General features: G+C 36.5%; 1 protein-coding gene across 1 annotated transcript; it reads left to right on the plus strand.

Annotated features, from left to right (window-relative positions):
- Window positions 1-22,863: 22,863 nt before the first annotated feature.
- LOC114043112 (HORMA domain-containing protein 1-like) lies at window positions 22,864-53,365 on the plus strand. The gene is made up of 15 exons (XM_027862061.1): window positions 22,864-23,064; window positions 23,520-23,584; window positions 24,332-24,476; window positions 26,477-26,540; window positions 27,015-27,051; window positions 28,077-28,097; window positions 28,269-28,295; window positions 31,610-31,677; window positions 32,205-32,356; window positions 32,737-32,993; window positions 39,835-39,901; window positions 39,976-40,046; window positions 41,918-42,001; window positions 50,970-51,041; window positions 52,871-53,365. Exons 2-15 carry the CDS (start codon window positions 23,552-23,554, stop codon window positions 52,952-52,954), a joined length of 1,182 nt encoding a protein of 393 aa, XP_027717862.1. The 5' UTR covers window positions 22,864-23,064; window positions 23,520-23,551; the 3' UTR covers window positions 52,955-53,365.
- The last annotated feature ends 1,356 nt before the right edge of the window (window positions 53,366-54,721 follow it).

Raw genomic sequence — 54,721 nt, forward strand, 5'->3', positions numbered from 1 at the left:
GTAAACAATTATGTACAAACAAGCTATATAAAGGAAAAGTTGGAAATAATTAACAGAGAAAAGGCACTGGAATTAAAGGGGATCAGGAAAGCCTCCTTGGAGATGGTGGGATTTGAGCTGGGATTTGAAGGAAGCCAGGGAAGCTAGGAGGTGGAGAGGAGAAGAGCGGGCATTCCAAGCATAGGAACAGACAGAAAAAATTCCTGGAGTTGGGAAACTGAGAGTCTTGAGGAAGAGACAGTTAAGGAGGCTGGTATCACTGGATTGCAGAGAATGTTTGGGAGGGAGAGAGTAAGGTATAAGAAGACTGGAAGAGTAGGAAGAAGACAGGTTGTGAAGGGCTTTAAAAGCCAAACATAGGAATTTGTATTTAATCCTAGAGGTAACAAGGCACTGCTGGAGTTGACTGAGTACTGGTCAGACCTGTGCTTTAAGGAGATCAATTTGACAGCTGAATGAAGGATGAATTGGTGTGGGAAGAAACCTGAGGCAGGGAAATGGTGACAGGTGATGAGAGCCTACACCAAGATGTCTGGCAGTATCAGATGAGAGAAGGGCACACATATTAGTGATATTACTTAAGAAAGAATTGACAGGACTTGGCAACTGATTGGTTTTTTTTTTTTGTGAGAGGGTTGAGAGTGAGGAATAGCTTATGAAAGCCTTGGTAACTGAGAGGATAGTGGTATCTATTGCAGTAATAGAAAAGTTAGGAAGAGGGGAAAGTTTGGGGGGGAAAGATAATGAGTTCTGGGAGCTGGAATCTATCAGGCTTCTGTGGCCTAGCCCAGAAGTAGAAGAGTCAGGAACTCCTCAGTTCTCTGTCATGTCTCCTTTGGAAGTGAACTTGGAAACTGTGTTAAGTTTGAGCCCACTCTCTCCAGAGGCCAAGGTGATGTAGGGGAGAGTGTGCCCACAGGTGTTGGGGGGAAATTTGCTCCTTCTGTTCTTACTATATTTTCATAGTAAATATATTACCATGAAAGCTAATTGATGCTAATTGGTTAAATAAAACTTGGGCACTATCACTGGCAGTTTACAGGGAGGGGAATTCACTAGACTAGGCACTCAAGTGGAAAACATTAGAAAAGAGATATGCCTAAGCCTTCAGGTATACCCTGTGTTTCTGAGGGAGGAGATCTAGCTGGCCTTGCTATGAGAGAGTAATTCCAACATCATTGCTACACTAAAATGGATTAGAGAAGAAAAAGAATGATCTTTTAGGAAATTCATGTAGTAGTTCACATGCGAATTGATGAAGACTTGAGTATGAAAAGTGGTTGTGAAAATGCAAAGGAAGAAACACATCTAAGGAACTACAGAGTAAAAACTAAGAGTTTTGTAAGTGATAGGAGGATGGTGTAAAAAAAAAAAAAAGAGAGAGAGAACGTTAAATTATTCCAAGACTGGGATATCATGGACCTGAAGGATGATGATGGAGAAATTAGGGAGGGTTTTGCTAGTTTGGTGAGGGTGAAGAAGATAAGTTCCATTTTCAAAAAGCTCTATAGCTATCAGTGGAACATTCCAATAGTCTGAGGATGTTATAATCCTCAGATATTTTCATATTCTCTTACTAATAAAATATTCGAGCTGAAAGAGATCTTTGGGATCACTTAGTCCACTCTCCTAATTTTACAAATGAATAAACTAAGGGCCAAATAGGAGGAATGACTTCCTCAAGATCATATGGCTAATTAGTAACTGACTCAGAATCTGAACCCAAGGCTCTCAACTTTGATTTCAAAATTCTTTATAGCACATCACACCATCTACATGACAATAGATCAATAAATCTTGTTTTTACTATGAGTTTCAACTTCCTTCTCCACACCAAAACTTTTACCAGAACCCTTTCCAAATGGTCAAACAGATTTTGGTCATTCTTCATTGCTATTACCAGTCTACAAGTCACATATGCAGATCCTGAACAATCAAGAACTGGCTTTGTCATTTTAGGGTTTTCACCAAACATTTTTTCAGATCATACCAACTTAAAATTTTCTTAAGTTTCTTAGAATTTCTTAAAATTCCAAGGAAACCTGCTTGTGGAAACTACCACCTAATTTTTATAGAGAGATGGTTCCCTAGCCTAGGAGATAATGTCAGTGGTGGTGCCTTGATAGAAAGAGTGAAGTCAGAAGGAGAAGCAGGTTCAACTCAACAACAAGCAATTGTTTTATACCTACTACATGCAAGACATTGGGTTTAAGCTGAGCATATTTTAAAAAAAAAATTAATACCTACAGGAGTTTATATGGGGGGGAGAAATATGTACATAGATAAATAAATACAAAGTGCTATGAAGTAGAATGGAGAAGTAATTGAAAGGGTCTAGAAAGGCTTTATGGAAGAAGAAGCAAAGTAATAAGCTTGGTTTTAGATATGTTGAGTGTTTGGTGCCAGTAAAGGCATCCAGAGAAAGATATCAAAAATAACAAAATTCATATGGAAAAACAAAAGGTCAAGAATGTTATGGGCAATAACAAAAAAAAAAAAAGTGGGAAGGAAGGGTGCCTATCATACCAGATCTCAAACTATACTACAAAGTAGTAATCATTAAAACAATTTGGTACTACTTTAAAAAACTGAGATTTTGATCATTGGAACATATTAGGTATGTAACATACAGAAGAAAACAAACAGCAGTATAGTGTTCAGTAAACCCAATGATGCATTGCTAGAATGAACAATTGACAAGAACTGCTGGGAAAACTAGAAAGTAATCTTGCAAAACTTAGGTATAAACTAATATCTCACACTGTAAACTAAGAAAAATTGCAAATGGGTATGTAGCAGACACAAAATGTGACATCACAAGCAAGTTAAAGGAGCAAGGAAGAAATCACTTTTCAGATCTATGGATAAGGGAAGAGTTCATGACCAAACCAGAGACAGAGAGGATCAAAGAAGATAAAAAAGGAAGAAACAAGACTATTTCAAAAATCCAATATCAGAAAAGGAAATTGAACAAACTATAAATGAACTCCCAAAGGAAAAAACTCCAGGACTTGATGGATTTACAAGTGAATTCTATCAAAAATTCAAAGAATAATTATTGCCATTATTGTTAAAACTATTTACAATAAAAGGAATAGAAGAAACCTTTTCAATCTCTTTCTATGAAACAAATGTGGACTTGATAACTAAACCAGGGACAGACAAAGCACAGAAAGAAAGAAAACAAACTATAGACCAATATCTTTAATGAACATGGACACAAAAATTTTAAGGAAAATATTAGCAAAATTCTACAACATAGCTACAACAAATGGCTACACCACCATATTATGTATAATAAACAATGTAGATGTTAGAATATTAAGAATGCAAGGCTGGTTAAGCATAAGAAAGACTATAAACATAATAAATCATGTTAATAATGTAAATAATAAAAGTCATTTTTATTATATCAATAGATGCTCAAAAATGCTTTTGACAAAATCCAACATTGGTTTCTATTAAAAATACTCAAAAGCACAAGAATAAGTAGAGCTTTCCTCAGTAGAGTAAATGATACCTATTTAAAACCAAGAGCAAACATTATATGTAAACAAACATTAGTCATGATCATAGAAAATAGAATGAACAATTTTGATTGCATAAAATTCAAAAGTTTTTGCACAAGCAAAAGCAATGCAAGTAAAATTAAAAGAGAAACAGGTAATTGGGGAAATCTTTTTAGTAAGTTTCTTTGATAAAGGTTTCATATCCAAGAAATATAAGAAATTGATTCAAATTAATAAGACTAAGAGCTATTCCCTAGTAGACTCATGGTCAAAGGATATGAACAGGCGTTTTTTAAAAGAAGAAACCCAAGCTATCAACAACCATACAAAGAAATACTCTAAATCACTAATAATTAGAGAAATGAAAATTAAAACAACTCAGAGATTCTACCTCACATCCATCAAGTTGACAAAGATAACAAAAGGGGAAAATAAATGTTGGAAGGGCTTTGGGAAAACAGGTATACTAATGCACTGTTAGTGGGGTGAATTGGTCCAGCCATTTTACAAAGCAATTTGGAACTATGCTCCAAAAGTGACTAAGCTGTACATACCCCTCAACCCAGCCATACTACTAATAACCCTCTACCCCAAAGATATCAGAGAAAGAAGAAAAAGACTCATATGTTCAAGCATACTTATACCAACTCTTTTTTGTAGCAGCCAAAAACTGGAAACTAAAGGAGTGCCTACCTATTGGGAAATGGCTGCACAAATTATGGTAGAAGAATGTAATAAATATTTTTGAGCCACAATAAGTAGTGAAATGGACAATTTCACGGGAAACTGGGAAGAACTCTATGAATTTGTATAGAGTGAAGTGAATAGAATTAGCAAAACGATTTATACAAAACATTAGAAAGAAAAACAACCTTGAAAAGTTTTAGAACTCTGATTAATACAATGATAAATTGCAAGTCCAGAGGACTCAAGGTAAAACACCTTGATACCTACCTACTTAAAATACAAAAGAGACATACATATCTGTAGGCATGGCCAACATGAGAATTTATTTGCTGGACTATGCATATTTGTTGTGAGGTTTTAATTTTATTTTTTGAAACCGCAATTGGGGGAGGCAGTGGGAGAAATAACAAATGTCTGTCAACAAGCCAAAAAAAGCATTTGTTAAGTGCCTACTATTTGCCAAGCTCAGTGCTGAATACTGGTAATACAAAGAGGCAAAAAAAGAAAAAAAAAATGTTCGTGCTTTCAAGGAGGTAATAGTTTGATTGGGGATACAAGCTATATAAGCAATAAATTGAAGATGATCAACTGAGGGAAGGCACTAGGATTAGGGGTATCAGGAAAGGCTTCTTGTAGAAGGGGGGCTTTTAAGTGGGACCTGAAGGAAGCCAGGGAAGCCAGGAAATGAAGATGAGGAGGGAGAGGACTCCAGGCATGAGGGACAGCCAGTGAACAGGCACAGAGATGGGAGATAGAGAGTCTTGAGGAAGAACAAGCAAAGAGCCAGTGTCACTGGGGTGCAGAATAGGTGGGAGGGAGAGAGTAAGGTTTAAGGAGAGTGGAAAAATAGAAAGGGGCAAGAGAGTGACAGGCTTGAAAAACCAAACACAGGATTTTATATTTAATCTTGGAGACAATAGGGAGCAACTGCAGGCTACTGAATGGAGGTGGGGCTGTGGGGAAGAAGGTGACATGATCAGACCTGAGCTTTAAGAAGATCAGTTTGACAGCTGAAGGGAGGTCTCCCTGGTTAGGGAGACAAGGCAGGGAGATCAACCAGCAGGCTACTGCAGTAGTCCACGTGTGAGGCGACATGGAGAGATACTAGGCCGTTTGGCAATGTCAGATGAGAAGGAGCATATACTAGAGATGGTACTGAAGGAAGAATCAACAGGACTTGGGAACTGTTTGGATATGGTAGGGGAGGGGGGGAGGTGAAAGAGGGTAAAGAACCGAGGATGATAAACCAGTTATGAGCTTGGCTAACTGGGAGGATGGTGGTACCACTGACAGTAATAGCAAGGTTAGGAAGAGGGGAAGCCTTGAGAGGAAATACAATAAATTCAGTTTTAAACATGTTGACTTTAAACGTGATATTCACTTAGAGGCGTCAAATAAGCAGTTGGAGGTAAGACTGGAAGTCAGGAGAGAGGTTAGAGCAGATAAATAGATTGGAGAATCTATCATCTACACAAAGATAATTGAATCCATGGGAGTTGATGAGCTCACCAAGTAAAAAGAAGGCCCATGACAGAGGCTCAGAGGATATCTACCCTCAGTGGGCGCTACCTAGATGAAAATCCAGCAAAGGAGACTGTGCAGGAGTGGTCAGATAGGTAGAAAGGAAACCTGGATAGAGCTTGTCAAAACAAATAAATAAATAAATTGAAGGAAAGAAGGAAGGAAGACACAAAGGAAAAAGACAGGAAGAAAGGGAGGAAACAAATCTGTTAAAGATGTGGTAATTGGGGGCAGCTAGGGGGCACAGTGGATAGAGCCTTGGAGTCAGGAGGATCTGAGTTCAGATCTGGCCTCAGATACTTGGCACTTACTAGCTTTGTGACCCTGGGCAAGTCACTTAACCCCAACGGCCTCAACAAAAAGAAAAAAAAAAGACATGGTAATTGTACCAGGAGAGTATGTGGTCTCAGTCAGTCAATAAATATTTATTAAACACATATTATGAGCCAGACACTATGCCAAGCACTGAGGATACAAAGAAATGCAAAAGACAGTTCTTGCTTTCAAAGAGCTCACAGACTAATGGGGGAGACAACATGTAAAAAAAAATAACACTATGTACGAATAATATATATACAGGCTAAATTGGAGATAATCAACAGAGAGAAGGCACTAAGACTAAAGGGGATAAGGAAAGGGTTTTTTTCCTTTGCTAAAGGGTGGAATTTCAGCTGGGACTCAAAGGAAGCCAGGGAAGCCAGGTAGAGGAAATGAAGAGGCAGAGAGTCTAGGCACAGGAGATGTACAGTTCATGACATTCAATAGGCCATAGGAGATTCAAGTCTGCAGGTCAGCAGGAAGGTGAAGGCTTGATAAACACATTTGAGAATTATCAGCATAGAGATGATAACTAAATCCATAGGAGCTGATGAGTATTCTCAGAAGCCAAGATAGGCAAGAGGATGTAGAAGGACAGAGTAGTCAATAGTGTCAGATGCTGCAGGTGTCAAGAAAAATAAAGCATGATAAAAGACAATTTGGGGGTAGCTAGGTGGAGCAGTGGATAGAGCACTGGCCCTGGAGTCACGGGGACCTGAGTTCAAATCAGCCTCAAACACTTAACACTTACTAGCTGTGTGATCCTGGGCAAGTCATTTAACCCCATTGCCTAGCCAAAAATAAAATAAAATAAAATAAAATCCATTTAAAAGGCAATTGGATTTGTTGACTTGGAAATAATTGTTTGGTATAGAAATAAGACAAGAGCATTATGAAACAGGGTTCTCCTCTCTCTGACAAATGAGTTAGACTACTTTTTTCCTTAAAAGGTGTCAAAGCTGTTCTTCTATGTGATTGCCCCAGGGGACAAGCTATGCTTTCTTGATGTAGCTTTCCTCTGGCCTTTAGTCATATTTAGGTAGTTCCCTGATCACCAAGGCAACTAAAGGTCCAACCAAGTAGAGTGGAGACTCTTCAGAATTCATGGATGTCCTAAGACCTGGAGGGTAACCACATCTACCACCAGATAAGTTCCATGTAGAGGTAGGTGGCCATTTAACCAAGTTAAGTTCTGCAGTATCTTTGTTGAATATTCTTTCGATGTTGTGACTAAATAAACTTCCATTTTTAATTGTTGTATGACCTATAACTTTCCCACTTCATTCCAACTAAAGTGCCAGGGTACCATCCTAAGTTAGGCTTGTCCATTACAAGAAGGATCAGCATTCACATTCATTCAAGGAAATTTACAGAAAACAAGAATATAATAGTATGAAGCCCAAATTCATATAGCACTTCACAGTCAACCAAATACTTACCTCACAATTGTGAGGTAGGTAATGTGTTATATAAATAGTATGCTATATAAATTCTACTTCTGGCTTCCATGGAAGAACGTTGTGGGAGAATTGGTGGGAGAAGGTAGAAATAATTGAACTATATACGAAAAATAAAATCATATGGGTGAATTGGAAGAGTTGGGACTAGTGAAGTAAGAAGTTGCAAGTGGCTCTCTAGGTTTTGACTCTCTCCCCCAACCCCACCCCTGATATCATGTCTTTCTCAGTATAAGGTGATAAAATCTCATCACCATATTGATTGACCCAGCTTTGATACTCAGCACATTCTAAACTCCCTCAGCTGCCTCTCCCCTCTGACTGGAGGGTGGAACATTAAACTTTTCCTCAAAGCATTCCTTTATAGAGCACTCAAAACTTTCCAGGTTAACTTTCCATTTTCCATCAGTGTTCTGCTTGATTTCAATTCCACAGAACATCAGGTCCTAGGCTGGGTGGACCCTAGGTGCCTTCCTCCTCCTCCCCACTATCAATTCTCAGCTTCTTTTTGTAGTGTCTTCCCTCATTAGGCTGTAATCTCTGTGAAGGCAGTAACTGTCTTTTCTTTTTTCTTATTTGTATCCTCAGTGCTTGGTCAGTTAGGTGGCACAGTGCATAGAGAACTGAACCTAGAGGCACTAGCTGTGTGACCTTAGCACAGTGCCTGGCACATAGTTGTTGTTCAGTCATGTCTGACTCTTTGTGACCCCATGGACCATAACACTCCCTGCCCCATCTTCTACCATCTCTTGAAGTATGTTCAAGTTCAAATTCATTGTGTCCATAACACTATCTATCCATCTCATCCTCTGCCATCCCCTTCTCCTTTTGCCTTCAATCTTTCCCAACATCAGGATCTTTTCCAATGAGTCCTATCTTCTCATCATGTGGCCAAAGTATTTAAGCTTCAGCTTTAGTATTTGACCTTCCAGTGAATACTCTGAATTAATTTCTTTAAGTATCACTTGATTTGATCTACTTGCGGTCCGAAGGACCCTCAAAAGTCTTCTCTAGCACCACAATTCAAAACCATTGATTTTGTGGAGCTCAGCTTTCCTTATAGTCCAACTCTCACAGCCATACATTGTTACTGGAAAAACCATGGCTTTGATGATATGGACCTTTGTCAGCAAAGTGATATCTCAGCTTTTTAGTAGGCTGTCCAGATTTGCCATAGCTTTCCTTTCAAAGAGCAAGTATCTTTTAATTTCACAGTTGCAGTTGCCATCTGCAGTAATCTCTAAGCCCAGGAATATAAAATCTGACACTGCTTCCATTTCTTCTCCCTCTGTTTGCTAGGAAGTGATGGGATCAGTTGCCAAGATCTTATGTTTCTTTTTTTTTAATGTTAAGCTTCAAGACAGCTTTTACACTTTCCTCTTTCACCCTCATCAAGAGGCTTAATTTTTCTTCACTTTCTGCCATCAGAGTAGCATCATCTGCATATCTGAGATTATTGATATTTCTCCCAGCAACATTAATTCTGGCTTTTGATTCATCCAGCCTGGCATTTCACACAATGCATTCTTCATATAAGTCAAATAAATAAGGTAACACTATACAGACTTCTTGTGCTACTCTCCCAATCTTAAATCAATCAGTTGTTTCATGTTTAGTTCTAACTGTTGCTTCTTGACTCACATATTTGCTCTTCAGGAGACAAATGAGATGATTTGGTATTCTCATCTTTTTGAGGACTTGCCACATCTTGTTGTGATCCACACAAAGACTTTAGTGTAGTCAGTGGAGCAGAAGCAGAACTTGCTTGCTTTCTCCATAATCCATTGAATGTTGGCAATTTGGTCTCTAGTTCCTCTGCCTCTTTGAAAACCAGCCTGCTCTTCTGGTAATTCTCAGTTCACATATCGCTGAAGTCTAGCTTGCAGAATGTTAAGCATAATCTTTCTGGCATATGAAATGAGCACAATTGTTTGGTAATTTGAACATTCTTTGGCATTGTCCTTCCTTAGGATTGGGATGTAAACTGATCTTTTTCAATCCAGTGGCTACTGTTGGGTTTTCCAAATTTGCTGGCACATTGAGTGAAGCACTTTAACAGCATCATCTTTTAGGATTTTAAATAGCTCAGCTGAAATTCCATAACCTCCACTAGCCTCATTGTTAGCAATGCTTCCTAAGGCCCACTTGACTTCATTCTCCAGGATGTCTGGCTGTAAATCAATAACTACACCGTCAGTGACATTAAGTTCTTTCTCATATAGTTCTTCTGTATGCTACTGCCACTTCTTAATCTCTTCTATTTCTGTTAAGTCCCTACCATTTTTGTCTTTTATTGTATTCATTTTTGTATGAAATGTTCCCTTGATATCTCTAATTTTCTTGAAGAGATCTCTTGTCTTTCCTATTCTATTGTTTTCTTCTTTTTCTTTGCATTGCGCTTTTCAGAAAACCTTCTTATCTCTCCTTTCTATTCTCTGGAATTCTGCATTCAGTTGGATATACTTTTCCCTTTCTTTCCTCAGCTATTTGTAAAGCCTCATCATCCATTTGGCTTTCTTGCTCTTCTTTTTCTTTGGGATGTTTTTTTTGTTAGAGTTGTTATTGCTGCTGCTGCCTCCTGTACAATATTGTGAACCTCTGTCCACAGAATTCAGGCATTCTATCTACCAGATCTAATCCCATAAATCTATTCATTACCTCCACTTTATATTCATAAGGGATGCCATTTAGGTCAAACCTATATGGTCTGATGGTTTTCCATACTTTCTTCAGTTTAAGTCTGAATTCTGCAATACAAAGTTCATTATCTGAGCCACAGTTAGCTCCAGGTCTTGTTTTAATTGACTGTATAGAGTTTCTCCATCTTAGATTGCAAAGTATACAATCAATCTGATTTCAATTCACCTTTTGGGTTGTTGAAAATGATGTTTGCCATGACCAGTGAGTTATCTTGACAAAACTCTATTAGTCTCTGCCCTGCTTCATTTTTGTACTCCAAGGCCAAATTTGCCGGTTATTCCAATTATCTTTTGATTTCCTACTTTAGCATTCCAATCTCCTATGATGAATGTGACATCTTTTTTTGGTGTCATTTCTAGATGAAGTTGTAAGACTTCACAGAACTGAGTGGGCCTCTTCAATATCAGTAATTGGAGCATGGATTTATATTACTGTGATACTGAACGATTTGCCTTAGAATTGAACAGCCGTCCTATCATTTTTGAGATTATACCCCTTTTCTCACTCTTTTATTGACTATGTGGGCTACTCCATTTCTATGCAAGCTTCTCCACCATGACAAGGAGAGGTTGGCACATAGTAGGTGCTTATAAATGTTGATTGAATTGAATTTGGAAAAGAGATATTTGGCAAAATTTGAGAGAAATCGAGGAAAATGTGAAGAAAAACCTCTAGGCCCAGATACTGGTCCAGAATCTATTTCTGGGTTATAAAAGCATCAGAATCAAGGACAATTAAGGAAGATATACAAAGATTAAGGAGGATCAGGAAATAGAATCTAAAACTATCAGACTCAAGGAGGATAAGGAAAAGGTAGTTGGTAAGATAAGGCAAGGTTAAATAAGAAAAAATAAGTGGAATAATTGGATCATTAAGAAAATTGATAGAGTGGTGAGTGGGGGCAGATTGGTGAAACAAACAGAAAGCTAATGCCAGGATGAAGGGGAGATAGTTGCTGAAACAAGGAAAGGAATTTAAATGAAGTCATTTGCCAAAGTTTTAAACAGATGCTTGCAACAGAGGTGTAAACACTCACAAGGCTGAAAAATCTAAATAAACCACCAGGGAGAGTAGGGGAATTTGTGCAATGACTTACAGTTAGTGAGTTATGTTTCTATTTCTGCTACAGCCAAGTGGTTGTTATCCATGTTCCAAGTGTAGGTTGATCTCTTTTCTGGAGGAGAAGGTGAAGGAATTTTAAAAAAAGGTTTCTCCACACTCCGGGTTTTTAGGAAGAATGAAGGATTTTGAAAGGAAATATAAGTTTAGTTTCCATGGGAAATAAACATCTCTGGGGTCGAGGAAGGGAGAATTGATCCTTGCAAGTCAGGATGGTGGAGAGTTAGATAGTGTTACACAGAAGAAAAAGGGAAGGGAAAAGGATAGCCAAACAATTAAGAGCTTAAAAACAGATTTTAACCTCTTCCTAAAGAGAAGACTGGATATTCTAAAAGAGAAGCCGTCTTTCCTCCCAAGAATAATATAATAAAGCCAATGAAGCTCTCAGAGGAGAGACCATCTAGTATGTATCAGAGGGAGAAGAGAAGAGTAATGGTGGTAGTTGGTTATTCCCTATTCAGCAGTACCAAGGCAGATATTTGTAGAGCTGATCACAAGAGAGAGCAATACAATGATCCAAGACAATTCCAAAACACTCGTGATGGAAAATGCTATCCACATCCAGAGAAAGAATTATGGAGTCTGAATCCAGATCAAAGCATACTATTTTCATTTTTTGTTGTTGTTTTTTCTTTCTCATGGTTTTTCCCTTTTGTTCTGATTCTTCTTTCACAATATGACTAATGTAGAAATATGTTTAACATGATTGTACATGTATAACCTATATCAGATTGCTCACAGTTTTTGGGAGGGGGGAGGGAAGGGAGGTAGAAAAATTTGGAACTCAAAATCTTACAAAAATTAATGTTGAGAACTATCTTTACATGTAATTGGGAAAAATACTATTAAGTTCAAAGATTTTTTAAAAAAAAAGAGGTATGGTCAGATGAGGGAATGCAAGAAACAGAAAGAGGAAGCCTGATAGAGAGTATCTGGGTAAAAGTCAAAGGGAGAAATAGAAGTGGGTTCCAAGCCCCAACCCCTTACAGTGTACTACTGCAGAACACCTACACAGAAAGAAAAACCAAATAGCTTGGGAAACAGATCCAAAGCCTCCCACAAAGGGACAGTGGTGACAGGGGTCTCCAATTATTCCAGACATCTGCTGGAGCTTTTTTTTCTTTCTCTTTCTCTGCCAAAATCCTAGCACTTAATAACTTCTTCGCTTAAGTTGGTGATAATTTCATCCTTCAAAAGGTGGAGAAACCAACAAGGGATATGTGATTCTTGCTAACTGGGAGAAACTGGTTATAAATGGGATAAAAATGATGGGAAACTTAGTGGGGAGTGACTATTTAATCCAAGAGATTGTGATAGAAACAGAGAGGAAATCTGGGTATTGTCTGTTACATACCCTAGAATTTGGGAAAGTAGATGTCAAGGAGTTTAGAGGAAAGATAGGTAAGATACCATGGAGTAAAGTGCTTCAGGGGAAGTTAGGCCAGATGGGATGGCAGATGTTCAAGAATGAAATTCTTAAGAAACAAAGGGAAATAATTTCAATGAGAAGAAAAATAAGATTTATCCGAAGAGACCAACGCAGATGCACAGGAAATTCAGCAACTTTTTAAAAAGTAGAACCAGGGGTTCAGCAGGGGATGTGCCATATTGCATTTCCTGATTTTGGCTGAGCGCATATGATAGCTCAGCATTTGGGAGCTTTAAGGATGACAATCTCTGGCTGCTTCTGGTGACTCAGTACTGAAGGTTTGTTGGGAATGGTGAAGCCAGCTATCTTTAAAAAGAAAATGATTCCACTCCGTGCCCTTCTTCTTTGGATTCTTCATATGTGTAGCAAGTAGCTTTCCTGCCACAAGTAAGTTGAGGGGTTGCTCTTCTCTACATACTAGCAGAAATGGCTGCCAGGGACACATGGAAGCTAAAGGCTACTTCTTGCCTTGGTGATCTTGATCCTTGTATTGGTCTTGTCTCTTCCATATTTGCCCTTTCCTGATCTCAGGTGAAGGAGCATCTATACCAAAGTGGACGTGTTCAGGCATGGAGCCACCTCATGAATTTGAGAGGCATGGTAGCCATTTATCCTTTAGTCAGAGCAGACTCCAAAGCAAGGGGAAGAATCCTCATCCTCAGCAACCACTCTCATGCTTGTGTAGCAGATGACCACCAGTATAGAGACTAGCCAAGCCCTGGCCTGGCTTGCCAGAAGACATCTGCCATGAGATGAAATGCTACGTAAAGAAAGCTTTGTATTTAGGAGATGTTTAATTGTGCTGTAAGAAATGATGAGCAGGCAGACTTCAGAAAACCCTGGAAAGACTTACAAGGACTGATACTGAGTGAAATGAGCAGAACCAGAAGAACATTATACACAGAAACAGCCACATTGTATAATGACTGACTTTGATAGACTTGACTTTTCTCAGAAATGCAAGGATCTAAGACAACTTCAAAAGACTTACAATGGAAAATGCTATCCATAGCTAGAGAAAGAACTATGGAATCTGAATGCATATGGAAGCATACTATTTGCTCTCCTTTTCTTTGTGGTTTTGCTTTATTGCTTCATTCTTATGGTTCCTCCTATCAGTTCTAATTCTTCTTTACATATAACTAATGGAAAAATATGCCTGATGTGAATGTGTAAGTAGAACCTATATCAGATTGTATGCCGTCTTGGGGAGGGGAGAGAAATTTTAAAACTCAAAATCTTATGGAAGTGAATGTTGAAAACTAAAAATAAATTATTTTTTTAAAAAATGTTTAAGTCTGAAACTCCCAACAAACTATAACAGTAGTTAATACTGTTTCTTATTTAAGTTTGCTTCTGTCAAACATGTTCTGTGGTTAACATTTCTTTTTTTGTGTAGGAAATAAATACTTGTCCCTTAATTTTTATTGTACATTGAGTACTTTTCTATTTTCCCATTTGGGGAGACCCTAAACATGAGCTAAACTCTAATTTAATCATGCTCAGGTTGTTGGGGTGGGATTTAACAAGCCAAAACCCCCCTTTCTAGAAGCCAGATTTCCCCAGGACTGAACCTGGTCCATACCAAGTATGTACATGTAGAGCAGATGGGACCCTTAGTGGAAAGGGAAGGGGTATAGTAGCCTAGGCTTCTAGGCCCAGCAGTGGATCATGTTGTTACATAGACACACACACACACACACACACACACACACACACACACACACACAAAATAGAAGCAAGGCCAAGTGGTAGAGGATCATGATATGATTCTACAAAAATATCAGGAGTGCTAAAGTTCAAAATACACTGAGACCGGAGAGTCAAGCAAAGACTAATAGAGAACGGTTTGCTTATGATGACCAGGATAAGGGCATAGATGGAATCCTTCTAAAGTTTGTAGATGACAATACCAGATGACAGCTAGGATCCAAAAAGATCTTGACAGGTTAGTACACTGATTTAAATCTAATAAAATAAAATTCAGTAGGGATAAATGTAAAGTTTTATACTTGGGCACATTCATGAGATGAAGAAACATGGTCAGATCATGGTTTGTTTTAAAAATAGTATCTAGGGGACTAGAGGACCGTAAGTTTAATAGAAGTCAACAGTGTGATATGGTAGCCAAGAGAGCTGATGCCATCTTGGGCTACGTTAAAGAGACGCATCACTCTCAAGAATGAGGACGTGACAGTCTCTTATGGAGCTGCAACTTGACAGTTATTCCTGCAGAGGTCACAGTCACATCTATTCAAGACCCAGAAAAGAAAGTTTTTGCCACCAAAGTCCATGGTACTGTCATATGTTTCAACATTAGAAACTGAAAAATTTTATCAGTGGAAATGGCATTAAAGAATAGGAATTATCTTCTGTTTTTGAGCTATACCCTAAAGACCATGGGACCTTTCTTACTTGCAGTGAAAAATCTTTTATATGTGCTCTTTCCCTGATTAGAATGTGAACTGAACTCTGAGAGAAGGGACTCTCTTATTTTTCTATTTATGTCCCCAGCGCTTATCACAGTGCTTCGCACATAAGTGCTTAATAAATGCTTTATTTATTCATCTATGTGCAAATACGCATGTGTGTGTGTGTGTAGAGAGGTAAACAAGTCACAAAAGAAAATCACTTGCTCTCTGACTAGGCTAAATTATGATATGGTAGGAGAAACAGAAAGGAGCTACTCATGCAATTTCTGTTGAGGAATTATATCCAATGTTGTTCTGTACTTTTTGATGGGTAATTCAGTGTTATGCAGGTCTTACTCTGTTTGATTATTACTATTACTAGGGTTATGTTTTATTTCTTTTTCCTCCTTGTTAAAAGCATTCTAAGGGGCAGCTAGGTGGCGCAGTGGATAAAACTCTGGCCTTGGAGTCAGGAGGACCTGAGTTCAAATTCGGCCTCAGGCACTTGACACTTACTAGCTGTGTGACCCTGAGTAAGTCACTTAACCCCGATTGCCTCAGCAAAAAAAAAAAAAAAGCATTCTAAGCAAGTGGTATTTTGCATTATATGAGTATCATATTTAATCTTACGGTGGATTTAATGTCCCCTCCAGAATGACTGTCATAGCACTGAAAATTTTTAGCAATGGGGATTGATTCAACCCCGGCTTCAATAGCTTCTTTCCCTGTTACTGTGTCTTTAAGAGAAATTATAGAACATTGAAATGAGCGTTTAACTGCCATTCCCAGGGGAGGAATTTGTGAAGAGACTCTTTTCCTGTCCTAATAAAAGAGGACGGTGCCAGGTACAGAGAAAGAGGATGAAAAGAATTTTTTTTTTCTTTAGAGGATTCAAATGGTGGGGCTGTGCTACCAAAGTGAGAAGCTGGTGTGATGCTCAAGGGCATCTTCGGCTGTCATCTTCCTCACAGTTTCAACATTGTCAATAATGTTTTATCTCACTTTGTTGGTTTTTTTTTTTCTGGGTTGTCTTGTTAATAAATAGCATAGCCAGTAACTTTAATGTTCACTTAAGCCTACGAGATTAGGGATTCTGATGGAGAGAGAGATGAGCATCTGCCTATGAGAAAATAAGTTTCTTCAATTTGTTAAATGAGTAATATTTAATAAATTGAGGTAGGGACTCTGAACTCTTTCAGTCAATTAATCAAAATTTAAAAAGCATTTCTTAGTCAACAAGCATTTATTATTAAACCCTCACTATGTGCTAAGGATACAAAGAAAGGTAAACAGTTGTGTCCCTCAAGGAGCTCATATTCTGAGGGAAGTAACACATAACACCCTAGGTGTAAATACCCCCCCAAACACACACACACCTACCTCAAACCTCAGAGGGGAAATCATTAGCAGCTGGAGGGATCAGGAAAGGCTTCCTATAGGAGATAGATTTTGAATTGAAATCTGAAGGAAGCTAAGAGATGGAAATGAGGAGGGAAGAGCAATCCAGGCATGAAGGATAGCCAGTGAAAGTCACCAGCGACACAGCTAGGTGGTACTGAGACTCTAGAGCACTGGGCTTGGAGTCAGGAAGATCTGAGTTAAAATCCAGCCCCAGATTTTTACTAGCTGTGTAGCCTTGGACAAATCACTTAACCTCTACCTCAGTTTCCTTAACTGTAAAATGGGGAAAACAGCACCTATGTCCCAAGGTTGTTTTGAGGATAAAAAGATATTTATAAAAGCACTTAGCACAGTGCTTTATTATTTTTTTTATTATTAGCTAGTATCATTATGTAGAGAAACAGGAAATAAAGTGTCATGTTCAAATAAGCTTGTCTAGATGGATTATACAGTGTGTTTTAGTGGAGCAAATCATAAAAATACTGGAAAGGCAGGAGGAGGTCAGCTTATGAAGGGCTTTAAATGCCAAACAGAGGACTTTATATTTGACCCTGAAGATAATAGGAAGCCATTGTTAACTGAGTAAGAGGGTAACATATATTTATGCTTTAAGAAAATCCCTTTGACAGCTGAATTGGAGTATGGCTTAGAGAGAAGAAAGACAAGATGGGGAGAACTATTAAAAGAATATTACAATAGTTCAGTTGAGGGGTAAGGAAGGCCTGAATTATGATAGAGACAAAGAGAGGTAAACAAAAGATGTCAAAAAGATAGAAAGGTCAATATTTGGCAATGGATTGTATATGTGGGGTGAGAGTAAGGAGTTAAGGATGACATAAAGGTTGTAAGTCTGGATGACTGGGAAGATTATGGTACTCTTTGACAATGACAAGGAAGTTTGGAATAGGGAAGGGTTGTGGTGGGGAAAGATAATAAGAGAGATGTGCAATTTTAGTCATGAATAAGGAAATATCAGATCTAAGACAACTCCAAAAGACTCACTATGGAAAATCCACATCCACATCCAGAGAAAGAGCTATGGAGCCTGAACGCAGATGGAAGCATACTATTTGCTTTTTTGTTTTTGGTCTTATTTCTTCTTTCTTGTGGTAACTCCCATTAGTTCTAATTCTTCTATACATCATGACTAATGTTGAAAATATGCTTAATATGAATGTTTAAGTAGAGTATCAGATTGTACGTCTTCTTGGGGAGGGGGGAGGAGAGAGAGAGGGGAGAAAATTTAAAACTCAAAATCTTATGGAAGGGAATGTTGAAAATGAAAAATAAATAAATTATTTTTAAAAATAAGGAAATATCCAAGCATTGGATGGCATAGTGGATAGAGATCTAGTCTCAAAGCCAGGAAAACTTTGTTCAAGCCCTGCCTCAGTGTGACCCCTGGCAAGTTACTTAACTTCTGATGGAAAATATCAGTCTATAAATTGCAGAGAAGATGCTGATCTTCATTGTAGAGGGAGTTTCCTCACCCAGAGTTCCCATACCAATGAAACTACAGATTCAGAGTCCCTATCCAAACCTACCCATGAATTACCCTGGAACTCAAGATTATGAGAATGAATATAGTAACCAGTTAAGTAGCTGACTGAGGGAAGACCACCTCACATGTGCTACAAGTAAGTATAGTTGAGTCCAAAACCCTGTTGTTAGAGTGTCTTTTGTAGTAGTGGCCTTTTTTGAGATATGGATTGGATTAGACAGACATTGTGACTTTCTGATTCTGGACAAAATTAAATAGTATATACTTATAGATTTTAAATATTAAAAAGGGAATATTAATCTTGGCTTCATTAAGAATAGGTCATGCCACACTAACCTCATATCTTTTTTTTTTTTTAAACAGACTTGTTAGACTGGTAGATCAGGGGAACAATATAGTGTTCCCTGGATGTACACATTTCTGCCTGTTGAAATTTTCCCTTTCCTGAAGACCTAGTTCAGGTGCCTTCTTCAAGAAGCTTCCTGGCTCTGCCCATCTAAATGATCCCTCCCTAGTCAATTTCATGCCTCTCTTTTGACTTCTCCAGGACACTTATTTCATTCTCATTTGTATTATAGCTACTTGTGTACACACACACATATTGACAAAAGATGTATATATAACTTAGACACACCAAACTGACCAAGATATTTCCTAAATTTGACGTTTCATCTCCTATTTCCATGCCTTTGTATAGGCTGTCACTCATGGCTAAAATACACTACTTCTTCACCTCTATCTCTTAAAGAATCCTTAGCATCCTTCAAAACTCAGTTCAGGTGCCATCTCCTATGGGCAGTTCACACCAATGAAATAACAGATTCATCAACATATTGAAGTGTGTATGTCTTATCCTTCTACTAGATATTAAATTCTTTAAGTCCAGGGACTTTTATTTTTTGTGTTTGTATTGCCAGCATCCATCCCAGTAACCTACACATAATTGGCATTTAATAAATATTTATTGAATTAATTTTTATTCAGGCCTAGTATGTTTTTACATTCTCTTATCATTAAACTACTCATTTGTAAATAATATTCTTGTATTAACAACTTATTGTAAATTCACTATGATCTTGCCATATGTGAATAACAGATATACACATATCTCTATATGTATATATGTATAGAGCTCTGAATAAGTGTATTATATATAAATATATGCATATATTTAGCTGAAAACCTCATCCTGTGATTCTGTGATTTATGGATCCCGTGATATTTTTAAATTCTATGAGTAATTCTGGCTATATCTAATGGAATAGCAAATCGAAACACAATTTTTCTTGAGAACTATAGATATACTTCCCCTTTCAGTGTCATTTACTGAAATAGCAATGAGAAAAACTTTTATTTATGATTACTTTTATAATCATCATTGTGTGTTTTAGGCTGATACTCAAAGTTATAGCTAGATATGTATATAAAGAAGAGAATCCTCAATGCAAGTATCATAATTGTGGAAAAGAAAGCTGGAAAGGGTGGCAGCAGAGACCTGAATTCAAATTCTAAATCTGTCACTTATCAGCCGTGAGACCCTTAGAAAGTCACTTGACCTCTCAGTCTTGGTTCCCTCCTTTATAAGATGGGCCTACTTCATAGGACTGTTGTAAAAAAAAGTACTTTGTAAAATTTAATAAATAATTACTAATGGAATATAAAGGAGAATAACTTGCTTTTTCTTCCAACATTGCTAGAACAAAGTGTAATGTCATTAGATTTAATTAAATTTGTAAAAATACATAAACACGTACACTTGCATAAGCTTATTTCTTTAGTTATCAAAATGTTAGCTTGCAGAAGAGTAGACTCAGTGGAAGTATGATCACTCCTCTGAATATCTGAAGAACCATCAGATGTAATAGGGATTAGACTTAATCTGTCTAGTTGTAGGGGGAAGAACTAGAAAGCTGGTGAAAGTTATAGGGAGGCAAGAGAAAGGACTTTATTACTATTAAAACTATCCAAAATTAGATGGGCTTCCTTTTAGGTAATGAATTTCCTGTCACCGACACTACAAGCAAAGTTCAAATTTTCTATCATGGTTTTTGTAGTGGGGATTCTTGATTGGGTATAGAGAAAGACAATGACTTCTTTTAAAGTTTTATTGCTACCTTTTGTTTTCATACACCTCAGTCATTTCCTTCTATACCTTCCACACCCCAGTGAATCCTCCCTAATAACTGCAAAAAACAGTTAAGTAAAACTGACAAAGCAACTGCATGTGATAGCATATGCCACATTCTATACTTATCCCACACGTCTCCAAAAGGAACAAAGAAATGTGTTTCATCATCTGTTACCCAGGACTGAGACCGGTTATTGCAATTAATCTGGCTGCTTTTTAGTGGAATTTTTTTATATTATTGCAGTCATTGTATATATCGTCCCTCAGTTCTGTTTCCTTTACTAAGCAACAGTTCATAAAAGTCTTATCGTATTTCTTATATACGTAGTTCTTCGCACAAATATATTCCATTATATTCACGTACGACAGTTTGTTCAATCATTCCCCAAATGACAGGAACTTACTTTGTCAGTTTTTGCTACCATGAAAAGTGATTCTCTCAATATTTTTGGCATATATAGAATATTTTTGTCTTTGAATTATATGATTCATAGGTCAAAGGGTATGAATTGTTTAGTGGCTTTTCTCACATAATTCTACATTTCCCACCACCCCCAGAATGTACCAATTGATAGATCTACCAACAATGCCTGTCTTCCCAAACATACTCCAACAACAACTTTTTGCATCTTTTATGAACATTATCAGTTTGATGACTGTGGGTTGAAACTGAGTGTTGTTTTAATTTGCATTTTATTACTAGGGACTAGGAGCATTTTTTATATGGTTATTGATAGTTTACACTTCTTTTAAAAACTATTCATATCCTTTTTGATCAAATAGCTTTTGTTTTTTGTTTTTGTTTTTTTTTTGCTAGGCAATGGGTTAAGTGACTTGCCCAGGGTCACACAGCTATTTTTTGCTTTTTTTTTGTCAATCAAATATGTTTTGGAAAAGAACTCTTTGGCTTATACATTTATGCCAAGCTCCCATGCAAACTGGATATCAGAACTTCGTCAGAAATATTTAGAGCGAAGACTTTTTTCCCGTGTGAATTTTCTCCTATTCTATATGCATTTTAATTTTGTTCAAGCAAAAGCTTTTTTATGTAACCAAAATTTTTTATTTTTATTTTAAATAGCCTCTATCTCTTGTTCAGCTGAGAATTTAATTCCTAATCATAGATCCAAAATGTACCTTTTTATTCTCCTCTAATATTTAAATGATGGGATCTTTTATATTGAGTAATTGGTATACACTAGTATAAACAAACTTATTTTCTGAAAAACTGCTATTTTTTTCTTGTATCAAATGGCTTGACCTCTCCAGTTTCTAGGATACTGATTCCATTTGTTTTTTAGTCTTTAGGTTATGTCCAATCTCACAACAGTTTTAAATCATTATTATGCAATTCAGAGGAAACGAAAGCAAAGGCAGTATCTTGGCCCAGACATAGAATAATTTGTTTTCTTTTCTATATTTCTTCTGAATGTCCTATTAACAAATGCATTTCATGCTGATTGTTTTATTGGAGGAAATGCAGTACTAAACATTCTAGTCTCGTCCTTTTTCCACTGAAGGAAACACAATACTAAGGACTCAAGTCTTTCCTTTAAAAAAAAAATGTGGAAATAGACACCTACATTTTATAAGAAATAATTGTTTACCCTACTTAATTAAAAAATTGTATAGCTGATTTAAGAAATCACATTATATATTTACAGAGAGAAAGACTTAAGAAATTACATTATACATTCACATGGTGGGGGAAGAGAGAGAATCAACTTGAGATGGGCAAATTAATTCACCTTCATCTTCCTCATATTTATGGCGTGATTATTAAATTCATTGATTATCTTGCCAAATTAGCACTGACGGCTATTACTGAGAAAGGAGTTTAATGCCGTTGAAATGAGTTACTTCGGGGGGAAAAAAAGTATTTATTAGGCACTTACTATGTGCCAAGCGCTGAGCTCAGTTCTGGGGCTTCAAACAGAAAAAGATGCAAGAAGCTCACACTAACAGAGAGAGATGGCACATAAATGGTGCAAAATTAATTTAAAATAAAAACAGCCCTAACGTGCAGAACAATATCCTGCAGACCCCTGTCGCCATTAACCCCTTCGGCCACGTCCTTATTTTCCTCTATCATCTAGAGCAGGACGGCCCAGACGGGGAATGCACGAGCTACAGATTCTGGCGCAGCGATGGGCGCTCTCGAGGGGTCGCCGCAGCCGCGCTCAGAACCCCGAGCCCCGCAGGGCCGCGCGAGGCGAGCGGAAGTGAAGCCGGTCCGAGGCAGAGAGGCCAGGCCGCGCAGCACGATGGAAACGGCTCAAAGCAATGGCGCCGTTCCCTGGACTGAGGATTACTACGCGGCGCTTTCCCGGCAGGCTGCGGGCTCTTTGGGAGGGAAAAGCGGCCTCGGGATTGGCCCGTCGGGTCCTCGTGCCCTGGGCGTTAACCGCTGAGGGTGGGGCCTGGCGAAGGTTGGCGCGTGCGCAGTGCGCAGGGCGCAGAACCCACTTGCTCCCGAAGAGTTGTCGTCGTTCGTCGCGAGTCGGCTTGCCAGGCATCCTTTAAAATATGTATTTAGCCCGCTATTTCCCAAGCTCCAGTTACACAGGCTGAATCCTTCGAGTCCTGGGCAGAATGTCTAAATATATTTTAGAAACCAACAAACAGGGCTCATAACTTTTTGCAGAAGGTTGTGTCCAGGCCACAGACCACGCAAAGGGCAAATTGAGGCGGCCCAAGCGTGCGCCGAGCCCCGGTTAACCGTCAATTACTGCACTAAGAATTAAAAACAAAAAGCCACAAACCATACGAAACTACAAAAGATTTGCTAAATGTCAGGATGTGCTCTGCTTCCCTTTGCTGGCCTCGAGAAAATCACTGTGGTCAAATTGGGTGCTGTGCGTTGTCACTTCCAGTATGGGAAGGGTAACAGTCTGTTATTTTAAACTGCAGTCTGAAAAGACCAAGGACGGGAAGGGAAATGGGTTTTTGAACAGGGAGGGCATGACGGGGTAGTGGGGTAACAACTTTTATTGGTAGTGTTTGCTGACTGTCAAGTAGACCAAAAAAAAAAAAAAAACCAAGTAGAAAAGAAATAAGCATTATTATCTTCTTTTTTACTTATGTGTCCAGTTTCACAAACTGTTGGACTTGGCTTATTACTCTCCCCTATATGATGGTTCTTGCTAGTCAAAGGCAAGTATAAAAAATGAGGAAGATTTTTTTCAAAGTTATTTAACTTTGGGTGTGGAAACTATCCATGTGTTCATCTCTTCTTCATTAGAAATTCTCAGCTCCTGTGTGTAGAGATGAGAATTTAGAATGGTGAGCGTGAGAATAAAGTCAGGAGTTAAAGATCTGTTGTGTTTCTTTCTCACAAGGTTGTGATAAATTGGACCCTTTATGATGAAAAATGGCTACTGCCCAGATGCAGAGGAATTTTATGGTATGACTCCATTTATGTGAATATTATACTTTGCTACCAAAATAAACCAAGAAGTCTCGTAGTGGGGCCCTCTGAGCTCCAATTACTTTATAATGGATTTTTACATTTAAAAAATAATTACAACAAAATGTTTTATGCTTGGGCCTTTTATTATGTAAATAAATTCTGTCCTCCCAAAAAATAATGATCACTTAGCAAGTGCTTGACATGTTGAGAATACATTAAAAATGCATTAAAAAAAGGATTTGGGGAGCTTTTGCTTAAGTTGTTAGTTCAAGTTCATTCTATACTGGGTCTTAGTGAAAGTTGTTCAGTGACTTTAAGAAATGTAAATTTGTCAACTTCATTCCATCTATCTGGAAAAGGAGGTCCTTCCACAAAGACACAGATCAGTGGTTTTCTTCTAAATGTTGTCTGTTGTTCTAAGAGCAGAAGAAACTTGTAATCTCTGTGGTTTCTATCTAGATAGTGACAAAAAAAGAAAGAAAGAAAAGAAAATGACCTAGCACTAGTGATAAGTATTGTATACTTGCATACAATTGTTCTGCTACCAAATTAATGTTAGATGACTTGTATTCAGTGGTATACATTTTAGTTACAAAAAGTCTCCCTGCTTTATTTAGCACAGGATCCCCCAACCACTTAAAAGACTAGTAGGGAGAAATAGCCAAATTTATTCAAAATTGTTATTGCATTATTTTTGTCAACTTCATTTTTTAAGAAAATGTTTTAAATCTTAAATTTTAGAGTGCAGTGGCATTTCCTAATACGATTTCAACTGAGCAACAGTCCTTGGTGTTGGTGAAGAGGCTCCTAGCTGTTTCTATATCCTGTATAACATACTTAAGAGGAATATTTCCAGAATGTGCCTATGGAACAAGATATTTAGATGGTAATGTAATTTTTATAAAGGCCTTTTTAAAAGTTGTGCCATATTAATTTTTTCTGTTTTAAAACTCTAATTTAGATTTGATTTATTGAGATTTTGATTTTTAAGGTTTTAAAAAATCTATTTGTCCCCTCTGCTTCACCCTTTGAAGGGCAGTAAAGACTGTTCTTCATTTTTTTGCTTGGTTTGAATTATTTATACCTGCTACTATGCACTAATAGTGCAAAGGACAAAAGTAGTGCATTGTAGAGCTTTGTGCAGTAGTAGTATCTGTTCTTGTGCTAATTTAAATAAATGAAAATAATGTGGACATGGTATACTATTCTCATTGACCTTTTTTAGACTGTTAATCTCTTGGTCCTTTGAAACCGTGTTATATTTTGCTGATGGAGTCTTAGCAAATACTTTGATGATAAAGATGATAGAGTATATTTTTTCTAGTTTTTTTAGATTACACAGTAATCCTCATAATAACATGTTGTAACAGTATTAATAATACAATGTGTTTACATTTTTTATTTTTAAAAATATATAATAATGTTCGTTAACTGGTAATTCACTGTTAAATTTCAAAAATAATGTAAATTTAACCCTTGATATAGGGCAGCTAGGTGGTAAATTAGATAGAGTGCCAGGCCTGGGGTCAGCAAGATTCATCTTCCTGAGTTCAAATCTGGAATGATATACTTACTAGTTATGCGACCCTGGGCAACTCACTTAACCCTGTTTGCCTCAATTTTCTCATCTGTAAAATGAGCTGGAGAAGGAAATGGCAAACCACTTCAGTATCTTTGCCAAAAACAAAAACAACAAAAACAAATGGTATCATGAAGAATCAGACATGGTTGAACAACAAAAAACTATTGATATATAACTAAGGAATTTACAGTTTCTCCCCAATTGATAAATAGTCAAAGGATATGAACAGGCAATTTTCAGATGAAGAAATTAAAGCTATTTATAGTCATATGAAAAACTGCTCTAAATCACTGTTGATTAGAGAAATGCAAATCAAAACAACTCTGAGGTACCGCATCACACCTATCAGATTGACTAATAGAAAAGGAAAATGATAAATGTTGGTGAAAATTGAGAAAATTGGAACACTAACTAATGAATTGTTGGTGGAGTTGTGAACTGATCCAGCCATTGTGGAGAGCAATTTGGAACTATGCCTAAAGGGCTATAAAACTGTGCATACTCTTTGATCCAGCAATACCACTACTAGGTCTGTTTCTCAAAGAGATCATAAAAATGGGAAAAGGACCCACAGGTACAAAAACATTTATAGTAGCTCTTTCTGTATTGGCAAAGAATTGGAAATTGAGGGAATGTCCATCAATTGGGGAATGGCTGAACAAGTTGTGGTATATGAATGTAATGGAATACTATTGTGCTATAAGAAATGATGAGCAGGCAGACTTCAGAAAAACCTGGAAAGACTTGTACGAACTGATGCTAAGTGAAATGAGCAGAACCAGAACAATGTACACAATAACAGCACCATTGTGCAGTGATCAACTATGATAGACTTATCTCTTCTCAGCAATACAATGATCCAAGACAATCCAAAAGACTCATGATGGAAAATGCTAACCACATCCAGAGAAAGCACTGCGGAGTCTGAATGCAGATCAAAGCATACAATTTTCACTTTTTTTTTCTTTCTTGTGGTTTTTCCCTTTTGTTCTAATTCTTCTTTCACAACATGACTAATATAGAAATATTTTAACAGGATTGTACTTATATAATCTATATCAGATTGCTTGCTGTCTTCAGGCGGGGGCAGGGAAGGGAGGGCGGAAAATTTGGAACTCAAAATTTTACAAAGATGAAATGTTGAAAATGGTCTTTTAAATGTAATTGGGAAAAAATACTAAGTAAAAAAATTTACAATTTCATTCTGTACTTTGTATTTCATAAATACAATTTCAATTATTTCTAAGTTTTTACTGTTTTATTCCTCAAGAAGCAAAATAGCATTGTCCTATTTTTATGTTTAGATCTTTGTGTCAAAGTTCTGAGAAAAGACAGAAACTGTCCAGGATCCACTCAGTTAGTGAAATGGTAAGCATAAGAGTACCTAATAGGAGAGGTTTTCTTTAAAGTCATAAAAATTTGTGGTTGAACTTGTTTTAACTATGCGAACTTTAAATTGTTTAACTGAATTTCAGTGACCCCTTCAGACCTTACAACCTCATAATGTTTCTTCAACTTTCTATTTTTCTCAGGTCCTATATCAACACAATAGGCTGGATTTCTTAATTACCTCTCATTACCCTCTCCCCCAGTAGCTGCCAAAACCTGCATTTTGCCTTTAGAATATTTCCTCGTCTCATTTCCTATTTCCTGCTATAATTTTATAATTCTTCGATAATGTATAAGAGAGAAGACTCTGTTTAACCTAAAACAGTGAAACAGTTTTAAAATTACTTTTGTAATGGTCTATCTTAAAGACTTATGCAAAGAACTTAATTTTCTGGAAGTACTCAAATATGCAAGAGTTCAAGATAGAAGATAAATAATATTTGATTTTTTTAGGCTGCTAGGATGCCATGATGCTTTGCAGAAAAAATATGTAAGTCTTCCATTGTTATTTCTTTCCCTTTTATATTAGTATATATAGTATTATCATGTTAAAGGATCACTAATTAGATTAAGAAAAGCATACTCCAAATTAGATAAAAATCTGAATTACAGAATATTGATAAAGAAATAGCCTTGTTACTTTAAGTAATCTGTATCAATTAGAATTAATACTAAGCAAGTGTTCCCAAGTCCTAACAGCCTTGTTTTAATTAATGAATTAAGACCTTTGTAATTAATAATCATTAACTTTAAAACAGCATATTAAAGTTTGGGGGAAAATCTCATTCTTTATGTGTTTAATATGCTTTCAATAATCTTTCTTTTTCCATAACTTATTTAGCATACTCTTTGTCCATATACAGTGTCAAGGTGTACCAGTACTATATAGATTGAATTAACAGATTTTGCATTAATAAGGATTAACTATAAACTTCTAATATACTAACCTAACTAAAATTTGATATAAACATAATCATGAGTGTATATCTACATTTATACAGAAATTTAGTCTTAGAAAAAATTATGAAATAAACTATTCACTACTTTTCATCTCCCCTTTTTAGGGCTCTCCCAAACTCTTTTATTTTTTGGTCCCTTTCCTTGCGATTTCCTTTAGGCATTCATATTCTGCCTTTCTTTTCATAAAACCAGCTCCCAGGAAAGGAGCAGTCATATCATTTCTGTAGAGGTGTAAATTATTGATTTCTTAACATTTTAAGTTTCTCAGAATATTTACTTTTTTAACAGATTTCAAAATTCTCATTTGATTTAAGCCAAAAAAAAACCCCTCACTGTTATTATTCAGAACTCTTATTCTGAAATTTTTGGCAGTAAATTGTCTGTTTGATAAGGGATTAATGGGACACAAAGAAGGTTTTCCTAAGGCATCTGTTTATGTAGCTCACCCTGTACCATAGTAACTTCCTATTGGTATTAATAGTGAAATAGTAGTTTTAAAATGTTATGACCCATCTTAAAATATTTTACAAAATTAGTATTTTTTTTTTATTTCAGCTAAGGATGGTCGTTCTGGCTGTAAGTATTTTTGATTCTTTGATTCTTTTCAAGAGTATTTAATTTTGCCTTGTCTAAGTGATGCCATATTTTAAAGTAGTTTAATCTGTTATTTCTTTTACTGAATTTACCTGATGAATTTAATTAAAATAGGCTTAGTCTTAAATAACTATTTTCATTAATTTTAAATAGGTCTACAGCAATCCAGAAGACCCTCAGGTAAGTCTGATTGATCTAGTAAAATAATGCATTGCCTTTAATATCTAAAAAGACTTTATTTTTCAATTTGTGATGTAACAAAGGGGAGATATTATAAACTTTTTAGTTTTGAGAAACTTTCACACACTTCCTTATTTGATAAGGAAGCCGGGCTCAGGAATTGTTAAGTGACTAATGCAGAGCTGCAGAGATGTTCAGTAGTGATGGTATAATAGAGAATAGCAAAGGCTGGAGAAGGACCTGCTGTGAGTAGGGGGAAGTCCTTGTGTTTATAATGCAGTTGGTTAGTAAAATGTCAACAGAAAGAGCTATAACACACAGTATTACGTAATAAGTTCATTGCTCTGGAAAGCTCCAGGGGACCATCTGACCAAGGGCATCAAAGAAGCTGGGTCAATGACCTGGCATTACAGGCTGCTTAGGAATCACACACACACACACACACACACACACACACACACACACACACACACAGAAAGAAGAGGAGGACTGAAAGCATTCCAGTAAAGAGACGTATGCAAGTGAGTGGAGGTAGGTCATTGACAGAGAGAGGAAAAGTTTGTTGGGCATAGAAAATTCACTGGGGAGAAGAGTAAATGAGGCTAAAAAGGCCAATGGAGCCAAATCATAGAAGGTCTTGTATGTCAGATAGAGGAGTCTGAGCTTTATTCAGTCAACAAGAAGGAGCTACTAAATGTTTTTGAGCAAAGGAGTGACATTGCCAGATACATGTTCAAGAAGGATTATTTTGGAAGCAACATTCGGGGAACTTGGGAAGGCAAGAAGAGCAAGGAGGCTAATGAGGGTGGGGTGATGGCAATGAAAATCTCTGCTCAGAGCAGAGTGGAATAGAGGGTAGAGAGAGAGAGAGAGAGACATATGAGAGACATTGTGATGGTGGAAACAGCAGCAATAGGGATAGTACCCATGACTACATTAATGTAATGTGCATGGTGCATCTTTGGTTAAGGGAGTTTCCTTTTGAAGCTTAGAGTTTTAGACAGTTGCCTAGGGAGGTTAAGTGGTTTGTCCAGGGTCACACAGCCAGGAGGGATCAGAGGCTAGACTTCAGTCCTGGACTTTTCTAGCTTCCAGGACATTTCTCTGTCTCCCAGGCTGTGCTGCCTCTCATAACTGATTGGATAAGAGAGGGAAAATTAAGAGTTAAAGAAAAAACCTTTGAACATGAAATGTGGTTTAAATGATAATGCCCTAGATAGAAATAGTAAAACAATAAGGTTGAAGTGGAAAGACAAAGAGCTTGGCTTTGGGCATGTGGAGTTTTGAGTCCCTGGGGATGCACTGAAGTGAAGTAAGTAGTTGGAGATAGGAATCCATAGTTCAGAAGAGAGCTGCAGGTAAACAAGTCACTTAACCTCCATGGGCCTCAGTTTTCTTATCTGTAAAATAAAGGGATAAGATTACAGGATATTTAACTTCCCTTCTAGTACTAAATATTATAAAGTTATGATTGAGATTTTGGAGTTGGCTACATGGAGACTGAAGCCCTAAAAATAGCTATCTGCCAAGGCAAAAAGGTGTAGAAATAGAAAAAACAGGACCAAAGACAAACATTTGGGAACACCCACATTAAAAGACTGGTAAAGGATTAAGAACTTTAAGAGGGGGAAGGGGTTGCCGCTGGTACAGATTTAGGAAAAGAACCTGGAAAGTGTGGAGTCTCTGAAGATGAAAGGAGAAGTAGTCTAGTTAGAAGAAATGATTAATAGTATTATCTTAATACCTGCAGAAAGGCCAAAGAGGAGGAGAACTGAAAAAGAGACGATCCCTTAGACAATGACCTAGCAGTTTCAGTAGAATGACATAAAGCTGCAGCAATGCCCCTTATACTGAGATCACCAGTCCACTGTTTTTTCCTATACCATATTGGCTCTTTGCAAAATACTGCTTCTCTAATAAACATGCCCATACTTGAGGTCAGAGAAGAAACCAACACATTTTCTCTCACCCTCAAACTCTGAATAAACATTGTCAATCCTGATTGCACTCATCATTTGGGGTTTGAAACACATCGTAACCAGGGAGGGAAAGAGGGAAAGGGTCAGAAATGAAGAGAAAGGTAGAGGAAATGAGAGAAAGGAAAACAGGAATAACACTAAGGGAAAGTTCCAGAGATATTTAGTTCTGAAGTGAGAGTAGGACAAGCAGGAAGTTCCTCTCCATTTAAAATCTCAGATTATGCAGAAAATGATAAAACATCAAGATTTTTTGAAGGAAGAAAATGTTTTTTCTCTGATTCTCTTTGGTATCCAAATGAAAATACATATGATTGTAGGACCTTATTAATCATAAAAGGCTATAGAAATGTGAGTTTTATGTAATAGAAGATGTTTAATAAATTTACATTGACAATAATGGAATATATCACTTAGTCTCATTCTCTATAGGCAATTTGAATTGCTAACACTGTTGATTTGATGAGGGGCTGTGCAGAAATTAGGCCTTATGGTGACTGGGGGGAAAGACTGAATAAATATATACTCTTTCTTATAACTTGACCATAAAAGCCTACTTCAGTACCTTACCATGATGTGGTGGTGACCATGGGTTCTTGAAGACATACCAGTGAAACACAATTTTTGGTGGGTGCTGCCAAGCTTTAAATAAGGGCTGGGGGACAGTGTATGTGTTGACCAAAAACTAGCTTAGATAAGTTAGGAGAAGACCATCATTACCAGAGGGTTGGGCACCAGGTAACAAATATTTTTGGCCATTGTAGTACATAAAGATTATCTACAAAGACATAGAGGGATTGAAATCATGGATGGTTAATATAATGAAGTAAGCTAAACCAATAGAAAGCAGTGTCCAAATAAATGTGAAGTAAACTAAACAACAAACAAATATAAAGCAATATCCAAATATATTTATAATTTTTAAAAATTTAAAATAATAGTTTATGCTTATATATTGTGTTACAGTTTACAAAGTGAAATATGTTATTTAACTAATTCCACAACAGCCCAGTGAGGTAGGTAATGCAAGTATTTTTATATCCATTTTTCAAATGAAAAAACTAAGGCCTAAAGAGGCTAATTACTATACACAGGTAGTTTAAAATTTTCCATTATCCATAAAGCACTATGCCCTCTGCTCTTTTTTTTGTCCATTATCTTTCTGTATACTTTTAATAGTAGTTATAGTCAATATGAAAACCATTTTTTTGATTCTATTTGTTCTGTTGAATTTATAATCTTTACATTTTAATAGGCAAATCAAAGCAGCAAATAAACATTTGGAAACTAGCATTCTATGTTAGGTATATAACTCTAATATTTTATTTGTGTTTTAAGACAATTTCAGAATGTTATCAGTTTAAATTCAAGTATACAAGCAATGGACCAGTTATGGATCTGACAAGGTATCATCCTGTTAGTTTCTTTCTTCCTTATTGAGTTCCACTTATTCATATTAATAAAACTAATTTAAGAGTTGTTGTCTGTAGCTATTCAAGCTACCCCATCTACCCATTAATGCAAAGTTGTTAGAGTTGTGATCCTTTAATAGCACTACACCACAATTGTGTCTCAGAATATATTAGTCTTGTGGAAAACCTGGACAAAGAGTAGGAAAGAGTTGAAATTACTAAATTGTTGTTTTATTTGGGGATTGGAACCACTTAGTAAAGTTCCAGCACTAGTTTCTTTGAATGTTTGTGTAAAAAAATGAACAAGATTATGAAGGCATTTTAATGTATTTAAAATTAAACTGAGACATGATTAACCTATTAAATGTTAGTAAAGCTCTTTGAAAATAAATATTTTCATGTTATGATGGTTTTTACCTGAATAATAATGTTGTGATATACTCGAATACATTTAAAAACATTAAATATGATACATAAATTACTGATAACCATAATTTCTCTAATATTTTGTTCTTTCTTAGTAGAAGCAAAGGCAGTAGTTCTAACCTGTCATCTTCTGACACAAAGAAAGCAAGTATTCTCTTAATTCGCAAGATTTATATTCTGATGCAGAATCTGGGGCCTTTACCCAATGATGTCTGTTTGACAATGAAACTTTTTTACTACGATGAAGGTACTATTTACATTGCATTTTGTTTTTAGCAAATACATACAGGTTTTATTATTGAAATTGTTTAACTGTCATTTAGTTATATGATTTTACAGTATAAACTTTTAAACTTCAAGAAACTTCCCATTTAATGTCAATATTTGAGAAAGTGGCTTGGAATAATTTAACTATGTAAAATGTTAGTATTATATGTGTTTCTCTGGTGACAAGAATATATTTTAGGGGCACTTACCCCTTAGGATATATACTTTATTTGACTATGAGTTTTTATTTGTTATAATATATTCAGAACTCAGGCAAGGCTCTGTGAGTTGTACTGTTAATTTTTCTTTGAATTCATAAAAAAATGCAGGGTTTTTTGTTTTTGTTTTTGTTTTTTGTAGTTACACCACCAGATTATCAACCTCCAGGTTTCAAGGAAGGTGATTGTGAAGGAGTAATATTTGATGGGGAACCCATGTACCTAAACGTGGGTGAAGTTCCAACAGCTTTTCATACCCTGAAAGTGAAAGTGACAACTGAGAAAGAACGAATGGAGGACATTGATAAAGCTATCCTAACACAGAAACAGTTAAAAACACCACTACAGAAAATCCTGATGGATAAAGAAGATCTAGAAGCACAAGAACAGTTTATGAATGTAAGATTTGTGAAGGCCTATAATGGATGATAGTACCATGTTTTACTCTTAACTGTAGTGGTCGGGGTCAGGGAACGATCTGTGACCTTATCTTCTGTGAATTTCATTTAGTACAATCTAGGGAGCACCTTGGACAGAGTGCAGGACCTAAGTCAGGAAGACTAGAATTCAAATCCAGCCTCAGATACTTACTAGCTATGTGACTTTGAGCAAGTAACTTCATCTCTGTCTGCCTCAGTTTCCTCATCTGTAAAATGGAGATAACAAAAGCACCTATTTCCCAGGGCTGTTGTGAGGACAAAATGAGTTTTACAATGCTAGTTTGTAAAAATACTTTGTAAACCTTAACTATGAAATAGTTTAAATACGCTAGATATATTATTACATAAATGCTAGCTATTATTATAAACCTTATTTGATAGAAAGGTAATTCAGATTGGGAAGAAAAGAAATTTTCCCTAATAACCTTGCTTTATTAATGATATACAGTGCTATGTAGAATATTTTTTTGAAATACTCCAAATAGTTTGACATATATGTTCAAAATATCTCTGAGATATTATTTTAGATATCATTGGGGCAAACAAGTTATTGTTCATATTATTCTGTCACTTGCAGTATCTGACTCAATGCTTCTAGTGATGCTAATATTCATTTCAACAAATATTTATTTGATTTATATTCAGATGTAGAGTCAGTGTCTTTTACCTTATGATGTCTGTTTGTCCATGACACTTTATTTACTACAATGTGCAATGAACTAATCCTAGGTACTGGAGATAGAAAAGAGAGAACCAACATAGATGATGATCTTAAAGATCTTAGGATCTTGAGTAGGGAAATATATATACACAAATAACCTGTACAAGGAAGAATGTGATAAATACTGAAGAGCAGTCTAGGCAAAGTGCTCTGAGCAATTTGAAGCAGAAGATATCATTTTCATCTGGGGAAGAGAAGTAAGACTTCATGGGTAGGTGCAACCTGAGTTGGGCCTTGGAGGAAGAGAGAGACTTCAAAACATGGAGTTGGGAGGAGTATAAAGAGAGTCCATTTAGGCACAAGGGATCAAATGAGCACAGATGAGAAAGGAAGAGTCAAGATGAGACTGGAGGATAGAAAACAGTAGACTTTGGCTACTGTGAAATGAGTGAATAAATGAATGAGTAAGCAGCAAGATGGTAAAGTGGATAGACTGTTAGACTTGGAATCAGGAAGACCTGAGTTCATATCCAATTTTACATACTTATCAGCTATATAACCCTGAGCAAGTCATTTAACCTCTGCCTGCCTGTAAATAGTGCTTTGCAAACTTTCAAGTATTATATAAATGCTAGATATGTACAATATCATCTGGAGTCAAGGCTCTTTGCCATCCTGGTTGCCTTCCTCTGGACAGTCTCCACTTATCATTGACTGTCTCAAATGGTGGTTTCCAGAACTGAACATAATACTGCAGCAGAGGTGCCTAAATTATAGTGGGCAGATTATACTAGGACTATCTTCTTTCTATTCCTGGAAGTTGTGCTCCCCTTAATACAACCCAAGACTACATTAGCTTTTTGGCTGCTATATAATACTGCTTCATGAATGAATGAAGCATTTATTAAGTGCTTACTATGTACAAACACTGTGGTAAGCCCTGGGGATGTAGATAGAAAAATAAGACAATCCCTTCTCTCAAGGAGCTCAAATTCTAATGGGAAAGACAACCTATAGGGAAGAATTCAGCTGCAAGTCATATGGAAAGGTCCCATGATCCTTAGGGTACAGTGGAAAAGAAAATGATACTGTCTCTTTTTTTAAAGTAGCATTTCCAGTGATAAAATGATAATCATTTTATGATGTCAAACCATTTGATAATGCTAAGGGCTTTGATGTCAAGAACTTTCCTTTCTATGTCTTCACCAGCTATGTCCATAGCCCCTACAGGAGCAGTTGCCAGGGTGCATCTCCACAGTTGCTTCCCAGAATGATATTTGAGGACACTGGGCTGAAAGCACTGTTTTTCCCAAAGCTTTTGGGGCAGGATCCTTATTTGGACTTTCTTTATTGAGGTCCGAGGGAAAATGTTGGTCCAGAGGTAGTAGTGGTTTGACTTACTTGGCACATGCCACTTCCTTTTTGTTTCTCAGAGTACTTTGCTGCTTCACCGGGCTGGCTTGCCTGTCTCGATGTATGGCAGTTGGGTGACAGTTAGTGAGAATGACTGGCATATTTTTCACAGGAATCATGTACCCAGCTGATGGCTGTAAGGACTGGGCTGGAAGCATACTGAACCACAGTGAGCTGGCTGGCCACTAAAATGTCCAGATCTTTTTCGTAACAACTGCTTTCTATCCATAACTTCTCCATCTTATATTTGTGAAGTTGAATTTTTTGGACCCAAGTATAAGACTTTATGCTGATACCTACTGAATGTTATCCTGTTAGATCCACTTAAAATTTTAGCCCACTAGATCCCTTTGGATCCAGACTCTGTCATGTACTGTTTAGCTATCCCTAGCTTTGTGTTTTTTGCAAATTTAGTGAACACGCCTTTTATACCTTTATCCAAGTCCTTGATAAAAGCATTAAATAGCACAGATCCCTGGAGAATTCCCCTGGAAACCTTCTGCTATGTTGTTGAACCATTGATGACTGCTCTTTGAGTCAGGTCATCCAACTAGTTCTAAATCTATCTGATTATATTATTATCTAATCCGTATCTCCCAATCTTCTCCTCAAGAATAGATGATGCTGAAAAAATGTTAATATAAATATCGTACTCTGTGATTTCGGCTGAAGTCTGCCAGAAATGGTATTTTTGATTATGTAACCAAGCCATTTGTAATTGGAAAAAGAGATGTCCAAACTGGCATAGTTCTCATGCCTTCATTTTTTAGGTAGGATTTTTTTTTTAATTTTTTAAACATTTTTATTTAAAGTTTTGAGTTATAAATTCTATCCTTCCCTCTCTCCTCCATGAAATGGTAAGCAATTAGGTTGTACGTGTCTGCAGCAGGATTTAAATTCAGGTCTTCCTAATTACAGAGTCAGTACTCTATTGGCTCTACTGCCTAGCTATCTCCTAATGAACGAGGATAGACAAATGAGAGTCAAGGGCTTCAAGTGGTATAATTTGATTGCAGAGTAGAGTGTGGTAGTGATGGGTAATAATCACTGACTTTTATGTAGAATTATAAAGTTTGTAATAAACTTTATGTACATTATCTTAGGAACAACTAGCTAAGTATAAAGGGGCATATCACTAGTAGGCTGGTCATTTAGTGATTAATTATTTGGCCATGATAATCCATTAAACAAAGAATAATACAAAATAGTCCTCAGTTTTGTGTGATCTTCTGTTTTTATAGTAACAGTGGGACAGTAGCAGAAAAGGGGGGCAGAGAATGCTAAGAATCACATTTTAGATTATCTATAAACACTAATCTCAATTACCAGTGAACAGACAAACTACTGGAGGAATTGTATCAATCTTGAAATTTTTTGTTATAAATGAAACCATAATAGCTACATCCAAAGAACTACGGAAGTTGAATTGCTATTTTTTTTTCTCTTCTGTTGAGTTTTGTTTCTTCTTTCTGATGGTTCCTCCTATTGGTTTTAATTTTTACTTACAACATCACTAATGTGAAAATATGTTTAATATAAATGTAAATGTATAGCCTATATCAGATTGTGTGCCGTCTTGGGGAGGGTGGTGAGGAGGAAGGGGGAGAAAAATTTTAAACTCAAAAGCATATGGAAATGATTATTGATAAATCAAAATAAATTAATATAAAAAGAAAAAAGGAAAAAATAAATGAAACCATAAAACAAAAGGAAATTATAATTAAAGGGAAGAATGGCTCACAGCTTCTGCTTGGAGAGGCAAATAAAGAAATGGGTGGAGTTGGTTTTATCCTGCAGCCAGAGGCTGGAGGAAACATTTCTTGGAACATTTTGTCATCTAATATTGCAATACATATAAGGTACCTATAGAGAAAGTGGAAATGGCACTAAAAAAAAGATAGTTAAAAAGTAGCTGGACTAAACCAAATAAATAGACAGTGGAGAACTGTGCTAAAAGTAACACAATCTGAAGGCAATAAGGAATCCATTCTTAAAATATCTGAAGGAGGGAGGATTACCGAGCAAGGAAAAAATCTTGGCCCTCTCCAAAAATGTGATGGAGAGATTATCAATAACTACAAAGCCATGTATGTAGTTTTTCATCTATATAAAAAATTTCTACATCGAGGATATTTTTGATGAGGGCATTAAGGTATTTAGAAGAGGACAGGCAAGTTTTCTTGTAGTAGAATACAAGGTCTCATTGTGCTTATTGTTTGTTGACTATTAAAAAAGGCAACTGGGGGTACAATGAATAGAGCACTGGACCTGCAGTCAGGAAAAGGAAAAATAAAATACCTAGCCTCTATATATGGCTTTAAGGTTTGCAAAGCACTTTAGCAAATATCATCTCATTTTGTCCTCACAACAACCCTGGGAAGTAGGTGCTACGATTATCATCATTTTATAGACTAGGAACATGAGGCCAACAGAGGTTAAGTGACTTTTCTAAACTTACACAGCTAGTATATGTCTGAGGTTGGATTTAAACTTATGTCTTCCTGACTCCAGACCCAGTGCTATATCCACTGTACCACTGAGGGGCCTCTTTATAGTCAATAAACAATATTTAGATAGTATTCTGTACCTGGAGTTTAGAAGATCTGAGTTCAAAATCAGATACTAGCTTTGTGACCCTCAGCAAATCACTTTAATAGGGAGATAACATGCTCACCAAAAGTGTTTACTACTGTCAAGGAGAAGATCTAACAGTGTTTAAGTTGAAGAGGGATAATGAATTCTCACAGATAGTCATGTTGCAGATGACATTGTGATGATTGCATGAAGTTCAGAACACTGCAAAGCTTCCTAAACAAGATTTGTAACTCAAAAGTTTACTATCCACACAGGAAATACCAAATGGATGAAAATTCATTCGTATTATAATATTCATATAATTCATTCATATTATAATATACACTTGGGTGGATAACCTATAGAACTCATCAATCAGTATTTTTATCTTGGACAGACACTGAAAATGTACAATGACCCAAGCACAGAATTGAACAGAAGATTGGATTGAGTTGCATTTGAGACACTGCAAAGTTCTTTTAATAGTCTTAATTTCTTCTTAAAATTAAGGCTTATCTGTTTAAAACCCACATTTTAATGCTGCTGTTATAAGATTGCAAGTCATGATAAACCACTGTCTCTGAAAGATGGAGTTTAGAGATACCAGAAAGGGCCCATGGACATTGTATGGTGAGTGTTAGTGAGCCATGAGAGGACTCCATTAAAGAAATCATTTGACTGTAAGAAATATGGGCTGGTCACAAAATAAAAGTCGGAATACCAACAAGAAGCCTGTGTGCTATGTTGTTATCTGTGTGGTGACCAGAAATCTCAAGGAAAGTTTCCATGGTCCCTTGCTGCAAACACATGGGAGACCATGGATAAGAATCAAACAGGACTGACAGGGTGTAATCTGCCTCACTAGAGGGAATACTAACATTAATGAGATCACAGATCTGTTTGAATATTGGAGTAATAAGCCTGTGTGTAGGTATAAATTCTCATTCCCATTTTACATATGAGGAATCTGAAACTTATAGATATTAAGTGCTTGTCTAGGTTCCCACAATTATTGTTAAAGGTATGGTTAGAACTCAGGGCTTTCTGACTTCCAGGTACATTGAGCTATCTACTACACTGCACTCCTTTCTAAATATGAAAATAGTAGATGAAATTGACAGGGTTTGGATGTGGAAAGTGAAGGAGAGAGAAGAGTCAGAGATGACTACAAGGTTTGAGGGTGATGGTGTCATCAACAGAAATAGAACGGGTTTTGGTAAGAAGATAATAAATTCAATTTTTGGACATGTTGAGTTTAAGGGGGTAATAATTTTTCTAAATGGAGATGTGAATAATCCGTAGACACCTAAAGATACTAAACTGGATCTCTGGTACATGTTTTTAGAAGCATCATACTTCCATGAAAAAGTCTCTTATCATTTGAAAGAATTATATTTCTATAAGTATGCAGCAGGTGTAGTGTCATATTATGTTTAACCTTTACATGAAATTAATTTGTTTAAAATTATAATAGATGAATATCATGAGAAAAGACAGAAGGTATAATTTCAGAGAAATCTGGGAAGATTTGCATAAACTAATATACATTGAAGATAGAAGAACTAGGAGAACAATTTATATAGTAACAGCGTCATATAGACAAACAATTCTGAAAGACTTGAGGATGCTGAACAATAAAGTGACCAAGCACAAGTCCAGAGGAGGGATGGTGAAGTGTGCCACATGCCTCCGGACAGAGCGGTGATGGCCTCAACATGCAGAGTGAGACATACAGGATGGGAATGCGTTTTGCTTTACGAGAACATAGTTACAAAAATTTTGTTTTTTCCAAATTTGGGGGAAGGAGATAGGAAGAGAAGGTAGACCTAGGGACAGGGTCCACTCTTCCCCCAAAAGAAAACAGAAGGAATCACAGACAAGTAGTACCACTTTGAAGATTACGTATTAAATTTGTTATATACATTAAAAGAAAAGTAAGTGCTATATAATGAGATTCCAGTTTTATGTGTAATCTTCTCTACTACTACAATTGATATGGAAATGCTAATTTTATTTGGTGTTAGGTTCAAAATAAAAATAAAGTTTAAATTTAAAAAATTAATTTTTATGGTAGTAAATACTTCTATCTAGCTGTTTTTGTGTCTCTTAGAAATATGTACATTTTATTCCTGTTTATGTGCTTTCTATATAGGAAGATTTTGTCACTAGTGATAAAATGAGAGTGCAGAACAAAAACCATGAGTCTTCAGAAGCTGGAGGTAGGTTTATGAAAATATAGATTAATTCACCTTAATTTCTATTTTATGTCATTTTAATCTTACTGTTTTTATAGCATTAGATTGTGAGGAAGATGAAATTATGAGGTCTGAAGAAAGCCCAAATCTTTCCATCTCTCATTCTCAGGTATAAAAACACTTTTTAATTTCACTTTAAAAGTACTGCCTTTCAGTTTTCATAGAAGAGATCTAAGCAATCAATAGTCATTTGAAAAAATGCTCCAAGTCACTAATAATTAGGGAAATGCAAATTAAACCAACTCTGAGGTTCCACCTCCTATTCCATAGATTGGCAAAGTTGACAAAAAAGGCAAACGATAAATGTTGGAGGAGTTTGGGAGAACAGGTACATTAAAAACAGGTACTATTGGTAGAGCTGTGAATTAGTCCATTCTATAAAGCAATTTGGAACTAAACCCAAAAAGTTAATAAACTGTGTATGTCCTTCAATATGGCAATACAACTATTAGGCCTACACCCCAAAGAGATTAATGAAAGAGGACAAGGATTCATATGTTCAAGAATATTTATAGCAACTCTTTTTGAGTTAGAAAAAAACTGGAAACTAAAGGAGTACCCATTAATTGGAAAATGGCTGAACAAGTTATATGAGTGTAATAGAATACTTATTCTACTTTAAGAAATTATGAAAGCAGTGGTTTTGGTGAAACCTAGGAAAACTTAAATGAATTGATACAGAGTGAAGTAAGCAGAATTAGGAGAACAATTTATACAATAATGACATTATTGTAAAGATATAACTTTGGAAAACTTAAGAGCTCTGATCAACACAATGACGGACCACAATTCCCAAAGGACCCATAATGAAACAGACTACCTGTCTCCTGACAGAGTACAGAGGGAGACATACTGTTTTGGACATGGCCATGTGGGAATGTGTTTCACTTGACCATATATATTTCTTATAAGGGCTGTCTTTTTTAGTGGGTATAGGGAGGAATATAGGAGGGGAAAAGAGGGCAGATGTGGGTTAATTTTTAATTAATTTAATTTAAAAAACAAAAAGATTGTATTTCCCAAGAATGAATGATTTCATTTATTTGTTTTGGCTTTCTTTCTTTCTTTCTTTCTTTCTTTCTATTTTTTTTTTTTTTTGAGGCAGTCTGGGTTAAGTGATTTGTTCAGGATCATACAGCCAGTAAGTGTCTCATGTCAAATTTGAACTCAGGTCCTCCTGACTAAGGGCAGTGTTCTAACTATTGCACCACATAGCTACCCTTGGCTAGCTATTTCTTATATTTTATTTGTTTATTTTCAGTTCTTCAAAAAGAATATTCACCAATTTGAACTCCTGTTACTTAATAAAATCTGGCAACTGTCATCAGAAAGTCATTAGTAGTTGCAGGTTCATTTAACAATAATCTTACATGCCATTCCTATATAATCATTTATTTTTGTGGCTAGAAAGGATTTTATAGGTATATAATCATAACTCTTATTATTTTACATATGGCTTACAGAATGCTGTGGCAGGAAGGCTTTTTAAAGATCATATGACCTGGAGGCAAGAAGACCTAAATTCAAATGCAGGCTCAGATACTCATTAGCTGTGTGACCCTGGACAAGTCACTTGAGCTCCATCTGTCTCAATTTCCTCATCTGTAAAAGGATAATAAAAGAACCTACCTTCTAGGGTAGTTGTGAGTATAAAATGGGATAATGTTGGTAAATTGCTTAGCAAGCCTTAAAGTGCTATACATATGCTAGTTATTATTATTATTATTATTATCATAGACCAACCGACTTGTTTTACAAGTGAGGAAACTGTGACCTATGAAATTGATGTGACGTGTCTAAGGTCACACAGTGTCAAAACTGGCACTAGAACCCAGGTTTCCCAGACTCCAGCCCAGTACTCTTTCACTTATACCAATACTCTTTTACTGACACTGATGTTAGTATCTGATTTTCTCAAAGCTGGAACAAAATATTCCTTAAGTATAGTTTTCACTTGTTATATTGTTGTATGGTTTTTAGGTTGAGCAGTTGATCAATAAGACATCAGAACTTCATGTATCAGGAAGCAGAACAAGAAGTGGAAAGGTTTTTCAGAATAGCATGGTAAGTACTTCATTCAGGATGAAAAGTGTATGTAATACAACTGGTTTGTTTTATTTTATAATTTCAATCATAATGAATTGTGTTACAGTTAAGATGGTATTAAAGTGAGAGAGTGTGGCCAGTTGGATGATTGCTCAGACTGAGATTTATGGGATGTCATTACCTTAGAGAAGTCAGCACAAATCAATGTGGTATTTAGCTTTGTTGTTTTACAAACCCAGCTTTAGCAGTTTACCACGGGGTGATCGTGCTGGTTCAAGCAAGTCTCCCCCTCTCCTGAGCTTCCCTATTATTGTCAAGGGCACTACGGTCCTCCCAGTTACCCAGACTTACAACTTCAGTGTCCTTACAGATTCTCCGCTCTCACTCATCCTACATATCTAATGTTACCAAAGGCTAAGAACTTATATATTGTAGGGAGAAAGTGGTCTCTCTGCTTGAGGGGCAATGCTTTTTTGAAACACAAGCCAACCAGCCAGCTAATTAGAACCACAGGCATCTAGTCTTTTTTTTTTTTTTAATTTCCTCCTGACAGGATTGCTGTCTGGCCCAGTCCTTTCTCTGATTTAGGGTTAAAATATTTTTGTTAGTCCATTTAAACCCTTATGAATCCATTTTAGAGGGTTCTTTCAAGGAAACTACACAGAAGTCACGTGGGTCTGAGGCACAGGATTTTCCCTGGGTCTCCTGAGTGAATGAATTCATTCGCTCAGGAGACCCAGGGACAATAACAACAACAAAAGGCTGGGGGAAGAGGGGTGTTATATGTGAGGCTTCTGCCCTCTTTCCCTGCAATTTAATTTCTTTGTTATGAATTCCTGCCTGTCACATGCAAGTATAGTTAATAACACACCTGCATACTTTAAGCTACGCTATAATTAGATTATGTGTTATTTTATATTGGTTACATTTTTTATTAGTGTTTCCTTGATGAGATTTGGGTGACACCCTAGTCTCATTAGCATCACATTTACAAGTGTCTCTTAGGATGGATAATTTCTGCAAATGGCTAATCTTATCCATCTCATATTCATCTTTGTTTCAATTTCAGACCATTTCCCCAAATTATGGAGGTGTATGTTATTTGACTTACATCTCCTTATGCATCCAATATAAAATTTAATAATAATTTTTATTTTTCATATTCAAAACCATTTATTCTCAAAGTTCACATCAGAGTTATAGGGTTGAGAAGGCAAATATTATAAAATACAGATCCCCAAATTGTGGTTCAGTATGTAGTGTACAGCATGTATCTTGTTTTCCAATCCCAATGAGGTGAGAGTTGACACCGAGCAAGTTCCTAATCACAGCGAGTAGGAGAAAAAAAAAAAGCATGGAAAAATAGAATCATTAATGGCAAAAACTCTCCCCAAACATTTTCCACTTAGATTGAATGTTAGAATGTAGGGAGAAAAAGCTGATGTTTACAAAATGACATGATAGAACCATTGGAATTTTTATTACTTTGGGCAAATCTTCTTTGAAGAGTAAACTTATTGGGAGTATGCATCCTTTTAATAAATGGTGAATGAAGATGTGAAACATAAAAATGACATGAATCAGTGACTTAGGAGTCTATTTCTAGCTTTTTGAACATATAGCAGGTATGTACCAAGGGGAATTAAGTAAGTTTCTTCCCCTTCCTTCAAGGAAGACTCCTAGAACACATTAAGAAATAGGGCAGCTGATTCTGTTTGAGGAACTACCTACCACATGGCCATAAATGAAAGACACAGAGTGAGCACACCATGCTCACTCTTGAAGGTGGGGGCAGGCCAAACAAGGCAGAGATGCTAAGATGCATGTGAACCTGAGAAGAGGCCTTCACTGAAGAATGCTGCATTCACAGGGCCCTAGAGGGAAGGACATGACAGGAATTGGCACCAGATAGACATATTGAGCTAAATGAATACCTGGAAATAGACTGACAATGAAGGCCAGTGCACTCACACAACCCTAGAGGAAAGGAACAGGTGCCAGATGGAGATGCTGAACCAGAAGTGGAGCAGTGGGGGTATTGTAATGGGGTGAAATATCAACATGGTAGGAAACTGGAAGTGAGGACTAGAGAAGAGACCAGAACCAAGTAGCAGTAAGTACAGGGCCATGACCTGAAAGAGCAAACCTTTTCCTGGTATTGCAAATCCTAGAGATTCCATGAGGATCCAGGGGATCCAGATCCAGATGAATGTCAACTCTAGTGTTCTAAGCCATATGTGGTACAACTATAAAGTAAAAAAACATGTATAGGTCTCTGTGGGAAGTGGGAGAATTTGTTTGTTTGTTTGTTTGTTTTACTATTGACTTGAGTCCTTTCTTTTTTGTACTAAAAAAACAACAAAAATACATCCAACTTTTGTATAGTAATGCCTTATTAGTTCAAGCAGTCAGGTGACAAAAAAAACCAGGAGAATTTATAGTCATGAAAACCCAGAAAGACTGAGTGCCCAGGAGAAGGCGGTCAATAGTGTTAAGTGCAGCAGAGAGGTCAAAAAGAAGTAAGATTGAAAAAAGGCTATCAGATTTGGCATTGAAGAGATAACCTTGGTAACTTTGGAGAATGCAGTTGAGCAATAAGGTTGCAAAAGGCTAAAAAGTCAGAGGGGACTGTGAGTAATGGGAAGGGATCAAATACAAGAGACATTGTTGAGGTATAAATAAATCACTGATTAACTATTGGACATTTCACACTGGATAGCCTTTGGATATCTCAACCTTGATGAAAGAACTTAACATCTTTCCCTCAAAAGCTATCCCTATTCTGAATTTCTGTTACTTTCTATTACAGCCCATGTTTCCAGTCACCCAGATAGACAATTCCTCATTTTCCATCATGTCACAAATTCAGTCAGTTGCCCAGTTTCTTTATTAAAACCTTAACAACGTCTCTTGTATTTGATCTCTTCCCGTTATTCACAGTCACTGTCACAATGACTGTCTATCAACTGGGGAATGACTTAATATTCTTAAAAATTTGACTCAGTTCTCTATGTAGTTGAGAAATGAGGCCTTTATCAGAAACACTTGCTGTAAACATTTTTTTCCCAGCATTCTGTTTCCTTCTAATCTTGGTGGCATTGGTTTTGTTTGTGTAAAACCTTTTTAATTTAATATAATCAAATTATTAATTTTACATCTTGTAATACTCTCTATCTCTTGTTTGGTCATAAATTCTTCTCTTATCCATAGAGCTGACAGGTGAACTATTCCATGCTCCCCTGATTTCCTTATGGTATTACCTTTTGTGTCTAAATCAAGTATCCATTCTGACAATGTTAAGGGGCCCCCTGAACTTGTCTTCCTGAGTTGCCATATTTTCCAGACACACTAGACCCAGAGTATGCAAGAGGCTCCGAACTTGTCAAGGATGAAACCTCCCGAGCTGACATAATTTGCTGTTTCTACCCCAAAACTAGACTCCCTGTGTGTCAAGACAGGCACCAGTCAGTCTGCACCAGAAGGAGAAACTATCTTGTGTATCTGGGACCCTTGTAGATAAGCAAACCATCCTATCTTCATGGTCTAGCAGTTCTCAAGGGAAAAGAAGGGATTAGTCTTTTTCCCTATAACTTAAATGCCCAAGGCTTTCCCTGCACCACTGGGCTCCTTGGTATAAGGAGTTGCCACATACATGTACCTCTCTCTTATAATAAATCCAATTACAATGCATGTCTCATAGACTTGTGATATTGTTTTTGGTTAACAACCTTATCTTGGTATACAGTGTAAGATGCTGGTCTATACCTAGTTTCTGCCATACTGCTTTCCAGTTTTCCCAGCAGTTTTTGTCAAGTAATGAGTTCTTGTCCCAAAAGCTTGGGTCTTTGGGTTTATCAGACACTAGATCACTATGGTAATTTATTACTGTGTATTATGTACCCAAAATATTCCACTGATCTACCACTCTATTTCTTAGCCAGCACCAGATTGTTTTGATGATTATTGCTTTATAATACAGTTTGAAATCTTGTATGGCTAGGCCACCTTCCTTTACATTTTTTTCATTAGTTTCTTTGATATTCTTGACCTTTTGTTCTTCCAGATGAATTTTATTATTTTTTCTAGCTCTATAAAATAAATTTTTGGTAGTTTATTTGGCATGGCACTGAGTAAATTAACTTAGGTAGAATTGTCATTTTTATTATAATTGGCTCAGCCTACCCATAAGCAATTGATAGTTTTCTAATTGTTTAGATCTGACTTTGTGTGAAAAGTGTTTTATAATTGTGTTCATATAGTTCCTAGGTTTGTCCTAGGTAGACTCTCAAGTATTTTATATTGTCTATGGTTATTTTAAATGAAATTTCTCTTTTTATCTCTTGCTGCTGGACTTTGTTGGTAATATAAAGAAATGCCAATGATTTATGTGGTTTTATTTTATATCCTGCAAAAGTATTCATCTTTTATCCCTTCCCTTATTTGAGAATCCAGAAATATTCTCACTTTAGTTTTAACCTTGCCGATTCATAAAATTTTATTTTTCAGATAAAGAAAATCTTTATTATTTTGGTCTGTCACCTTGACAAAATTTTTCAGTAAGCTAAGTTTAAGGTTGATGGTGGTGAGAAAAATTTTCCAGGACTAACCAATGGTTAGTTTATCTAATTTTTATTTATAATGAATTATTTCCTTTGAGTTTGGAGTTTTTTAATGTAGTGGTTTTTTGGACTTTTGTTTTGTTTTGTATTGTTTTCTGTCTCTGCTGTCCCATTCACATCTAGCCTTAAGGGACTGATTGGCTGCTCCAGGCAGTCCAAAGGTGCTACAGTACTGTACCACTCCCTGGTTCTGAACCCATGCATGCATTGAACCCAAGTTCAATCTTAGATCGGGCTTGGCCTCTAATTAGAGGGATTAGGGTTCCCTTTCTCACATGCATTGGCTTGCTAAGTCCCCAACTTGAGGGAAAAAATGCTTCAAACTTCCCAAACTGGGGAGTAAAAGAATATAGTATGAGTTAGGTATGGGACAGGTAAATTATCCTGTTACTCAAAAGGAATGCTAAGCACAGAACACTCACAGGCACACATTACCATAATGAATTAAGTAGGATCCAGTAATTTATAACTACTGTTATAATCTGCTGAAAGGCTTATGTTTTTAACTGAATCAGAACAGGTGTTTTTGTAGTACTGCTAATTAGGCATTTTATATTACACCTTGGCTTAGCACTAAAATCTGCTGGTAAAATGGGCAGTCTTGAACCAGTCCTCTTCTTTCAGTGGCTTTTTTCTTTAAGAACACTGGAATAGTTGTTGAGGGCTTCTCACACCTTGCCTCAATTTAGCTCTGACTTCTCATTGGACCTCTAGACCATTTGAACTTTTATGGCCACCTCCAGTCTTGAACATATTCACCTCTGGATATTCATTTGCCCAAGATCAGGAAAGATCAAACAGGAAGAAGGCAAAGACATCCAGGGACCCCTATGCAAATCTCATCCAGCTGCAGCCTTCTGCAAGAGCTACCATGTACTGATACCATGATACTCTAACTGGAGTCACTTGATAAACCTGGAGAACCAAAGCCAGGAGCATGACAGACAGACTCTGTAGACTCTTATAACTACTGCAGTATCCTACCCCAACCTGTGGGAAATGACTGAGGAATTATTCAGGATTTATGACATCATGCTAAAACACCAACTCCTTTAAGTGATGGGTTACTACTGAACCAGAAGCCAGCCTCAGATCTGTGCAATCAAAAAGAACCAGGAAGGGCAGCTCAGTGTTTGATGGAATGGCCCCCATAGGTCCATTCATTCTCCACTACACCCAATAAAGTAGCAATATTTGGTATACCCAAGTTGGAATCCTAATTAAAGAACAATCACTTTCATATCCCACAGATATGCCAAAAACATTTGTCACTTCTCAAGAAAAATGTCATGTTTTGAACAAATTTTGTTGTCCTCTTGCAGATTTCATCCTTTTAAGATTGATATGGGAAATGTTAAGCTATGAGAAGATTATTTAGGTATGCTTGAGATATTAAATGAGGATCTTAAGATTAAAAGACTACTTACAGTGGGGGATTGCCTTCCTGGTTTCCTTGTCTGATAAAGTGTGAGTCTCATCCTTACAGTGTAAATCATCAGGTTCATGTTTTTCATCCAGATTCTAAGTTTCTGGTGCTTTTAGTCCAAATAGTTCTTCACTGTATAAAACAATTCTTACAGCTTAAGGTAGATTTGGATATTGTACAGTATGTTTAGTCATGGAGTATATTTGTCCAACAAAAATAGAAACTATAGGAATTGTAAACAGTGTAATAAGAGCCCTATGTGCTGTCAGTCAGTAGTCTAACAAAAAGAATGTGGCACAAGTGAAGGGTCTAAGACTTATCCTCATCACCTATTTTACAACCAGAATTTATTTTCTTAACTGGAAGAGTAAAGTTTTGCTTCATATTTAAAAGCTAGCTTGCCACATACGTAACAAAAATTATTTAGATGATCTACACATGAGGCATAATGAGAATTTAAATAATGCACACCACTATTTACAAAGGACAAGAAATTGAGAAAACAATATTAGAAACAGTAATGCTGTTTATGTAATGGTACCTGACACACAATTGAACAAAAATGCCCCTGAGGTATTGGGAAAAATATTTGTATAAGAACAGATATACAAATATTTTTGCCAATACCTCAGGGATATAGTCCCTATATCACTTTAGTCTCAGGGGGGCGGGAAGGGGAGGATGAAGATGATAAGATGATAACTTCCCTCAGTTACTACATAGCACTCGTCCATCCAAGATGTGGGATCACTGCTGGGAGTCCCAAAAGTTACTCTTGAAGATCCCTCCTTGCACTTTGGGGCATTGATGTGAGTCTGGCAGCAACATCTTGCCTCCAATCTGACTCTCAGGTTCCCGTGACTCATTCTTCTGACTCCATTGGAGACTTTACTCTCTGCCCCTAGAAGGGAAAAGAATAAACCAGACAGCCAAGGACAGAGGATCACTTCTTGGGGGATCTGTGGCCTCAGAGGCGAAGGCCCTAAAGCTTGTTTCCTTTTATAGCATGGCCTCTCCTTGTGAACTCCCTTAGACACAAATGAGGCAAAAAGAGGGGACCAGAACTGACACAGGCCTTCTGGAAGATGCCAACTGTCCTAGCTATGTAACCAGTTGAAAAAGGTTCTTCCCAACCAATTATAGTATGTCTGCACAAATGCGAGGCTGTTCTACAGACAGCTTATACCAGATTGGGAAAGTTGATTGTTAAATTTTCACTGTGAATATTTGCACCTCAGAAATGGGCAACCACAGGGCTTTATTGTTTTGGTGGTTGTCTACACATATGAAAGTGATGGAGAGCATGTTAATAATGCAGATTAATTTTAACAGTGTATCATGCACATATTTTTGGAGAACCGGTTGTTAAACATTTGCCAGCACACTCCTGCTTCACGTGTTTCAGTTTTTTGGGCACTTCCTTTTCAAGTCATCATGATTCTTCCAGAAGCACTGGAGTCCTCCTGGTAGAGAGATTGTTTCAGCAAGTTGATGGGGTCTCCACGTATGTCAGATACTCTTTACAAATAATCTAGATCAAAATATCACAATAATGATGGGTGTTTAAGAAATTCTATCTGCACTTTTGAATTCAGCATGAATATATACAAATAAAATATCAAAAATTTTTATATGACAAAATATGTGTTGAGCAGTGTTATCAACTCTACATAAATAACTAAAAAATCTATATAACCAGCCCCAACTTCTTTCGTGAACCCCAGTTCCACATTACCAAGTGTGTACAGGATATTTCCACCTAGATGTCCCATTAGCTACTCAGACTCAACAATTCTACAATGCACTTAGTTCTTTTTCTCCCTAAACCTGTTCCTCATCTTCATAATCTTAGCGACACCTTCACTCTTCCTTGCTCATCTTCCATATCTAATCTGTAATCAAGCCTTGTTAATTCTACCTTCACATCGTTTCATGAGTTACTTCTTTCCACTGACACTGAGACCTTAGTTTAGGCTCTTCCCCTTTTGGGAGTGGATTACTGCAGCCTCCTAATTGATTTTCCTTTTTCAGTCCTCTTCCCAACTTGATCCCTCTTTCATGTAGCTGTTAAAATAATATTTATAAGGTACAGTCTTAGTTATGTTGTGTCAGAGCTTAGAAAGTATTAGTGGCTTTCTATTGACTCTAGAATAAAGTAGCAAGCCTTTCTTTCCACCTGGGATTTAATGCTCCCCACAATCTGGATCAAGCCTACCTTTCTAAACTGAGTTCGTATTTACTCTCCTTCAAACACTTTATTCCAGCCAAATTGGCCTACTTGCCAATACTAGAACTTAGCATTCCATCATCTGTTCCATGCTGTCTTCCATGACTAGAATGAACGTCCTTCTTTACCTTTACTCCTTGAAATCATTAATTTTGCTCAAGGCTCAGTTCAGGTGCCACCTTCTCCTTGAAGCCTTTCTGGATTTCTTCTAATGACTGGTGCTTTCTGCTCAAGTTATCTCACATTTCCTTCTCTGTGTATATGTTGGATGTTGCACATTTTCTAGTAGAGTATAAACTCCTTGAGTGCAAGAACTGCTTTTATTTTTGTCCTTGAATCCCAGTGCTTCTCAGAGTGCTTTAGACATAGATGCATAACAAATGTTTGTTAAATGAATTATTAAATGTTCACAGCTATAGCTTTCAGTATTATTGCTATATATTAGCAATATTTGTATTGTCATACTTATGTTTTGTGCTGTAGCAGTATTTTTATCAGGGAAATAAAAATTGAAGAAACATTGCAAGTGTCTATAAAAAAAAAGTTTTCCTGCGGGGAAGAATAAGGTAACTACTTTCTTTTTTTTCATCATTCTGAAGTTTCTATGGTCATTTTAGATATGAGATTTGGTATGACAATGATAGGGAAATCTGCGTTTGACCAAGTAATGCCTTGCTACTTTGAAAGCTAACCAATTATTTTGTCTCTCTTCAGGCTTATGGAAATCAGCCAATGAAGCCATGTAAAGAAACTAGGAAGAGGAGTCGACCTGAATCAGGGCGAAAGGTAAATTTATGTTGTTTATAGAAAATTTATTGCTGTGGTATATGTTGTATGAAATATGAACGATCAGAATATCGCCATAAGCTAGCATTAAAATTGTGAATAGGATAGAAAATGGGCTTTCTATGGGGCATCTATTATATTATTGATAGTCAGTTCTTGGTATAAATGTTGATTTTAAAAGTGAGTTAATTGTTCAGTAAGATACTTTGTCCCACATACCATTTGTAATAAAGTTAGAATCTTGTTCTCCTAAATCATCAGATCATTTATATCAGTGATTTACATCAGATATTATTGTGTACTTCAAGGAGCCATGATTTTGTCAGTGAGAGTATTCACTCCACTGAGCAACCATCATGGTCTTAGTGAGTTGCTGTGGCCAAAAATTTCATCCGTGTTTAGCTAACCTTTTTGGTTTCTCCAAACTTTGATGCCTGGTCCTAAGATAACAGGCATATAGTCTGCTGCTGGCCCAATGCTCAATGCCTTTCCAGCCCAATAGGCCCTGCCACAGCTGTGCTCTGTTGACATAGTCTTCCAGAATTTCTAGGGTCACCTTCATGACACAATGAAGCTTCTGAGTAGCACTTTAGGAAAGGTGTAATACTACATTAAAGTTAAAAAACAACAAATGTTTTAAAAAGAATAAAACCCTCTCATTTGAAGTATTTAAGAAAATAAACAGCTCACAACTACTTTCACTTTAAATTTATGCTAATTGTTTTAAATATATGATATTAACTTAGATTGATGTAATACCTTTTCTAAAGAACTAATTAAAGTTCTAAGCACATTTTCCTGTAGTAAAATTAAAATATGGGCTTCCCATTTCCTCCCAATGAAATTCAGAGTTTTAACAATTTTCTATAAAGTGATTCCTGAAGTATAGTCTATACTGATAGCTTTTTTCCCAATATAAATCTTTGTGAAAATTAATGTAAGCTCAGGAAATCATGTTAATAATGCCCTAATCTTAATCTTATGTAATTCCAAAGGAAAGACATTTTTGCATTTGCCTTTCATAAAGTATTTCTCTGTCGTTGCAGTTCAGTTGAGTTAAACATTCATTAGATATTTACTATGTTAATGGTAATGTGCTAAGCACATGGGATACAAAGATAAAAAATGATCCAGTCCTTAACCTCAAATAGCTTACTTTCTAATAGAGGGAACACAACATATACACACATAAATACATAGATACATATATACATACCCATGTGCAGGTATGTGTCTGTATATGTATTACTACACATATATGGACCATATATAGATACATACATAAAACACAAGATCTGTGATGCTGGCAAAGGATACATCCAAACAAAATACTTTAGAAAAATTTGAGGATTGGAGAACACTTTTAAATGCTAGACTTCACAAAGGAGGTAGCAGCCTATGCTAAGTGTTTATGGAAAAGGACTCTGAACAGTAGAAATAAAGAGGGAGTATTTTCTAGAAACTGGGGATGTCATGCTAAGCATTGGGAAAAGATTTGTAGTACAATGTTGCTTAGTATATAGAGTTCATGAAGGGCAGTAATATGAAATCGACAAGAGATTAAAATTGCTTATTTGGGGAGCATGATGCTTTTTAATCTGACATTGCCTAGTACATATTTTAAATGTGTATTGTTTTAGCAGCCATCAGCAAACGGACACATATTAATAGTCACATCTTTTTAAAGAAGATGTGAATTCTTATATCATTGAGAATCAAAAACTCTGCTATCTGACCTCAAATAGCAAATGAACAGAAAGAGACCTAAATTCACAATCAAATTGGCACAGTAGAATGTATCCTTCCTTAGCTGTTTTTTCTCTTGACAGGTTCTCCAACTGTTTGAATCTTCCGGTAGTCAAGATTCAGTGCCAAAGAGGAGAAAGTTTAATGAACCAAAGGATTACATATAGAGATTATTTTCCCTTCTGCTTGTTTGTAAAGATCTTCTCAATTTATGCTATCTAAATTGAATAATAATATTACGGTGTAATAATATTACATTTTAAGGTGTGTCTCCTCTGCCTCTATACCCAACCCCCAATGAACTTGAAACTTTATGTATGTAAACCTAAAACAGGTCTCACACATTTCAGAATTAACTATAGTTTAAAATATTATGAATTAAGAACCAAATTTTGATCTATTCTGAGGAAGTTTGTGGGACAAAGGCAGATAAAATTGTCAGATGACTGGTTAACTCATTTTCCAATTAGCACTGAATTATCTATATTTGGTAGACTATTCATTTATAAATATTTCCATTAATTTTTAATTTGCTTTAATACTACTACTTTGAAATAATATATATTGAGGTATTAACATTTTGGGGACTCACAATTATATGTATGTTTGAACTTTACCATATAAATTGTGACTGTCATTTGTGTTTTATTATTAAAACAATATTCTTCAGTGCTTTTTTATAGTGTATTAAAATGATGATCTATAATTTATTGCTAATATTGGTACTTTTAAAATGTTTTTACAAATTTCATACAGCAACAGATTTTATTGTATGACATTATTTTAGTAAGTTTTTATTGATATTTTCTCTTTCTTACATTAGCATTGTATCCCTATGTATCCCTTTCCTCTCCCTCCTGGAGAGCCATCCCTTATGACAAACGGTATTTTTTTAGAGAAGAAAAGAAAAGTCAGCACAATTGATCGATACATTGAAAAAGTCTGAAAACACATAAGACCTGTGGATCTCTCACTACTACAAAGGGGTAGGTGGGAGGTGTTTTCCCATAGCTCTTCATTTGAGCTTTGTTTGATCTTTGTAGTTTTGTTACATTCATGTTTGATTTTTTGGTGTGTTGTTCTTTCCATTTATATTGTTGTAGTCACTGTGTATATTGTTTCCTTGGCTCTGCTGACTTCACTCTGCATCAGTTCATCTAGATCTTTCCATGCTTCTCTGCATTCATCACATCCATCATTTCTTACAGGGCAGTAATAATATTTCATTATTTCAATGTACCACAGTTTGTCTGGCCATTCCCCAGTTGATGGGCATATACTTTGCTTCCATCTTTCAGCTATCACAAAAAGTGCTACTATAAATATTTTGGAGGCTATGGGGACCTTCTTCTTATCCATGACTTCCTTGGGGTATAAGCCCAGTCATGGAGTTGAGTCTCTGGTTCAAAGGCTATGGACATTTCAATCACATTATTTGACTCATTCTAATTGTTTTCCAAAACGGTTGTACCATTTCACAACTCCACCAACAAATTATTAGTGTGCCTATCTTTCTACAGCCCTGTCTATGTTGCCATTTTTTGTCATTTTTGCTGATTTGCAGGGTGTGAGGTTGAAACCTCAGGGTTGTTTTGATTTGTATTTCTCTTATTATTAGCGATTTGGAGCACTGTATGGCATTTTCGGTAACATAAATAAAGCCTTTACTGTTTAGCGTGGTATGACTTTCGAGGCTTCTAATTTTTATTTAAATAGAAGAAAACTGGCAGGCTCTCAATATATAGTGTTTTGCTAGGAGGTATGTATGCTTTTAACTGGTGGGTGGGAAAGAATTACAGTAATTCTCATTCACCGCTCCAAGGTGAGAATTTCCTCACCACAGCGGGTTGAGAGGGGCCGAGCAAGGGTTATCATCTCCCTTTTGCAGATAAGGGGCCTGGAACTCTCTGAGAGGTTAAACAATAGCTCGCCTG

Source organism: Vombatus ursinus, unplaced genomic scaffold (genome assembly GCF_900497805.2).
Source record: "Vombatus ursinus unplaced genomic scaffold, bare-nosed wombat genome assembly UNPS02014768.1, whole genome shotgun sequence".
NCBI classification, from domain to species: Eukaryota; Metazoa; Chordata; class Mammalia; order Diprotodontia; family Vombatidae; genus Vombatus; species Vombatus ursinus.

What these genes read in the sequence shown, in the direction of transcription:
- LOC114043112 (XM_027862061.1), top strand. Translation starts at nt 23,552, where the DNA reads ATGGCTACTGCCCAGATGCAGAGGAATTTTATG. An exon ending in TGGAACAAGATATTTAGATG is followed by an intron (nt 24,477 to 26,476) that starts GTAATGTAATTT and finishes TTTTATGTTTAG; the next exon opens with ATCTTTGTGTCAAAGTTCTG. An exon ending in TGAGTCTTCAGAAGCTGGAG is followed by an intron (nt 39,902 to 39,975) that starts GTAGGTTTATGA and finishes CTGTTTTTATAG; the next exon opens with CATTAGATTGTGAGGAAGAT.